We start from the raw sequence: 72,089 nt of genomic DNA on the forward strand, positions 1-72,089 counted from the left end.
CTCATGCCTGGAGATTGCCAGATCGGATGGGATTCGATCGCGTGTATCCATGTTTTTTCTCACCGTTTGAGTTCAGATGGAACGATGTGAAGCTCTGCTGTTTGTTGCCATCGTGAGACATGTCTTTAGTGTCATGATGAAGTCAGTGGAAGAGAATGGCATTGAAAATGAAATCTAAGGACTACTAATGGGGGTTGGAGTCTTGGTGGCGATGAGGGATTGACTTTGTGAATCTTGACTTGGAGCAGCGACATTGGCAAGTGGGGGCGATAACACAAGAGAAATTCGGAGTCTAAACTTAAGGGTGAAACCCCAATGTCTAGCTTTAACTGGTTGTGTCTGGCAACGATCTTGTTGAAAGTATTGGTTTTGAGAGTGCAGACTTTCTCCAGGTGAAAACCTATGATCTATGATCAGGGCGACGCCAGCGCTTGTGCGCTGTTTCCTTCTTGGAGGCATCACTTTTAGAGAAATGGATTTTTGGTGATGTCTTGGTGGCGTTTGACCTGCTACTACAAGGAATAGATAACTCTAATGGAACTTTTCATTTTGTAATTCTTCTTTGTTTTTTTGGCTGTGTGCATCCTTATTGGCATTAGGTCACCATGTTGTTGCAGAGGTTGGGAGTAATTGATATCAGAGTGGGCGGTGGCTCCATTTGGGCCGGGGGCAGCAACGCCGTCTAGGCGGAGTGCACGCCACGGCGTGGGACTCGATGGGGCTGCGACGGCGGCAAACCTCGACTTCGCAGGTATAAATAAAATTTCAAAGTCTTTTTTAACTTTCCCAACACCGCTAATTACTGCAAATCTTAGCAATGTGAGTGTTTCGTTGGGCAAGTCTGTTAATGCTATTTCTGTTTCGGCGAATGCTCTTAGACGTATGGAGTTTGATAGAATCAAACAAACTCCTACGATTTCGAGTAAGCCTGATACTGTTGTCTCGGACGATGATGATGAGGAAGTGTATTCCATCTCAGACGGACAACTTCTCTCGCATCTAGTTGGAGAGGTATCGGAGGTTGGTCTGGATGACATGGCGCTGGGTTCATGCATTGAACTTCAAGCAACGGAACGTAAATCCAGAACATCCTCTATTAAGGGAAATGCTTGGCCTAATAAAAAGGCTAAGGCGAATAAATGTCCTATTGTTTCCAAATGAATGGTATCTTTAAGAATAGACCTAGGTCTAAAAGACTTGGCTAAACACTTACACATCGCCGATAGCATTAGGGAGCATGCTTTTGTTTCCATTTCTGAGACAGGCAAGCGGAATTACTCAACAAGTTTTCTAAATCACCTTTTAGGCGGGGAAGACTTTGCTTGGGTATCCCGCCCACCTCGAGGGCGTTCGGGGGGCCTATTAGTCGGGGTCCGAACTTCTACTATGGAAATTTTGGATAATTCTGCAGGTGACTTTCATATAAAGCTTCACATCCAGACTAAATCTGATAATTTTATATGGAGCTTGGTTTCCATCTATGGGGCTGCTCAGGATGCGGCAAAACCTGCTTTTCTCCGCGAATTGGTTAATCTAGCAAAGGACAATCCACACCCGTTCATTATTGGGGGGATTTCAATTTGCTACGATACCCACATGAGAAGAGCAGAGGTCGGTTCGATACAAATTGGCCTTTTTTTATTCAATGCCGTCATTGACAGCTTGGATTTAAGAGAGGTTTGAATGGTTGATCGAGAGGCAATTTACTTGGGCAAATAGCCTCCAGAGCCTATTTACGAGAAGTTGGACAGTGTATTGATGGACTCAGATTGGGAATTAAAGTTCACTCTTGTCTCGGTACGGGTGCTGCCTCGTATAGAAGATTTGTCGGACCATGCCCCTATTTTAATTTCAACCGGGACACAATCTGCTCCGCGTAGACGTCCGTTCAAATTTGAACTTGGATGGTTACAACGGGAAGGTTTCTCGGATATGATTAAGTTTATATGGGACAAGACTATTGCTGGGAACACTCCAATCCAAAGGTGGAATAATAAGTTACGCTCGACGAGTAGATACCTTGGAGGATGGTCTAAGCACATGACTGGGTAACTAAAAAAAAGGAGAAACTCAGCCTATCATCGAAAATAGATGATTTAGAGGCACTCGCTGAGGTACGACCATTGAGTGCGCATGAGATTGAACTTAAAAGTCAATTCAATGCTACGTTAGCTTGCCTACTAAGGGAGGAGGAACTCAAATGGTACCAAAGATCCAAAGCCCAATTTTTGCTGGAAGGAAATTCGAATACGAGATACTTTCATAGTGTAGCCAATGTCAAACACAGAAAGAAACTCATTCATTCTCTAGTCCAGGAAGAGGGCATGATTGAAGGTCATGAGAAGCTAAAGTCCTACATTACATCGTATTATAAAGGTCTGTTTGGCGCCCCTAAGAAATCTGATATATCTATGGATGTGTCCAGGATTGATGATATACCTCAAGTGTCTCCACAGGAAAATACGCTTCTGACTTCTCCCTATTATGAGGAAGAGATTAGGAAAGCGGTTTTCCAAATGGAACACAATAAGGTGCCAAGACCGGATGGCTCCCCTGCTGAATTATATCAAAACTTCTGGGATATAATTAAGGTAAATTTATTGGAACTCTTTAGTGAACTTCATAAGGGACAACTGGATCTGTTTTGTATCAATTTTGGTGAAATCATTCTTTTACCAAAATGATTGATGCGGAACGGATTCAACAATATAGACCAATTTGTCTCCTAAATATTTGCTTCAAGATTTTTACCGAAGTTGCGACTATTAGATAGAATTCGGTGGCTTATCATGTGGTGCTTCCATCTCATTATGCAAGGTAGATACATTCTAGATGGTGTTGTCACTTTGCATGAAACAATTCATGATATGCACCATAAAAAGTTGAATGGAGTAATACTCAAAATCGACTTTGAGAAAGCCTATGATAAGGTTAAATGGTATTTTCTTCAGCAGACACTCAGGATGAAAGGTTTTTCCGAAGAGTGGCGCGCTCTAATTAATAACTTTGTTTTTGAAGAAAGTGTTGCAATCAAAGTCAATGACGACATTGGTAGATACTTCCAGACAAAAAAGGTTTGAGGCAACGCGATCCCCTACCCCCAATGTTATTTAACATTGTGGCCGATATGTTTGCTATTATAATCGAGCAGGCTAAAGTTGATGGCCAGATTGAAGGGGTGGTTCCTCATTTGGTGGATGGGGGCTTATCTATTCTTCAATATGCCGACCATACAGTTCTATTTATGGATCATGAGTTGGACAAAGTAAGGAATCTGAAGTTAATTCTTTCAGCTTTTGAGCAGTTGTCGGGTCTCAAGATAAATTTCCATAAAAGTGTATTGTTCTGTTTTGGTGAGGCCAAAGACGATGCCAACCTATACGCCGAGCTTTTCGGATGTGGGCTTGGGAATTTCCCAATTAGCTATCTGGGTATTCCGATTCATTATCGGAGGCTGACGCTGGCCGAATGGAAAATTGTGGAGGAAAGACTTCAGAAACGTGAGTAGTTGGAAAGGTAAATTATTATCCCGTGGAGGCAGATTAGTTCTCATAAATTAAGTACTAACAAATATGGTAATGCATATGATTTGTTTCTTCCAATTGCCAAAAGGAGTCTTGCATAGATTGGATTATATCTGATCAATCTCCTTTTGGCAAGGGGATAATGAGAAGAAAAAATATCGGTTAACCAAATAGAGTGTTGTGTGCCATCCAAAGGATCAAGGTGGACTTGGAGTTCATGATCGAAGTTAAAAACATGGCCTTTCTAGGAAAATGGCTGGCTAGGTTGTTAACTGAGGATGGTCGATGGCAACAACTTTTGCGGAAAAAGTATGTGGGCTCGAAAGCAATATCTCAGGTTATATGGAAACCTGGAGATTCTCACTTTTGGGCTGGCATTATGGCAACTAACAACCATTTTTTCCCATTCGGTTCCTTCTCCATTCGGAATGGGTCTGCGATAAGGTTCTAGGAGGATAGGTGGTTGGGTACAACTACTCTTCGAGAACAATATCCGGCTTTGTACAATATTGTTCGCCATAAGGGAGATACCTTACAGAAGGTGATGGAAACCTCTCCACCCTCTATGTTGGTCAGGCGTGATCTCATTGGTCTCAAGCTGGCTTCATGGAATGAATTGCTACTGAGATTAGCTTCAATCCAGCTGGTACAAGGGGGCGATGAATTTCGTTGAAATCTTACCAAGAATGGTATATTCTCGATCAGTTCCATGTATAAAGCATTAATCATACCTAGTCAACCGGTTGTTAATAACAAATCCATATGGAAGATGAAGATACCTTTGAAAACAAAAAATCTTTGCATGGTATCTTCATCGGGGTGTGATTCTCAATAAAGATAACCTTGCCAAACACAATTGGTATGGCTGTACGAAATGTGTTTTTTTTTCATGATCAAGAGACAATAAAATATCTTTTCTTCAGTTGTCGAGTTGCTAGGTCTATATGGTCAATCATTAAGATATGTTCTACCTTATATCCTCCCCGTTGCGTTGCAAACATTTTTGGCAATTGGCTAAACAGGGTTGACACTAGGTATAAAACGCTTATCAAGATGGGTGCGATTGCTGTTATATGATCGCTTTGGCTATGTAGAAATGACAAGGTTCTTAATGACAAAAATTCTTCTCTTTTGCAGGTTGTTAACCGCGCAATGGCTTTGCTCCGTTCATGGTCGCCACTACAATGTTTGGAGGATCGCGACCCTCTTGATTGATCTTTCACATTTTAAGACCTCTGTACGGAGGTGTCTACATGATTGGAGAATACGGCGAAGGAGTTTATTTCCCAACATGGGTGACAATATAGTAAGCGTCTTGTGGCTATTTAGGCTATGCCGGATTATCTAGCGTTTTATCTTTTATCAATTTTGAACACTTTTGTTTGATCCTTTTGATACTTTGAACGGCTGTGTGCATCTTAGTTATGCAGAGGCTGGATGTAATGCTTAAATCTTTTATCTTTTAAGTAATAAAGCACCTTTTATTGAAAAAAAAAATCTCGGTCTGTATTTGGTTCTCTTGTCACGTTGGCAAATCATAAAGATCAGTTTGTTTCAGTTTCTTTATCATTCATGTACCTACCTACCTTGGATTTCTTCAAGAATATAAATTCACAAATCGCAAGATGATGAACTAAAAATCAGGATAGTCATTTGGCTGACCAGTAAGCATGCGCTTACGTGGAAGCGACATATCACCATCATCGAGCAACTTTATCAATATTATCGTATTTAGCTTTAAGACGCTCATTCATATTCAGTCAGGTAGCTTGTATCCCTGATATAACATACATGACAGCTTGCACGAATCTGCATCTAAATTCGAAACCGACAAGTAAAACTAAATTAAATAGCACTTCACCTCTGCATCGGCACATTTGCATCCGTTCAATCATCTCACAACAATGGTAATACAAGAAGGATAGTAAGCAAAAGTGCAGTTCGTAGTATGACAACGATGTTAAGTACTATCAATATGACACTGATCTCGTCACAAGGCGATCGACGAGTGGTGAACCAAAAAAAGTTTATATTTTTTTAGCAAAACAATATTACACGTAAGGCAGAATCTAAATATAAAGATCTTTAAAGGAATATTATACTATACTTATTTGGCAACAAACTTCTTTTTTCTCAGAATTTTGAGACTCTTTGGAAGCTAACCTCATGGTGACACGTACTCTATTTTGATAGTCTGCTTTCGCTGATTTTTTCTGGTGTGTGATTCCGGTGCCCCGTGCGATCTTTAGGATCGTGTTTACTACCTGCCTTCCTTTCTTTCCTTCTGTTTTCCGGGTGACTTTAGCTGGAACAGCCCACCGCTTTGACCAAGTATAGTCTATTCGCGAGCTGCGTCTGATATTTCTGGAAGAGTCTGTTCCGTGCTTCTCTCCCCAACGTGCTTCTCTCTTCAAGCGTGCGGCGGCGAGGATACAGAGGCACACAGACGGAGCAGCAGCCGCGGCCGGCGCATCCTCGGCTCCACGGTGGCCTGCATCCCCTCCGCTCCCCGACGGCCGGCGCCTCCTCGGCTCCCCCGCCGCCGGCGCCTCCTCTGATGTGCGGCGGCCAGCGCGTCCGCGACGGCCGGCATGTCCTCGGCCCTCCGGCGGCCTACGCCCCCTCGGCTCCCCGGAGGACGGTGCGTCCGCGGCGGTTGGCACCTCCTCGGCTCCCCGGCCGCCGGGCGTCCTCTGATGTGCGGCGGCCAGCGCGTCCGCGGCTGATGCGCGGCGTTCGGCGCATTCTTGGCTCCCCGACGGCCAGAGCTTCCTCTGATGCCCGAGGGCCGACGCCTCCTTGGCTTTCCGGCGGCCGGTTACTTCTTCATGGCGAGCGGCAGCTACACTGGCTTCCGCAGCAAGCGGTAGCGGCGCCAGGTCAGCGATGATGAGTGGCGTGCGGTTGACGGCCGTGACAGAGTGGACGACATGACCGTGTGCTCACCAGTGACGCAGGTAGCAGGAAGAGCCATGGTGGCGGCGGCGCTTCGACGCTTTGACCGAGGGAGATGTGGGAACATAGCTGCCGTCGGAGGAGCACAAGTATTTTCTCGACCACATCTCTCTCGTATGCACTCTTTCTCAGCCGCTGGCACCAAGAGGCAAGAGCTCAAAGGCAGAAGCCCGTGAACTTTGATCTCAAGTTCTTGGATATTCTTGAACTGAGCCACGGTAAAATGTTCCCTTGCTCTCTAGGTATGTTCACTCAATCCTCTTCCAAGAGTTTTGTTTGATTGGACTAAGGCAAGCTTAGATCTACATTTTGAATGAGAATTATTTCTCCTAGCTCCTTTTGCTGCTCAAGCCTATAATCCCATTTTGTGTACGTCAATTTGTAGGGATGTTGCGATAGTGGACTCATAGTGCAGCAAAGGGTGTGCGTCAGTTCACGTTGGAGAGGAACATATGGACCAAGTTGTGAGAGTTGCACAACCTGGAAAAGGTCAGATTTCCTCCTGATATATGGATTATATAACTGTACCATGGCAGTTCAATCTAGCAAGCTAGGTCGCTTTCTACCTTTTCTGTTTTCTCTTCGTATGCTGATTTTCGTGTCTCGAACAAAAGCTGCATATCTCTATTAATCGAGCATATATGCAGATGAGGAGGCAAATGAACATCATCACCAGCTAGGAGACGGTGAGCGCCACAGCCACGGGGCATGTACTTCATGTCCTCTGATCAGGAGAGCACCCTCGCTGTCATCCATCCACGGCTCCGCTCGCCGATAAAAAAGGTACCATTCTCATCTGTCTCTGCCTTCTCCTGCTTATGTTCTCTTATACAACATATGCATTCAGTAATTTTGTTGCATGTATTAGTTTCCTCGCTTTATGTTGATTATTTCTACCACACGAGTTTGCTAATTCTCCATACATATTTCTCCTGATATGAGTAGTTAGTGAAAGTTGAAGATTAAAATTATGTTGTTAATATTTGCATTTTTGGAACATTCTTCAAATGATCAGATAATGTGTTAATGCCAATCATGTTACTATGCCCACATAAGCTTTACCAAATTCTCATTTTGAATACCCCTGAAAATGGGTAGTCAGTGCAAATTTCAAGCTTTACCAAATTCTCATTTTGAATACTGATATATTTGAAAACATGCCTAAAATGATCACACAGTGTGTTTTTCTTTCTGGGTGATATGTTCTTTGGTATGTCTAAATTTATGATTTAAGGTGTATGAGTGGATTCTTGCGTCTTCTTTGACTTAGCATTTATGGGACAGAGTATTGAAGATAATTTATGCGTCATTTGTGTTACCACAAAATCATTTGCATGAGAGCCTGATTATCACCAAGCTAGGCTGATATGAGCTTTTGGTGAACTGTTGGTGTCAAGAGCGACGAGGGGGGACAGAGGGTCGCAATGCCAGGCGTACCTCCTTGACGGTGTACTGAAGCACTCTTCTTGCGGTGTATGCTCGCAGGTGGACAAGGAGCACACACAAATAAAAAGGTGTGAACCTCATAGTGCATAATTCCTTTTGTGTTTCTGAAGATACTGTGTCACTTAGTCTTAATTGTGGAATCTGACATTGATTCCTACTTACTTCCATGGATACTCTCATGGATATCTATTACCATGTGTTTTTTATATGCTACTTTTTCCTTTGAGACATTTTTTTGTCGATGAATGAATATTTGTTAACAAGTTAGATGCTCTCTTAGGATTTCCATCCATATAAATGTATATACACTTATCAATACTGCGCATATTATGGTCTTCGGCTTTGGATGGAGATCACAGAGGAGACAAGCAGAGAAGTCACTGCTATTCCCATATTGATGTGGCTTCACATAATGTTATTTGAGTCTATTTACGATAGTGGATGAGAGAGGAGAAGAAAACACCTGAGAAAACCAAACATTCTCCCTTCCATCAGCTCATCTTTGACCAGCAGCTTAATAGAAAAATCGAAGTGAGTGGCAAGGTTTTTTACTTATTTGGCAACAAACTTCTTTTTTCTCAGAATTTTGAGACTCTTTGGAAGCTAACCTCATGGTGACACGTACTCTATTTTGATAGTCTGCTTTCGCTGATTTTTTCTGGTGTGTGATTCCGGTGCCCCGTGCGATCTTTAGGATCGTGTTTACTACCTGCCTTCCTTTCTTTCCTTCTGTTTTCCGGGTGACTTTAGCTGGAACAGCCCACCGCTTTGACCAAGTATAGTCTATTCGCGAGCTGCGTCTGATATTTCTGGAAGAGTCTGTTCCGTGCTTCTCTCCCCAACATGCTTCTCTCTTCAAGCGTGCGGCGGCGAGGATACAGAGGCACACAGACGGAGCAGCAGCCGCGGCCGGCGCATCCTCGGCTCCACGGTGGCCTGCATCCCCTCCGCTCCCCGACGGCCGGCGCCTCCTCGGCTCCCCGCCGCCGGCGCCTCCTCTGATGTGCGGCGGCCAGCGCGTCCGCGACGGCCGGCATGTCCTCGGCCCTCCGGCGGCCTACGCCCCCTCGGCTCCCCGGAGGACGGTGCGTCCGCGGCGGTTGGCACCTCCTCGGCTCCCCGGCCGCCGGGCGTCCTCCGATGTGCGGCGGCCAGCGCGTCCGCGGCTGATGCGCGGCGTTCGGCGCATTCTTGGCTCCCCGACGGCCAGAGCTTCCTCCGATGCCCGAGGGCCGACGCCTCCTTGGCTTTCCGGCGGCCGGTTACTTCTTCATGGCGAGCGGCAGCTACACCGGCTTCCGCAGCAAGCGGTAGCGGCGCCAGGTCAGCGATGATGAGTGGCGTGCGGTTGACGGCCGTGACAGAGTGGACGACATGACCGTGTGCTCACCAGTGACGCAGGTAGCAGGAAGAGCCATGGTGGCGGCGGCGCTTCGACGCTTTGACCGAGGGAGATGTGGGAACATAGCTGCCGTCGGAGGAGCACAAGTATTTTCTCGACCACATCTCTCTCGTATGCACTCTTTCTCAGCCGCTGGCACCAAGAGGCAAGAGCTCAAAGGCAGAAGCCCGTGAACTTTGATCTCAAGTTCTTGGATATTCTTGAACTGAGCCACCGTAAAATGTTCCCTTGCTCTCTAGGTATGTTCACTCAATCCTCTTCCAAGAGTTTTGTTTGATTGGACTAAGGCAAGCTTAGATCTACATTTTGAATGAGAATTATTTCTCCTAGCTCCTTTTGCTGCTCAAGCCTATAATCCCATTTTGTGTACGTCAATTTGTAGGGATGTTGCGATAGTGGACTCATAGTGCAGCAAAGGGTGTGCGTCAGTTCACGTTGGAGAGGAACATATGGACCAAGTTGTGAGAGTTGCACAACCTGGAAAAGGTCAGATTTCCTCCTGATATATGGATTATATAACTGTACCATGGCAGTTCAATCTAGCAAGCTAGGTCGCTTTCTACCTTTTCTGTTTTCTCTTCGTATGCTGATTTTCGTGTCTCGAACAAAAGCTGCATATCTCTATTAATCGAGCATATATGCAGATGAGGAGGCAAATGAACATCATCACCAGCTAGGAGACGGTGAGCGCCACAGCCACGGGGCATGTACTTCATGTCCTCTGATCAGGAGAGCACCCTCGCTGTCATCCATCCACGGCTCCGCTCGCCGATAAAAAAGGTACCATTCTCATCTGTCTCTGCCTTCTCCTGCTTATGTTCTCTTATACAACATATGCATTCAGTAATTTTGTTGCATGTATTAGTTTCCTCGCTTTATGTTGATTATTTCTACCACACGAGTTTGCTAATTCTCCATACATATTTCTCCTGATATGAGTAGTTAGTGAAAGTTGAAGATTAAAATTATGTTGTTAATATTTGCATTTTTGGAACATTCTTCAAATGATCAGATAATGTGTTAATGCCAATCATGTTACTATGCCCACATAAGCTTTACCAAATTCTCATTTTGAATACCCCTGAAAATGGGTAGTCAGTGCAAATTTCAAGCTTTACCAAATTCTCATTTTGAATACTGATATATTTGAAAACATGCCTAAAATGATCACACAGTGTGTTTTTCTTTCTGGGTGATATGTTCTTTGGTATGTCTAAATTTATGATTTAAGGTGTATGAGTGGATTCTTGCGTCTTCTTTGACTTAGCATTTATGGGACAGAGTATTGAAGATAATTTATGCGTCATTTGTGTTACCACAAAATCATTTGCATGAGAGCCTGATTATCACCAAGCTAGGCTGATATGAGCTTTTGGTGAACTGTTGGTGTCAAGAGCGACGAGGGGGGACAGAGGGTCGCAATGCCAGGCGTACCTCCTTGACGGTGTACTGAAGCACTCTTCTTGCGGTGTATGCTCGCAGGTGGACAAGGAGCACACACAAATAAAAAGGTGTGAACCTCATAGTGCATAATTCCTTTTGTGTTTCTGAAGATACTGTGTCACTTAGTCTTAATTGTGGAATCTGACATTGATTCCTACTTACTTCCATGGATACTCTCATGGATATCTATTACCATGTGTTTTTTATATGCTACTTTTTCCTTTGAGACATTTTTTTGTCGATGAATGAATATTTGTTAACAAGTTAGATGCTCTCTTAGGATTTCCATCCATATAAATGTATATACACTTATCAATACTGCGCATATTATGGTCTTCGGCTTTGGATGGAGATCACAGAGGAGACAAGCAGAGAAGTCACTGCTATTCCCATATTGATGTGGCTTCACATAATGTTATTTGAGTCTATTTACGATAGTGGATGAGAGAGGAGAAGAAAACACCTGAGAAAACCAAACATTCTCCCTTCCATCAGCTCATCTTTGACCAGCAGCTTAATAGAAAAATCGAAGTGAGTGGCAAGGTTTTTTGGTGCGCAAATGAAAAATTGATTAACTTAGCAATAATTTCTGTGTTTATAATTTCTGACCATACATTCTTCTTAGTTTCTGTAATTGCAGTCGATCCGCACTGCCTTTTCCCTTGATTCAGACATGTAAGGATGGCGCTGATTGGCTTTAGATTTGAATTTTCATTGGCTGGTTTCATTCTGATTGGTTGCGCATACCTACAAGTATGCACGGTGGTAAGAAGTAAATATTTTCTTCTATCTGCAACGTAATTGACGGGTTAGACCTTAACAGTACATAAGCATCATCTTTCGTATGTGTATATATACCTACTGAGCTGCGTATATCACATGGTGTATGGAATGGGACGGAGCTTGTTTTATTCAGAATCTTTATTTGTTATTTTTGTTTCCTTACAATAGAAAACTAGAGTTAGATGCTTTTCCAAAGTGTCTACGCGATCTACATCATATTGTATCCTTGCTTGAGAGTTCAGACTGCAAATCGGATAAGACATTGGTTAATATTACAAGCCAATTATATCAATAAGACACGTGTTTATCTATAGTTGACTTTTTATGTACTGCAGGATTTTTTAATATGAAGTCTAGAGGTTTTATGGTGAATCTTTGATAAATAGATTGGGAAATTATTACTTATTAGGTGTACAAGTTCTTTTTATATAGATTGCAGGATTTTTCTATATAAAGTCTACAGGCGTTGTGGTGAATCTTTGATAAATAGATTGGCCAATTATTAATTATTAGGCATACAATGTTCATTCCATTACATTTCCTTGAATTGCCTCTGCAAATAAGCTATATATGTTCGAAAAATGGTTTTCACAGTTACTTAAACATGAGAACATACGTAAATCCTATTGTAGTTCCCTCTTTTCCTTTGCATTTGGAGAACATATACATGTTGAGATATATGCACTCACAGAAAGTAGATTAATTGGGATGAGTCGATGACGCATACATATCTTTTGGACTAAGTTAGCTTCTAGGATGTTGCAACCAGTTGACAAAATTTTTAGGCACTGCTGTTATCACCATGTGTTGTCAACATTTAAATACTCAGTACATTCTGGCCATCTAAAATCATATCTACATTTCAATTGACAGTACTTGAAAATTTTAAATCTTAATAAGTGATGATATGCATAAGGGATATGGATGAGCGAGTTCGAACAGGTGAGGTAATCTCTAAATTGTATTCATCCTTAAAATGAATGAGTGGACCTTCTTCTGCCCATTTCGAAAAAAATGGCATGGTAGAAGCAACGAGAGAATAGAACTCTCTACATTCGAATGAATAAGACTTATAATTTTTTGAGAAGTGTTTCATGCACGAAAACAAACATCATTACTCATTATGCTGCGCGTGCCAGTGTGTTCGGGGTTGTTGGCCTATATGCAACTATTGAAGTACTTCAGAATAAACTTGGTACTCATTTTGCAATCTTAAGATTGCATTGCCATTGTTATTTATCTTTCAACAGCAAGAACATCGATCTGTAACTTAGACTGGCATCTCTCTCATCTATGCATGTAAATGGCGTGTTCTTTTTTTCTTTCTATTTTACTCTTGCCTACAACTTCAGACGCCATGTGCTCTCAGGTCCTTTTCCATGTCTGATGTAATTGGATTGTGCATCTGCTAAATGGCCTTACTGTACTGTTTGCCAGGAATGATAGACAATGAGTAGTGAAGATATGGTTGACATGTTCATTGGTTACTGCAATCAGGGTCACATCAAATCTTCCTAACTAGCAAGCTAAAAGTACAGCGATGAAGGAGCCTATGTCAGCTAGCCGTATTTCTGTGCATATATGGAATATAGCGACAAAGTAGCTTCTGTTAGCTAGCCGTACTTCTGGGTATGTAATCTAATAAATGGAGTTTTAATTATGAAACAATTATTCGTATTTTTGTGTGTTGAGGGGTGGTAACAGTCATATTAATTAAATGGATCTCGGTTAGGTAAACAGTCATACTATCTAAATTGAGTCCTACTTTCGTACTTCACCATCTCTGTTAAATTTTAATCACCAGAAATGTGTCCTCTTATCTAATGTAGTCTTATAAACTCTGTAATCATGCCCAAATATGAATTAGCACCACTAGCTAATCCTAATTTTATAGTTGAATTTGTGTTGGCACCACTAGGTCATGTGGATTGGATCTGACGCATGCAATAGCAACAAGGGAAGCAAGTAAGTTGCTGCCCCATCTTTCTCTGATGTGCAAGGATCACTGTAATTTGTAACTTTTGATATAGTCCAAGGATGTTTCATATAATCCAAGTTGTGGCATTCTGACTGAGTAGTGTGAACTGGCTGTTGTAGTTTCTGAATGTGTATGAGGCAAAATTTCTGAAAACAGTCCATACTTTCTGAATAAGGTGACTTGTATCTGAACTTTTATACACTTTAAATCTCTTTCAGGGCGAATCCAGGGTCACACACACATGGGGCACTAGCGTGGCAGCGAGTCCGGCGACCACCGGCGCGGGAACTCTGGCTTTCAGGTGAACCATTCCTCTCCCTGCCTTTTTTTACTTCCCTTGATCGTATAATTTATCACATATTTTCTTTTCTTTTTTTCAGTTCAGTCAAGTCAAGCTATCACTGGTTTACCACATTGCATGGGCAACATGCTCCTTGCTATTGGAGTCCATGGTGCAGGTCTCCTATGGTGCATATCCGTTCAGTGACAGACTTATTCAACTTTCTCAAGCTATTCCCACACTTTGATTTCATTCAGGTACCTAGCCTACCAAATTTCAGTTTTTTGTAGTGTATATACACTTATGGGAAATATTGGTAGCTGAATGCAACCAATTGTTTTGGTCCAGTTGTGCATATTCTGTATTCATCTACTACCTATGTGTACTTAAGGCCTTCTCATCTTAAATCCCAGACTACAAATTTTCTGCAAATAAAGATTTAATGACTATGTAGGTATGACAGAGAATATACCCATATAATTTTGATAGATTAGCCAAGTAGGGATTAACTGGTTTATAACAAAGTTTGCAAAAGGCTACTATTTCAGCAATCAAGCATTAAAATTTATTGATGTAATTTATATTCCAATTGTTTGCAATATTTCCGAGTAAACTGAACTTATATACAATTGAAGCACATGGAGCTACTACTGTGATTTAGATTTCGATTCCAACTGCTTGCAGTACCATGATAAATATTCCATACTTCTCAATTCTAGCTGCTTGCAATATTCTAAGATATGTTTCCTCACTACCAGGTCAATGCTCTCATATGAATCTCTCATATCAGCCAATTCGCAACAGTTGAGATATTTTAATGACCAATTGATCAAGAAAGAAATAACTTCTATCACGTTGCTAACTGATGGAAAATCCAGTGCTAATATTAGAGAGGAAATCTTGCCGGCACTAGGGTATGAGCAAACCATGTAGTGCATCTGCCACCAGGTAGTTGGTCCTCTTTAATGGGGATGCAAAATAAACTTAGTAAGAACAGTAAGAAGTTACCTACTGCATTCTGAGTTTTACAGGATAGTCCTTCTTTTGTATTAGTATCTTTCAATGTGTGCCTCTGATTGTTTCATTTTTTAATGTTTTAAAAATTGTAGATACATTATTGACCTATTTAGCTAACTTATCTCAGATAGAGTAAGCATACAACTTTCTAATTGTCGTTATTAATTATAAGTAAACACGCCTTACCTTTTGCTGTCAGTTTTTGCGTCATTGATTATGTTCGGAAATATTTTCAACATAGTTGGTGTTGTATAAGTTTATTATAGCAAGCCGATAACCCTTACATAATTATGTGGAGGTTATGTGGATTGCCTACTGTTATCTTCTTTATGAATTATTAGTTGAGAGTACATATTCTTCATTTTATATTTGTACAGGCATACATCCTGCTAGGCTTATGATCTTAAGTCATGTGTTCTTTGCAGAAATGGAATTTTGACACAGATAGATCAAAGGAAATATTCTGAATTTTGGGCGATCAGGTAATTATATTTATCATGAATTCCCCGCCTTATCGCTAATTGCAGATTTGTTCTCCTATTTTCGGAGGGTCGTATCTCTATTCTAACAAAAGTGCATATCCGATTCGAAATATAACATGTTCACTAATATGTCAGATTTGAAATGCTAATCCTTTGTTTTTTTAGGGAACCCCCTCTTTTCAACTATTAGTTAGCCGAATTTTATCACCTTTCAAAGATAGAAGGCTAAGTTTTTTTTCCTTTAAAATGATCTGCTAGGTATGCGGAAATAAGCGAAATTTTGTTTTGCCTTAATTTTCATGCAATGGTCTTATTATTCTTTTCCATGATTACCTTCTTGATACCAAATTTATAGAAAGTTATCATGTTCAAAGATACTTAAGGCTTTTGGACAAAATGGATACACATCAGCATCAGCTTTCCATCCAGATGGCATTATCCTTGGAATATACAAACTTGAAGCTGTTGTTAAAATTTGGGATGTAAAATGTTAGGTGAGAAAACAAAAATATCACTCAGATTTGCATCGATGCCATGCTCTTCTAATGCCTCTACTATTAAACCAAATTAAATCTTTCTATAATATTGGGGAAGTGCATTAGAAATGGATTGGCTGCAGGGCGTTCCTATTTAGTGTTTTACAGTTAATTAGATTCCTTCTCTAAATTAGTAATTAATTAAGTGGGGTTGTTTAACTTTCATCAGTCTTGGCCTCTTTGAAATCTGATCAGGTGGATATATAGTTTATAAATGGATTGGCTGCAGGCCGTTCCTAATGATGTTTGCATATAAAATTTTATAAAATTGCTACCTATCTAAATCAGTAACCATTTCTATGGTTCCTAAAATGCAACTTTGATACAGTAAAGGAGGTGATCGAAGATTTAGTTAAGTCAGAGAATGAGATCCCGGAGGCTAGGCCCACAAAGAGTAGGAGCTCGACTGGTCGGACCAAGATGACACCACCGACGAAGAATCTGAGGAACCTGAGGGTACAGCCAGTGATGTCGTCATCCTCTCCTCCAAGGATGAAGACAACGCCAACGAGCGATGGCAAGAGGCTGGAATAATCAGAGCACTTGCGTGGGCATAGTGATCTACCCTACTGCTTAAGTTCAGCTTACTGAATGTATGACTTAATCTAGCGTTGCATGCTATTAGTGTTTAGTGCCTAATGAGGTATGCAATGCAAGTTTCACTTCTAAATGTTTTTACACCGTTGTAACTTAAAATAGGAGCATATTTCACTATTCAACTTGCTGCTTCCTTTAAGGCGCGGCGTGCCGCCGTGCCAGTCTTTGCTAGTACAATCAATGACAAGTTATTCTGGCTAGTGTTGAATGGGAACAAAAAATTCCTCTTGTCACTGTGAGAGCACTCACACGAGCTGGTTCAAATCATACACCTTTGTTAACTGGTTCCGGACAACATGCTCACCGTTGTAATAACTCTAAATTCTCCTTTGAGCTTTCTTGGTTCCAAGTTCCAACAGGATGGGTTTTATGAAATGGTTACCACTAAATGGGCATCTGTGCCCGAGGGAAACTGACCCATTCAAACTTAGCAAAAAAATCAGACACTTAAGACGTTATCTGAGAGATTGGGCAAAAAATTTGAGTAAAAAATACAAAAAGGAAAAAAGAGCGTTTGTTAAGTATTATTGATACTTCGGATACAAGCTGAGTCTAATCCACTGTCAACTTTAGAAAGGGAAAATTTAAAGCTTGCACATGAGTACCTTAATAAACTGCGTCGTGACGAGGAGTAAAAATGGGCCAAGCAGGCGAAAGTTAAACATATTCAGGAAGGGGGTAAAAACACGAAGTATTTTCACCTTATTGAGAATGGCAAACATAGGAAGAAAAAAATCTTTCAGTTGGAACAAGATGAAGGAACTATAGTAGGTGATGATAACTTGAAAACCCACATAAATGAATTCTACAAACAATTGTTTGGGCAGCCTGAGCATAACACTCTCCTTGGTGGAGGAGCGTGTGACGGATATTCCACAGTTGACGCATGAGAAAAACAACTTACTAACAACACCTTTATCTGAGGAGGAAGTCTTTGAGGCTATCTCCCAGATGGAACATAATAAGTCTGCCGAACCTGATGGTTTTCCAGCGGAATTTTATCAACATTTAGGGAATGTAATCAAAGATGTTTTGATGGCTTTGTTTGCACAATTCCACGAGGTTGAGTTGCCTCTTTATAAACTAAACTTTGGTGTCATTGCTCTGTTGCCAAAGAAGGAAAATGCAGTCCAAATTCAGCAATACCGACCAATTTGCCTCCTGATTGTGAGCTTCAAAATTTTCACTAAAGTTTCCACTGTTCGTACTTCTGGTTTAATTCATAAGGTTATTAGACCAACACAAACGGCCTTTATGCCAGGCCGTCATATCCTTGAGGGAGTAGTTGTATTACATGAAGCTATTCACGAAATCAACCGAAAAAATGGACGGGGTTCTTTTTAAGATAGATTTTGAAAAGGCTTATGATGAAGTCAAATGACCTTTCCTTCAATAGGTGTTGCGAATGAAAGGTTTCGCTCCAAAGTGGTGTGATTTTATCAAACATTTTGTTCAAGGGGGTAGTGTTGGAATTAGGGTCACCGATGATATTGGTCATAATTTCCAAACAAGAACGGGGTTGAGACAAGGTGTCCTTTTTCTCCCATTATTTTCAATATAGTGGCCGATGTACTAGCTATTCTTATAGCTCGTGCAAAAGAAGAGGATCAAGTTGGAAGTCTCATCCCTCATTTGGTTGATGGGGGAGTTTCAATTCTCCAATACGCTGATGATACAATCCTTTTTTTAGAACACGATACTGAAAAGGCCATTAACATGAAACTAATAATCTTTATGTTTGAACAACTATCCGATCTGAAAATAAATTTCCATAAGAGTGAGATTTTCTGTTTTGGGAAAGCTAAAGATAATGAGTATGAATATAGGCAGATCTTTGGTTGTGAGGTTGGTGCCTTGCCGATTAGATATCTTGGTATACCAGTTCATCATCGGAAGCTTAGAAACGCTGAGTGGAATCCCATAGAAAGCTGTTTTGGTGCTAAGCTAGGTTGTTGGCGTAGAAAATTACTTTCTTATGGTGATCGATTTGTGTTAATCAACTCAGTTTTCACGAGCCATCCAATGTTTATGCTTTTCTTTCTTGAAATACTTGTAGGAGTGAGAAAGTCTCGTTTGGATTTTTTTATCGCTCCTATTTCTTCTGGTAAACCGATGACACAACGAAAAAATATAGGCTTACAAAATGGAATATGGTTTGTAGACCCAAATATCAAGGAGGGCTAGGTATTGAGGTCCTCAATTGAAAAATAAGTGCCTGTTATGGTTGTTCAAATTTCTCACTAAGGAGGGAATGTGGCAACAACTTCTTTCTAATAAATATTTGAAAAATCAAACTTTGGCACAAGTTGAGGTTGAACCCATTGACTCCCCATTTTGGAAAGGTCGTATGCGGGTTAAGAATGATTTTTTTCAGCAGGGGTCATTTCAAAGTGGGAACCGGGGATTGAGTTTGCTTGTGGGAAGACACTTGGTTTGGTAACACTCCATTAGCACAACAATATCCCTCGTTATATAATATAGTACATCGAAAAAATGTTTTGGTTGCTACTGTGTTAGCACAAACCCCTATTAATATTACTTTCTGGAGAACTTTAAATGATCATAAGTGGACTCAATGGATTCATCTTTGTCAACGCCTCATGCGAGTGCAGTTGTCAAACAACCCGGATAAGTTTGTGTGGAAACTTAACGATTCGGGTATTTTTACGGTCAAATCAATGTACCTTGACTTAATGCAGGGACATACAATTTTTCTACGCAAATATTTCTGGAAGTTAAAAATCCCGCTCAAAATCAAAATCTTCATGTGGTTTCTTAACAGTAAAGTGTTACTCACCAAAGATAACCTAGTCACATGAAATTGGAAAGGGTGCCTAAAGTGTTGCTTCTGTAATGAATCGGAGACTGTACAACACTTATTTCTAGTTTGTCCTTTCGCTAAGATTATCTGGCGTATGATTTATTTAACATATAATTTGCCTCCTCCGGCTAATATTACCAATATGTTTGGCAAATGGCTCAATGGGGTCAATAAAAATGATAAAGCACTAATACGAATTGGAATTTCAGCTGTATATTCGTCTATTTGGACAACTAGAAATGACATTACTTTTTACGGATAAAAGGGAACTAATTTTTTGTAGATTATCCGACGAGCAACATACTGGATTCAGCAATGGGCTTTTCTTCTCCCGGAGGATCAGCGGGAGACTTTGGTTACTGGGTGCAACCGTCTACCCAGGACTTCTATTTCTAGGCTACTGGGTGGCGGCACACTAGTAGATTACAAAATGCTTAAGATGATATTGTTTTTCATTTTTCGATGGTTGATACATGTCTCAGCCCTCTCTGATCCGTGATGTAAAACTATTACTCTACTAAACTCCGCAATAAATATAAGGCCGTGTGCATCGTTTCGATACAGAGGCTGGGCGATGCCCCATTTCAACAAAAAATATACAATATGACAAGTACATAAGTTTGAAGTGTTGCATGCCATCAAAGAGAAGAGATTGTTGCCCGGATACCATAAAATATGTCGTTTACCTTACACGATTTAAATATCTCTATTGGTTTAGACATGCAGGTCTCTCAGTATAGTTACACGAACATTTTTTAGTTCAATTTGAAAGAGAAGATACAAAGGCAATGGAATTTTCCTGGCCATGGTTACAAACTGGAAACTACTCTAAAATATAAATGGAAAATTGCAGCCAAACAACGACCTGACATTGGCTTTCCGTCTTTACTCTGCACCAACCTGACGCAGATCAAGGTTAAACGTGCTTAAGCTTCTGAGTGCTAAAATCAATTTGTACCATCGCTTTGCTCTCACCCGTCTTTTTCTAACAGTGAAAATATAATAATAGCTTTCATTCAAGTAATACCAAATACAGAGAGATTATATTGCATACGTACATCAGATGATATGAACTCTTTCATGATGCAAAAGAACATGGTGATAGCAAGATCCATTAATTGGGTGTCAACTTGACTGAACCCACCCGACAAAGCTTGGAGAATAGTGAAGGTTTTAGATCAATCTGATACGAAATCTCCCTGTTGCATGTATTTCATAAGCCATAGTTCGACTGCAGTTTGCAACTTTTACTCTGAATGTAATGCCATATATGTGTTAGGATGATCTCCTCTCTGTCCGAGCCCAACGGCTCGAACTCAGACCCTTGACCTCGTCCGCGCCCTGATCGGGGGCGCCCAACCGCATTTGGTTGGTGGGCCCCTGTCGCCTGTGCTATATATACAGTGGTGGGGGCGGTGGCACAGATCACGAGGTTGACCGAAGTGCCACTCGCCCCACCAACACACCCACCGATCTGGGTTCAGCACAGTGCCGACGGGATGCTCCATCACCGCCGCCACTACCTCCGTCATCGTCGCCATCGCCACCATGTCGACTTCGACGGGCACGTCCTCCTCGCAGGGACAAGGTAAACTTCACAGACCCGCAGTATTCCATCCTACCCGGCTAAGATCTACCCTAGTCGATCCAGTAAAGTAAACATTGGTATCAGAGCAGTACTAGTGCGTAGATCTCATGGTTTTTCGGGTAGAAAAGAAATCGAAAGCAAACCCTATCATCCCTCCGACCAAAAGAAAAGTGTAACCGGCCGAGTCCCTCAGGCTCGCCGGCAAAGTACTGCGCCGCCACTTGGCCGCGCCGCTCCTCTCGATCACGATGCGCATCGGCATGCCGAGGCACCCGGAAGAAGAGCAACCTCTCTTGCTGCTGATGCTGCGAGACGGGGCAAAGAAAAGATCTTACCAGACCTTACCGTCGACGCAGCTGCTGCTGCCGTTCGTGGTGGCTGGCAAAGGGCACCGCCTCCGGTTATCTTGACGGCGGTGCGCTCACCCTCGGGTGAACGCACACACCAGCAAGAAAACCAGGGGGGCGCCACCGCCTGCCTCCGTTCCTTGGCCGCCGCGCCGGGATCTGGTGGAGGAGGATACAGAAAAGGGGAACTCATCCCCGGCCGAAACCTGGGAGAGGAGCTCGCCCGCGAGGACCTCGGGTGGGGAGGAAAAGAAAGAAAGAGGCCCCGACGGGCCGCCGCCGAGGTGGACTCGCCGTCGCCGGCGTGGCTCCGGACATGTGCGCTCAAGGCCTGGTTCTCTCCGCCGCCGGTGAAGAGACAGAGAGAGGCTACGGGGGGAAATGAACATAGGGTTAGGGTTTTGAGCAGTTGGGCGTGGTTTTTATACCAGCCGAAACGGGCGCCCGACCGTCGGATTCAATCCGACGGCCAGGAGCGTGTGGGCAGCCTCTCCGCGTGGGCTCAGCGTGCAGGCCGCGGGGGCGCCGTGTTGGGCCGCGGCGGCAGGCCGCGTCGAGTTCGACGGATGGGCCGCTGGCTCGGCAGCGTGGCGGGCCGCGTCGAGCAGACCGCGTGTGCGCCGCGTTACCGCGTGCCGCACAACGTGGGCGCCGCGTAGGCTGCGCGTCGCGCACCGCGTGGTTGGCCGCGTGGGCCGCGGGCCGCGTGGACAGTAACAATTACAGCAGTTTTTTACTGTTTTATTATTTACAGAGGCGTTTTTAGGCATTTTTGGGTCATTATTTGGCCAAAATTTTGTCTAGTTTTTTCTGAATAAATAGGACCAACGAAATATTTGTTCAGAAATTAAAAAGTAAAGGAAATGCCTCTGAAAAGTTGAAAGTTAATAGTTTAAAGTTAAGCATTTTTGTCAATTTTTTTTTCTGAGCAAATTGAACGAACGAGATATTTGTTTCAGAAAATAAAAGGTATCACAGATGCTTCTGAAAGTTTTAAAGTTTAATGAATTCAAAGTTTCCGCTGCAAATAGTTAAAGTTGCATTTTTATTATGAAAAATGCAAAAGTGATGATTAAAATATAAAAAGTTGATTAAAAGTGATTGTTGAAACAATTATGATCCTGTCATTTTATGACCAACGTTATTAATGGCATGATCATGTTTTGTTGCAATAATATGTGCAAAAGTGACAGTTAAAATTTTAAAGAGATGATTAAAGTGATTATTGTGATAATTATGGTTGTGTTATTTTTTGACCAACGTTATTAATGACATGATCATGATTTGTTGCAAAGAAGTGCATTTATCTCTATTTCTGCCCAACGGTGATATAGATTTAATTGCATAAACAGTTGTATGTTCTAATTTTGACCAACGTTGGATTATTGCATGCAATTGTTGTTATGGTCTCATTTTTGTGGTTTAAAGGAGGGTACTACTTGATGAGCTACATCAAGGATGTTCCAACCCTCAGAGGTGACAACTACACTGAATGTAGAAAGAAGGTTGATTTGTGCTGGGGTGGACTGGGTTCCCACAGCCGGTCAGACCAAAAGATCAAGTCGGAAATGACAAGAAAGATGATTCTGCATGACAGAATGAAAGTGGCTAAGTGCCATGTATAAAGAATACAATTGAGAACGCAGATGTGGGCTCAGTTGCAGAGTGTGCTTCCGTATGGGAGTATCTTGAAAGAATAAAGAACCAGTTCACTAGTTCTTCAAAGATATGTGCGACCCAGCTGCTGAAGCAACTGGTGACAGAAAAGTACACATGAACATGAAAGACATGGCGAGTGTGCCATATGGTTGTAATAATGCTTATGTGGGGTTGCTTTACTTCATGATGAGTTTTATTTATTGTCCTTGCGTGAAAAAGGGCGATGTCTGTGTGTAATGTGAATGAGAAGGTATCCCTGTCGGAAAAAGAACAAACGAAAAGAAAAAGAACTGAAGAATCATCGAAATTATGGCAATGTCGCTTATGCCATATTTCGAGGGGGAGAATAGAAAGACTCGTCGTTAAAAATGATATTCTTCCCCCATTAGAATTCTCAGACATAGAACAGTGCATCGATTGCATTAAAGGAAAATTTGTAAAGCAAATTAAAAAGGGTTCAAATCGAAGCACAGCAACACTAGAAATAATTCACACCGATATATGTGGACCATTTCCTGTGAAAAGTGTGGATGGCTATGATTCGTTCATAACATTCACGGATGATTACTCCCGATATGGTTATATTTATCCAATAAAAGAAAGAACAGAAGCGTTGGATAAATTCAAAATATTCAAAGCTGAAGTTGAAAATCAGCATGACAAAAGAATAAAGATAGTCAGGTCTGATCGTGGAGGGGGGTACTACGGTCGACATACTCCATATGGCCAAGTCCCTGGACCTTTTTGCAAGGTTTCTACAGGAGACTGGAATAGTCGCCCAGTACTCGATGCCGGGCGAACCTCGGCAGAATGGGGTAGCTGAAAGGCGCAACCGTACCCTTATGGATATGGTGCGCGAGTATGATGAGCTATTCCACCCTACCATTGGGATTGTGGATTGAGGCGTTAAAAACCGCTATTCACATTCTAAACAGAGTACCAAGCAAATCGGTGCCCAAAACGCCGTATGAGCTATGGACAGGGAGAGTGCCTTCTCTAAACCACCTGAAAGTGTGGGGGAGCCCTGCTGAGGCCAAAGTATTTAATCCAAACATTGCAAAGTTAGATACCAAAATAGTCAGCTGCCATTTTATTGGCTATCCTGAAAAGTCTAAAGGTTATCGTTTCTACTGTCCAGAGAAATATACAAAGTTTGTGGAAACGAGACATGCTGTCTTCTTAGAAGACGAAATGATGAGGGGAGCATGGTAGCTCGGAAAATTGATCTTGAGGAGAAGAGGGTGCATGCACCTAATCCGATGACTCAGGAGCCATTTTTGCGCTACCATGTGCACCTGTATCGACGATCCCTGCGATTGTGGTGCAAGCGCCTGTTGTGACTCCACCCATGACAACGATGAGTGAAAATTCGGAACCTGTCCGTCAGGAGCCGAATGAACCATTTGTTGAGCATGAAAGGGAGCAACAACAGCCACCTCCTCAAAAGTACAAAGCACGACTTGTGGCAAAAGGATTTACACAAAGAGAAGGGATAGATTACAATGAGACATTTTCTCTGGTCTCATGTAAGTTCAGAATCATCATGGCACTAGTTGCACATTTTGATTTAGAGTTGCATCAAATCGATGTAAAGATGACATTTCTAAACAGGGATTTGGAAGAAAATGTCTACATGAAACAACCCAAGGGTTTTATCATGGAAGGCAAGGAAGAAATGGGATGCCGCCTAAAGAAATCCATTTATGGATTAAATCAAGCCTCCAGACAGTGGTATCTAAAGTTCAATGAGACAATTAAGAGATTTGGATTTAAAGAAAATATTGAGGACAATTGCGTTTATGCAAAGTTTAAAAGTGGGAAATATATTTTCCTAATCTTGTATGTGGATGATATTCTGCTTGCCAGCAGTGATGTTAGTCTACTGCAAGAGACAAAGAAGTTCTTGTCCTCAAATTTTGATATGAAAGATCTTGGTGAAGCGTCATATATTTTAGGCATAGAAATTCACCGAGATAGGAACAATGGAGTATTAGGACTATCGCAAAAGGCTTATTTAGGAAATATTCTAAGTAAGTATAATATGCATAAGTGCAGTGCCACACCTGCCCCTATAGTCAAGGGCGACAGTTTTGGGAAACATCAAAGTCCCCAAAATCAATACGAGCTCGATCAAATGAAAGCGGTTCCATATGCTTCGGCTATTGGAAGCCTACAGTATGCACAAGTGTGCATTCGCCCTGACTTAGCTTTTATCACCGTAGTACTCGGTAGATATCAAGAAAATCCAGGTTTTGAACACTGGAAAATGGTAAAGAAGGCATTGCGTTATGTGAAAGGCACAAAGAACTACATGCTAACATACAGAAGATCTGATTCCCTAGAAATAAGAGGGTATTCGGATGCAGATTTTGCGGGGGATAAAGATGATAGAAAATCCACATCTGGATATGTATTCACCCTTGCGGGGGAGCTATTTCGTGGAGAAGCTCCAAACGAGACGATAGTTGCATCATCCACGATGTATGCAGAATTTATAGCATGTTATGAAGCCACGGGGCAGGCATTATGGTTAAAGAAATTTATACCCGACTTGAAAGTGGTAGATTGTATTGACAAACCACTAAAGATGTACTGCGACAATAAGCCTGCAGTATTTTATGCTCACAACAACAAGTCGAGTACAGCTACGAAACCAATTGAGGTTAAGTATTATGTTGTGAAACACAAGGTCCAGGATCAAACAATAAGTCTCGAGCATATAAGGATAAAAGATATGCTTGCGGATCCGCTAACGAAAGGCTTACCACCCAGCGTGTTCAAGGAGCACGTAGCCGGCATGGGTTTAAGGGAAAGTCTTACCTATCCTGGATCATAAGAGGCCCAAAAGTAAAAGAATTTGTTTCAAAACAGAGAAGTATATTGTGGCTGTCTGATTCTATCGGCAATAGAGCTGTGACGATGAAACATGCCCTATGTACCGATCCAAAATGAAATGAATAAAATGAAAGTATAAAGTTAAAAGAAAAGTTGAGATCAAGGGGGAGAATGTTAGGATGATCTCCTCTCTGTCCGAGCCCAACGGCTCGAACTCAGAACCTTGACCTCGTCCGCGCCCTGATCGGGGGCGCCCAACCGCATTTGGTTGGTGGGCCCCTGTCGCCTGTGCTATATATACAGTGGTGGGGGCGGTGGCACAAATCACGAGGTTGACCGAAGTGCCACTCGCCCCACCAACACACCCACCGATCTGGGTTCAGCACAGTGCCGACGGGATGCTCCATCACCGCCGCCACTACCTCCGTCATCGTCGCCATCGCCACCATGTCGACTTCGACGGGCACGTCCTCCTCGCAGGGACAAGGTAAACTTCACAGACCCGCAGTATTCCATCCTACCCGGCTAAGATCTACCCTAGTCGATCCAGTAAAGTAAACAATATGTACCTAGAGAAGTAAACCGCTGTGTTCCGAGTGGACATTTCAGTGAATAATTAAGGGCGCATCTAGATCTCAGTCGAAAATCTCAGTCGACTGAGATTTATTAAATCTCAGTCGCTGACGTCAGCACTTTGATTTTCAAGGATTTATGTTAATTACTGATCGATCTGACATAAAACTATGTACCTCTTGTTTCAGTCTCTTCCTGCTCGTGTTGGTCTGTTGGGCTGCTTTCTAGTAGATGGGCCTTTTTTATTATGCTGATACGACCTTCAGGTTACGGAAATGGGTTTTGTATTCGGGTCTCCTAACGAGAGGGAAAGAAATAGTACCATCTAGATAAGTGTCTCAAAAAAAAAGTGTCTCAATTTTTTTCTCTGTCCAAAAATAATTGTCTCAATATTTTTTAGATACGAATTTATTTACAACGAAAATATATTTATATACATCCGTATCTAGATAAAACTAAGACACTTATTTTTGAACGAAGGTTTAAATTACTTCTCGGATGACATCATCAAATCTCGGTTGCAGCTTAGTTGCAACTCCTGGTTAGCATGAATCACGATATTAATCCAACGGTCAGAAATATATTTTTCTCAGTTGCACCCCAATTGCAACTAGACAAATATTAGTTGCAATCTACTTGCGACCAAAAAAATCAGTTACAACCACTTGCAAATGGATAATCTCAATTGCAATGCACTTGTAAGTGGAGAAATATTAGTTGCAATCTACTTGCGATCAAAAATATATTTTTATCAGTTACACCCCACTTGCAACTAGACGAATATTAGTTGCAATCTACTTGGGAATGAAAAAATTCAGTTACAACCCACTTGCAAATGGATAATCTCAATTGCAACGCACTTGTAAGTGGACAAATCCCAGCTACAACCTACTTGCAACTCAACATATCTCAGTTGCAACCTACTCAGAACTTGACAAATTTTAGTTGCAATCCACTTGCGACTAGAGTAATCTAATATAAGTTGGAACCTTGTAGGTGAGATTAGCCATACACCTTCTGGACTGAATATGGGATGAGATTTAACTAGTTAACACTACAGCAGAAATTAACAAAAGAAAAAACATCAAGCAAAAAGAGACAAACCTAGCCCGTACAAGTACAGCGTAGCATTGGCCCATCTTGACAAGATGAATAAGGCCCAGACTCGCTGCTAGGAAACAAAGAAAAGATCCCGTACAGACTAGACACAAGCAATCGCTGTAGACAGAGAAAAAAGGTAGGTTGTACGAATCTTGATGCTCTAGATCATACGGTTGTTAAAATGACTGAGATTTATTAAATCTCAGGCGCCTGATTTCTAGCAAAACTGAATAATTAACCATGTATGATTCAACCTGATCTCCAATGTAGCCGATGATGCAAGATAGCCAACGCGATATTCTCAGAGAACACAGTGGATTTCCATGTTTTCATGGCTGTAATACCGAGACTTGTGCTTGATCATCTGAAGCCCATCGCCGGCACGCACCACCTCCACGCCCGTCAACACAGTAACAGCCTTGGCCTTGTTCACGTCATGTTCCTCCTCAGGGGAAGGCGTGTAGAAGCAGCGGGTGGCGATACAGAACCGGCCCAGGTCCAGGTTCACCAGGTGGCGCTCCGAGGGATACCACCCATCAGGCAGGGCATGGAGATAATCCCAGGCATGCAGGGAAGCAGGAGCCTCCACTGCAGTGGAGGCTAGGTCGAGAGCACACAGACGGTGGTTGTAGGAGTTCTTGGGACCTTCGAGACCGAACCAGAGGCGAAACTCGGGGACATACTCCGCTGCACCGTGGAAGGGCAGCGTCCACCTGCCGGCCTGCCTCCACAAGCCCCTGGCCATGTCGAAGGCGTAGGTGCCTTCCTTGGACGACGCACATATGGTGGAGCTATCGACCACCGCCGCCGCGAAGGGAGGACTGGCAGAGCTAAGAGCACCGTAGCTGTATTGTAGCCACGGCGGCACGTGCCCCAGAGGCTGCCAGTTCCAGTCGTCTGGAAATCGAGAGCAGTAGGGGAGACTAGTCGTCCTGCAGTGGTTGAAGAGCTCGAAGCTGCCGTCAGTAGTGCTCATGACATAAAGACGGTGTTCGCCATAGCGTCGGCTGGCATTGGCCATAGACAAGGTGATGGAATTGACTGGCTTGCAGAAGTTGGCCCGGGGCATGGTGACGACGGACTGCATGTCTACATCATAGAGCGAGACGCTGCCGGACTGATCCACGAACATGACGCAGCCCTCGCCCTGCGCCGGCAGCAGGGAGAAGAAGTGGGAGCTTCTGTTGCTGGTCGGGCTGGGCCGGGCCGAGAAGAAGATCTCCGGCCTGGGCAGGCGTCCGCAACTTAAGAATTTCGACGGCCACCCCCCGTTCTTCTTCTTGGCGTCCGCGGCTTCTTGCGCCTTGGCGACATCTTGGGCGGTTGCGTTTTCAGTCGCTTCGTAGAAGAGGTTCTTGGAGAGCCTGATTCGGTGCAGCGCGTAGCGTCTGGTGTCGGGCTCGCGCACCACTAGGTTCAGAAAATACCGCTGCCATGGCATCGCACTCAAACCAATTTATATCTTCCTGACTCGGGAAAAAGGATACTAGTATCACTTGTCGAGACGGTAATATCTGCTCGTTGGAAAAGGATAGATTTCAGGCTGTAATTCTCTGGCAAGGAGGAGAATAAATCTGGAAGTTCATATATACCTGGAGCAGCAGTCCGAGCCTCCAATTCCGAAGTCCAAACCAGGGGTAGCTGTTGGGGTGCTAAGAACTAATTTAGTTGCACAATCACTAACCTGCAGTGCCGTCAAAGATGTTAACCAACAGTTCGAACGGAATCGAATGCAGTCTCTCGTTGTACCTCCAACTGCTGATCATCCACCAGAGGCCGATCGAGCAGAAGGGGATCGATTAGTCTGATGATCTGCCGAGCATTGGAAGGAAACGGCGACAAGTACCACACAGATGCGTTGGAGTCGGGGAATAGAAAGGCGACGGCGCTGGGAACCTGGGATGGGATGGCGGCTGGGACTGGGAGTCCTAGACTCTTTTGCTATTTGGGCCAGCCATGGGGAAGACTATTATTCTAGCGGATCGCCAAAACAAGAGTACCCTTTCACAAGGTTAGGCCTGTATTGCATACTCCTGGAAGAAATAGGCTACTATTTGTTTTTCTTTCTATCGTTATTAGTTGTAGAAAAAAGAGGTGTGCCTATGACCTATGTGTTATTTCCCATACTGAAACTTCAAAAAGGAAGGTAACTCATAGAAGAAACATCCAAATTAAAAAATCGATTCGATCGCTGCGTTGCTTGTGTCGATAACATGGAAAGAAGATCCTACGTTCAGTGACCTTTTGTTGACGCCTTTGTGTACTTCCATATTAGTGTGTATATGAACCAAAAATTCACTTTGGAGCTCGGGTGTCACGAAGCTCTTTATTTTTTGAAATTAAAAACATGATTTTAAAGTTTCAAAATATTCTAGAAAAAAACAAGACATAGATAATTGGGCCTTTCCAGTTTCGAGGTCGCTGCAGCCTGCAACCATTAATGGAGACCAACGATGCTATTATGTTCCCAATCATCTCTCCTTCCATCCTCAAAGTTCCTCCCTCTCCTGATCTTGTTCCTAGCTTATTTGATTTGCTATTAAATAGCGCTACTGAAATGACAAACTAGCGACTAGAAGGGGGGTAAATAGGCGCTACCAAATTATATCTTTTTCAATTTTTTATGTTGAGTTGCGGAAACTTAAAGGTGATCGCGGAATAGTAGATATGATCCTATATGAAATGCAAGCACAAACAAGGAAACACCAAATGCAAGACAAGATGAAAAGGAAGCGGTACGGCCGGGGAAATGCGTGGAGACGAAGGAGACAAGGTTTGTTTCCCGTAGTTCCCTCCACAAAAGAAGGTACGTCTACGTTGAGGAGGTGTGGCACCATAAAGGTGCCAACCGCCACAAAGGTGTCACCTTATTCCTCGTAGGTACACCACAAAAGTGTTCCTACTTCTCCACTGATTAAAACCGATCAAGGTGACTAGCCTTCACACACGGTTGGGCAAACTCCACAAAGGACGGAGGCTCCCAACAACATCACGAACTAGTCACAACAAGATCTAGGATGAGATTCTCTTCCAACAAAAACGATCCCCACAAAGGAATCTAGGGTTTCAAAGTCCACAAAGGATGAGTAGGGGAATCACGAAATTTCATGGGTAGATACGTAGATCTAGCCCTCCTCCTTTGATTCCCCAAGTTTGGGGGAATTCGGTTGGTTGAGGACGTAGATCGACTCGATTTGAGCTCAAGAACAATGGAGGAGAGAGAAAGTCTTCGTGCCACTCAGATCTAATTTGAGGAAGAAGAAGGCTCCCCCTTCTTCTTGAGCGAGGGGGCGGAAGTTCCGGGTTTATTTACCCCAGAAGTTCCAGCCTCCCCGAAAGTTCCGGTATGCTCTTCACTTGAGGTTTGGGCGGAAGTTCCGGGTGCCCCGGAAGTTTGGGGCCGGATGGAGTGAGGCCACCATGCCGTGAGATGTCACTTGGGGGGTCCTTAGCTGGTGAAAGGCGGGCCGAAAGTAATTCACTTCTGGTGTGAAACTTCCGGCGAAGATGGTCGAAGTGAATTCCTGCAGAAGATAGGGCCGGACGTAAAGAAGTTCCGGCCCGGCAAAACCTTCAGAAAACCCTTGGCATGTAGTGGCCGGAACTTCCGGCCGCTTAGGGGCTGGACCTTCCGGCCTCGAGAGAATTCATCTTCTTTTCTTCAACTCAGCAACAATGTGACCTTTCTCCTCACAAGTTCTCTTCCACCAATTGTAAAGATCACATACCCAATTCAGAGGAACCAGATACAAAACCAAAACAAAAGGTCGGTCTTCATCCATAGTGATAAAATTGATTCCTACACACTTGATCACATATGGTAAAATTCTTATTCAAGTCTTGTGATCAAACACACAAAAACACTAGGAATAGAGCATGCTCTTTCAGCTGCTTCCACCCTCCCCTAATCTTACTCCTCATTTGATTCGTTGTTAAAAAGTGTGGCTCCTCCACATCTCTAATTCTTCTCTACTCATCGATTTTTATAGTTTAAATAACATCCATATATGCTATGTACTGGATAGCTTTTGAAATACAATGCATTCTAATTTTTTTTCTTCACTTTTCCTGGTAAACAACTAGCCGTTTTGCAATTGGCAAATAGACACTTTTTGCACCCTCTGATGTCCCCACCAATCTCGGCACAACTCTGTCTAGCTTCTACTACCTCCGTTTCAAGGAACAAGACGCACGCGTATTTCAAGGCAAACTTTGACCATATAAATTGAGCAACAAAATCTTGATTATATTATATGGAATTAGTATCGTTCAATTCGTATTGAAGAGAACTGTTTAATGATACTAATTTCATACAAACAATTTTTATCTATTTGAAGTAATTCTTATTCAAACAAAATCTCGTAAAACGAGAATACCTTATTCCTTGAAACCGAGGCATCGTGGGAGTTTCCTTTTTAGTCTTTAATTTGAATTTTCCATTTAATCTGTCTGAGCACCCACCGTTTTGTCTCCCGTCTCTTGTTGGTCCTGCGAGGATGTAGAGGTATGGCGGAGAAGGTTGCGGCACCGGCGTCGGAGGGGGTGGTGGCTGTCGCGACGCTGTATCCTGCTCCTCCGGTATCGGAGGGGCCAGGGCTGCTCGAGACGGGGTGATCGCCGATGGGGAGTGCTGCGACGTCGCAGCCGGCGCTAGCGGCGATGGGAAAAGTTGATGCTCGTGTTCTTCCCCGTCCGCCAGGAAGAGGTCGACGTTTCGCGAGCGCGAAAGGCATGTGCGCCGCCGTTGTGATCGGTAATTTCTTCCTTTCCGCTCTGTTTTTTCTGTTCTCTAATTTGAGTGGGTGGTATGTAGCCCGCGAGGTTGCGTGAGATTTGACCTATTTTTCACAGTTCTTGAGTTGTTTGGAGCCGCATCTGTTGTTGATGATGCTTCGGATGTGGAGTAGAGCCCGCAGTGCCCGATTTTTGGGCGTTTAGGTAGTTTGTGCTGACTGCTGAATATGGCCATTTGTTCTGGAGTTCGCTGCAGATGTTCTGAGCATTTGGGATGTTGATTTGTAGTTGGAGGAACATGTTGCACAGATTAAACGCGCATCTTACACCTTAGCCTGAATGCGATGAATGACCTTAGGCTGGTGTGGAGATTGGGTTAGCATCCTGTTTTTCACTTGAATAATTCAGTGAGTAATTCAGTTAGAGCTTGGCAATTAGCCTATCGTCACTTTCTAGCAGCAACTACTTTTTCAGATGTATAAAGATGTAATACAATAATTGGTAATGGCTAGAAATACCCCCAGGTCCATGTAGTGACAGAGAATTTAAGTACAACTTAATCTGCAAAGTGACCATTGAGTACAATTCAGAACTACTACACGGGCAATTTGAGGATGTCAAATAGTACTCAGACCTGGCTGACTCTTGTTAAGGTCTTACGGATGTAGAACTTCCATTTTCTAATATTGGGTGTTCTTGGGTTTCAGTATGTGTTCTCTGCGTATACGGATCAACCCTCCACCTTTTGTTCTTTGGTTCACATTTTGCGCAGATTAGTTTGATAGAATATAACCCATGTTTAGTCCTTGCTGAGTTAGATCTTTGTAGATTGCATTATTGAATAATTCAGTAGCATAGATGCACCTGTTGTGTCTCTTAGGACCCGTATATTTCACTTCATCAGAAGGTCAGTGGATATGTTTCACAGGCATGTAGTGTCTTTTATCCTCATTCAGGTGACGAGTTATCCAATGTTGAAACTTGAAAATTGTGAACAAAGCAGTGCATGAGGAGATGAGGTGGAGAAGTCACTGTTGCATCTTCTTTATATGCTACCTATATATGTATATCACATATGTTAATAAGAAGAAACTTTCTTAAAACTTCCGATGACCTTTCTATGCATGTTCACTCTGTAAATTGCTTGCTATAAATTTTCTTCAGGGAAGGGCATGTGGAAGACTTTCTCCTTTTGTATTGTCTTCTCTGAATATTGTGGGTAGCAAGCAGTGTTTTATGTATAAACAAATATACTGATGTAAGATTCTTCCTTAATTATGTGTTATGCTCCTGTTTGTTTTAAATTCAGTTAAATTTTTGTATGATCATCAGCTACGTAAACTCCGAGATGACATATATAGAAAAGGCAAACAATGCATTTTTTCCTTTTTATAAGAATGCAACCACATAATTTTTGATCTTAGTCTACCTTTCTTCAGCGTTTAGAAAATCGTTGTGTTCTCTGCTATCTAGACAACAAACCAGAATTTGACTCGCCGTGCATCACTCGGAGCTGCATGTTTTCTACTACACGGTTAGACATCCATATCCGTCATCTTTGCCGGTGCTGGTTGAAATCATAGTTGCCACCATCCATCACACAGGATGCCATTTGTGCATCATCTTAATATATTCTTTAATTCCTTATCTTGGTTGAGTTCTTCTCTGGATCCAGTATATGGCATCAACCACTAGCCTGCTATGTATCTACCCTTGTGAAAATGAAGTGGTATGTAATACTGAAAATTATTTGCATCACCGACTAAGGATGTGGTATATGTGAGGCAAAAAAACAATGTGGCACATTATTAAGTTTTCCCTCGGTGTAGTACTTGTTGCCCAATGGCCGTTTACATTTTTAATAGTAAGTAGGTGAAATGTGGTCATTCCAATTACGCCATATGATCATGGAACCAGAAGATGACCCCCGCTCCTCCCCTGCCTCATGTCTAAAATGTATACTTGTCATGCAATTAGAAAGGCAGGGAGTTGTGAACCTAAATGCTAAAGCACAGCCAAGAACCGGTCGCTTAAATAAAAACGTTGACCAACGGGAAATGATCCCTCCCTTGGCTTTGTTGTTTGATAGGACGTGACTCTCTCCGCGGATGAACGCTAAGATGATAACCCGGTTTAAAGTTCGCCCCTTCCTGCGAAATTATCGCAAGATTGGGATTCGAACCCGAGTGGCTGGCTGCGCACTCTCTAGCCTTGCTACTGAGCTAATGACTCAGTGGAAGATTGGTACTCATAAATTCGGTATTCACAAATATGGTACTATATATGATATCATTCTTCCAATTGCCAAAAAAATTCTCCATAGATTGGATTACCTCCGGTCAAGATTTTTCTGGCAAGGAGATAGTGAGAAGAAAAAGTACCGGTTGACAAAATGGAGTGTTGTATGTCGCCCCAAAGATCAAGGTGGACTTGGTGTCCATGATCTAGAGCTTAAGAACCAGGCCTGCTAGGCAAATGGCTGGCTAGGTTCTTAACCGAGGACGGAGTATGGCAAAACTTGTTGAGGAGGAAGTATGTAGGCTCGAAAGCGTTGTCTCAGAAGCACTTCTTTCCACACGGGTCTTTCTCCATTCGAGATGGTTCGGAAATTCGTTTCTGGGAGGATAAGTGGTTGGGGATAATGTAACATCCAAAAAATTTCCAAAACAAAGAAAATGAATTTCCCTTTTTTTCAAATTTTGGAACCAACAAAAACTTTTATTAAATTTAGTTGGATACATAGTGAGCATGCAAAATTCTTGTGCTATTGCCATGAATGCTTGTTGAACTACTTTGAAATGATCTTACACCCTAAACCATATCCTTTTCACCACCCAAGTTAAATACAAATAAAAAGAAATTAAATAAGAAAAATGCCTATGTGCCTATGGCTATTTTGGTAAAACTTTTACTTAGACCTTTCTACCTTGTGTAGATGTTTTGAAAACATTAATCAACCCTACCTAGTGCTCAACCAATCAAATCCAAGTGGAAAACAAAGTCAACTAAAAAGGAAATAAAAATGCCATAGAGGCATATGAGAGCAAGTAGCAAAAATTGTGAATTTGAGGATCTTGACCCTAAGACTTGTGGGAATGGTTGGATCACTCCTCTATACCATTTCAACACTCAACAACATCAATTGGGTCAAGGCAAATCAAATCAAAAAGAAAATGCAACATATGCATAGAGGCATATGTGGCACATAGCCAATTTACCCAAACCTTGACCTATGCATTTATACCTTGAACAAATGTGTGAAACCATCTCTAAACCTAATCTAACCCTAAATGGACCCTAACCCATGCCCAAGTAAAGCAAGATAAACAAAAGAGGAAAATAAGGAAAATTGACATATCACCTCTTATGTGTCTATGGCCATTTTTGCAAATCTTTGAACTAGACCTTTTGAAATGGTTTCAATGGTTTGGAAATGTTTCTAAACTAATAAGAATCACTTTGGAGTCAAGAAAAATCAAATCAAATAGAGAGAAATGAAATAGTGAGAAAATTTCATTTTCACTCACATACACTTTGGCCCACTTTTCAAATCTTTAACCAAGGCCACCATGGCTTGTGCCATTGTTTGTAAAATACTTATATATCAATAACACACCCTTTTGAATCAAAGAAACCCAATTCAAATCAAAGGAAAAATCAAATTTCAACATACATGTGATAATGGTCACTTTGCCCATTTATAAAATCTTACCCTCTCTGCACCCCTAGTTTGGTTTATTCCTAAACTAAACTTAGTCAACTCTCACCACCTCATCCAAGACCATGTCAAGCTGAACCACTTTGATATTGACCACCAGTGTTGACTCTGCCTAGGTTGACCAGAATAGAGATGCCAAGTGGAGACATTGAATCAAAGAGAAGATCACCTCATATTTGAAATCTTGCAAACCTTCACCAAATTGACCACCACCACCACCATTCTACCTCTTTAAATATATGAATGAGATGCACCAAAAAGATTTTCAAAATTCAAAGAAAAGTCTCATGCGGCCATTTCATCGAGCACTTGGCAGGCACACTTGGGCATTTGACATACACTCTATTAACCACTGGTCCATTGCCTAAACCCCTTTTGATCCTTGATCATTGTTGCTCCTGTACCTCCTCTGCATCAAGCCCTACCCTTTTGCACTGATAAAAGTGAAGCAATGATCAAGAATTCAACCATGCCGTGCACCATGCCCACACACATGCACTCCATCTCCCTGGTCCTCTCCTATCTCTCTCACCATGTCAACTAGGTAGCTCTCACTCTCCTACACACGCCAGTACCCTCCCTGGCTCGAAACTCGCACGGCATTGGCCACAAAACGCATGCCCAGACACGCCCAGTACAATGCTAGAGCGCGCACGGGCACCGTCCTGGACGCGCCAGAGCACGCCGTCGTGCCATCGCTCTCGTCCTCCCCTGCAAGCCTACCTCTGCATCAAGCATCGCCACCACCTCCTCTACCCCGTAGACACGCTCGCTAGCTCGCGCATGCCCCATCGCTGTCGCCATGATCGACGATTTAGCCGCCAGTACCCGCCGCAGACACGGAAGCTATCTGAGCCGTCCCCTCCTCCCTCTCTTGCGCCAGCACGTTCCCTAGCTCCGCCATGATGCCTGCAACACCACGCCCCCATCGCCTTGCCCCTTCGCACCCTGGACAGCCATCGCCGTCGACGACCTCCACGGCACCCACAACACACGCGCGCCATTATAAATAGAGCCCCTCCCGCACTTCATCATCCACACCAAATCTGCTCCCCTCCTTCTCCTCGACCTCCTCGACCCCTGCTCCACTTTGATTAAGCCCCAGACAGCTCCAATTGATACGTCGATCGCCGGAGCCCGCCGCAGAACAATCCTTCGATTCCGTCCACCTCAAGTTCCGCCGCGACTACCAGTACACTCGCCATCGTCGACAACGTCGCCCAGCATCATCACCGACCCCCGCCGGAGCCCCAGCTCGCCGCCGACCCCCTACCTCCGTCGAGCCAGCGCCTCCCTCTCGTCGACGACGACGACGACGGTCAGCCGCTCGATCATCTTCTAATCCGACGGATCCAGTTGCAAGGTACCGCTTCGGCGAGTTACTCACACTGACCACTGGGCCCCACCATGTCAGGCGGCCCGTGGCGTGTGAAATGCTACTGGGCTGGTTTGCTCCATTTTCAAACCCTTTCGGCCCAATTGTTTTCCCGCCTAGCCCGTTTAATTCAAACTGGATTTATTCAAATTAGCTGAATTCCAATACTGGTCTTTGCTAGAATTTAAATAGTTTCAAATCTACAAATCCAAATTGAGTGAATAAAAATGTTCTAGAATCCTTGTGAAAAGATCTAGCTAGCCCCACTGGTTTCAACCTAATAGCTTTTGTAGATTTTGAAGAGCAAAAATAACAAGTCAGAGACTTTTCAGAATTCAAATAATTATTAAAAATCAACCATTTTGAATTTTGAGGTGATTCCACCTCTCATAATTCACATTTCACAAACTCTAATTGTTTATGTAAAAATATCACATGGTTTCTGTACATGATCATGGGCTAGAAGCAAAATATTGGCTATGTAGTCAATAACTAGCCCATTTAAACCATTTCAAATTTTTGGATTTTAAGTCTATGAGGTGTAGCACCTCATTTAAATCACTTTTCTCAAGTGTATGAAGTAATGTGATGACCTCTGGTGCATGGTCTCATACTGGCTCACTTGTGGAATTTAAATCACAATGGTTATTTAAATCACATGAGATGATGAATCTCATTTAAATCTTTTTTCTCAAATGATAAGTGTGAAGTGTTGACTTTGATCAACATGTGATCATACCTGGTTATTTGAGGAGATTAAATATTAACAAGATTCAATGAGAGGAAATTATTTCTCCCAAACCATAGAGAAACCCTAATCCACATTTTCAATGAGAGGAAATTATTTTCCTAATACTAAGTAAGGAAAACCTAGCATAATTTTTGGTGAAATATTAAGTGTTGATGCTAGATCATTTGTGTGAGCCATTAAGGCTAATTAAGAGTACTTAAGTATTGTTTGGTGATTGTATCCTCGTATTCGTTTATAGACGCTAGTACCGGAGAATATCAAGAGGAGGAGGTATTCTACCAAGAGGAAGGAGAAGAAAACTTTGAGAACTACCCAAATCAAGGCAAGCTAATAATCTTGCAAAATGCAAAGCTCTACTAGAGCAAGGCATCCCCACATTTTACTTTATGCTTAATAGTCCTATCCCAAGTTTTTACCTTACAAGCTTTATTGATGTTGATTTATCAAAGTTACTTTTTGATTTATGATTCACTTGGTCTAGAGTAGCACAAGAGCATCAAATTTAGCCTAGAGTAATCAAAGCTAGTTAGCACCTCTCATGACTAGTTGCTAGTGCTAAACAAATAAAATTGATTACTCCAGATGGGAACATGTGAAATGAAATGACTTTTTTTTTGCAAACCCTTTTGACACATAATAGATGATCGTACTTGATTTTTTCGATTAGGTTCATGCGAGACATGTATAATGAACTTATATTTGAGCCATAAATTATATCAAGTTCAAGACTCTTTGTAAATTATAGTGTTGAAAGAAATTATAAATTAGTTGCTTTATTTGATACAAGCATTTAACAATTATGTGTCAAATCTTATACTAACTTAAAAAGTGATTAGATGGTGAAATATTGCACTGAAGATCATTAGTATCTTTCAAGGTGTGACTAACTAACGGGACTGCATGGCCATAATCCACCGAGAAAAACTAGTGGCAGAATGTTCAAATCGGTGTACCTCTAAAATTGGGTGCTTACTGCCTAGTCAGTTACGGATGCCATCGACGAACTGGACGGCGCAGTTCCGGGGGCCGTGGCTTACAACATCAACAGATCGCGCGCCTAGGACAGTAGAAGGATCCTTTGGCCGTGTGCTGATCTGAGTGGTCTTGTAGCGCCCAGGCTGCTGTTTGCGAACTGGAGCGACGAGGTTGCGGCGGCTGCTGCGAGCCCTGGCAAAGGTTTTTTTTTTAGGGTATCTGCTGGCTAATCCATCTGACGCGAGGCAAATGAACGGACGACGGAATCATTGGCTTCGGTCTAGGCTTGATGCCTCGATGGTAAGCATGCCAGATGGGCTCCTTTTCTGCATGCTGGGCTTTGATGCGTACTTAATATAGACTAGCAATGATCGGCGCGGCGGCACGCCGCGCCATATGGTGTCTAGTTGATGGTATTTTTGGCAGTTGTAAATGTTTGTGAGATCTAGTTAACTTTTTTGTCCATTCAAAGTTACGTTTTATTTTTGTATGGCAGCTGTATAATGCACAATGCACTGCAAAGAAAAATATACCGAAAAATACCCATGAATGTCGCCCCACCCGTGAGATGAAACATACAGGAACATATATCTGAAACAATGACTTTTTAGTAATGGCGTCTAGGACATTAATACACACGTTGGATCAGTTAGTAGCATGAGTGCATATTTAGATCTGTTACTCAGCTTGTGAGATTGTCTCATGTAAGAAAAATCAGATGGCAACAATAGTGCATATTCAGATTTGATTACGTAGCCCATGAAATTTTCTTACATAAGTAAGATAGAAAACAATTGATTTTCTATAGTCTAAGCCACGACACATTTTTGCACTGAAGTTTAGTGGTTATTGTGCTATTCCTTGGCTTTGGAGTCACATCAATGGTCGACGTCGTTGTTCCCATGGTGAGAGGAAACGATGATGATTTCCTTATCTGAAGCCCTTGTATATACACTGATTGGTCAATCTCCATTAGTCCAGGCAAAACAACAAAGTAGCTGCAGCAGCCTAAAAACAGATCTAAAATTTATTTAACTGTAAATGCGAATTTGACGTAGAACTGACAGGGACAAAAGCTATGTCGCCTCTTAGATGTAATAATCAGAAGCAAAGCCATCTCGAGATGGCAGCATGTACTCATTACATACAACGATATCTACACAAACAAACATATGATTACAAAAGGTTTGATGCAGAATATAGATTCCAACATACAACACTCATAAGTCCATACACCAACGGTCATTATTTAGTGCAAGTCACAGGTATATCTCTACAGATAAGGCTTGATTAAGGATCTAAATTAAATTTTTATATTTAGGTTAGTGAAATATTAAACCTTATGTTCAAATAATACAATCAACAACACAAACACACAATTGCATACTTGTGAGTCTTGACTCAGTTGTGTGAGAAAGGCAGTAGGAAGGTCAAGTTGACAAAAAAAAAATCAAGGAGATAAGAGCCAGCATGTCCTGGTAAAAGGTGGAGATACAGCCTATTTGAGGAAACGTATCAATTTAAGCTTAGTACAGTAGATTGATGTTAGCGTGGTAATAAGGATTACAAAAAAATATGGATGCTTAGTAAAGGACAATCACTTTATTCACTCTAATCTTTCTAGAAAACAAAAAAAATCTCAAACTCATCAGAAGCAAATTTACCAAATCTACAACAGATATGTATCTACGGTGACACAAAATTTGTGTCTAAATGTTTATTTTGTTAACAGAACAATAGACTACTTGACTCAAACAATATTTATAATTGAATATATGGAGTAATACAATTTGATTGGAAGTGAGAGAGAGATACACACCGTCTATCTAGTTTCATGCAGTAGAGGCAGTGTATCCGTATAGACATTAAACAAAAACTATGGGATTAAAATGTATTTACTGTACACTCATATACATTGTACTACGACTGGAACCTCCAAATGGCATGTTGATTTGTACCGGGACAACATGGACGTGTGATTCAGCTTACAGATCATTAGTTGCATACCACTGTAATTCAAAGTTCAGAGAGCAAAAGATAACTCACCAATTACTTTATTTGTTTGGCGTTCAAGCCAAAAAGGTTATAGCTTTCAAGGGGACGTACTTCATCGTATTTCTTATCATCTAGATAAGATGAGACATTATATCCCTAATGAAATCTTTGCCCATAAGTACTACATATGTTAAGAAATCTGAATTAGTAGTAGTACATTCTGACAAACATACACTAAGCACCAACGAAATCTTTGCCCATAAGTACTACAGATGATATATATGCTAGGATTTCTCAATTCTCATCCTTGTTATTCAAATTCCAATAAATGGTTAACTTGAGACAGTGAGCAAACTACATACTCGTAATGCAGTCTGAAGTCCTTACTGTGAGAGACAAAAAAAAAATGCTTTACTTAAAGTCCTAAGCAAATATAGGCTGGAACTGCCCTTGTTGTAAGTGGTATTAGATGAATATTATATACGGACCAATCCAACACAGCAAATACCTTGTTTGAATGCACTGTCAGCAGAAAAAACCTTTAAAGTAAATAATTGCACTAAAATCACAGCATTCAATGAAGCAAAACCTAAAGAGTTGCTTTAAAATTCGGGCAACCAAGTTGGGCAACTGGAACAGAGAAAACAGTGTGCACATGCTAACGAATATTAAAGAAATAGGCGAGACCAAGAGACTGGATGCTTCTTTCCAAGGTTAGATGTGTTTGGTAATTAATTACTAAAAGAACCTAGAACTCGCTCTTCTAATAAATAAAAACTGGTGTGAAACAAAAAATGCAGCGGTTCAGCAAAAACATGATCAGGCCATCCTTCCAATCTGTATGGTCATATACGATCTTGTTTCAACTCAATTTACTTGACATCTATGCACAATCAACTACATAAAAATCAGTCGAATGGATCAATTAAATAGATCTGACACTGCTCTCAGGGCATAAACTGGTGCTTGCCAATGAACTTGGTGTTGGTTCAACGATAAAATGTGTAGCAGAGATCAAACCTACCTCTGAGGTAGAAGGATACAGCAGGATAACTGTATTAGTTGGGACCCTCTGAAGCTGAAAGAGGGGCTCCGCAGCGAAGATGCACACACGGCCATGAATTTTGCCGAGCGTCACGCATACTACATATGGCAGATGACACTTGATTGGCTTGTTCATACCCACCTTATACACAAATAGCAAGTTTTCTAGTATTAAAGATGTAGGCTTGGAGTCATGGTTAACGTGTAAAGCAAGCTGGAAGAACTAATGTGAAAAGGGAGTAGATCAGAACAAATTCTTGCATTATTCCAGAGAATGAGTATCAAAATGGCTAATAATTTATAGATATTTCCTCTCAAAAATTCGTTTCTACACACATCTTGGTTCGAAAAAATAATTCATAGTCAAATGTAGCAACAGATTGCATATACCGTAAGTCAAGGAAACAATTTAGAATTAATTTTTTCGAAAAAGAATTCTAAATACCATACAAACACATGTTACAAATGTATTTATAAGAGACCAAAATAGATTCCAAGGACAACATGGTGGGAGATGCTGGTTACAGAGTAGGGCCGGCAATCTGTTGGCCTTCTTTACATCTGGTTGGCTCTCTATGAAAGCCAAATCTGCAGGAAGCTAATTAAAATTTTCTATTGCTTCTTCTAACCCAATCTACAATATTCGAGCTACAGATAACTGAACTAAGTAACTGGGGGTGAGACAATAGATGATTCAAATGTTGACCACAATATTAAACAGATTTTCATGATTATTCAATGATGGTATTGAAATTAATTTTTTCACAAATTGGATTATACCTTCCCATTATAATGTTGAATTCTGAGATGAAGGCGTCACTGACAGCTGATCTCCTTAAATAACCGTTAGTATAAAATCATTCATGATTGCAAGGAGAACCCAAAGAAGACTATGCCAACAAAGGACCAAGCCCAATCACATTAGACAGAAAATATGAATCTGTAGAGGGCAGTTCGCCATATATGCAAATCAACTGTAGTGGGAATATGGGAGAGTGAGCTGTGAACCTGCAAACAAAATCACCCAAAAGAAAAGACATCAGAAAAATATTTAGACAAAAGGAGAAGAAAGAAATCGAGCTGTCAACAAAACATAGGAAAGGGGAAAAACAAACATAGAACTAAATTTGACCATCAGGGACAACCATAGGAGGGTCAGGAGATGAGTTCTAATGAAAAGAAATCCATGTACGCTGGGAAGCTCATGTGCCTTGCATCCCCTTGTCAGCCCACATCAGCACACATGTTACCTGCATCTATACCCTTGCGCTCGTCATGCCGGACAGAAAATATAAGAAAGGGAAGATGCATCGAGTGGACAGGAAAAGTAGAGACAACGCCCACCTAACCTGGAGAGGGCTGCATCGCTGTTGCATGGGTGGTCGCCTTCATGGCATGAAGAAGAGAAAAGAGCGAGTTGGAGAGACCACAATGGAAGGAGATCAGAATGGTGTGCAGCAAGCTGCACAGAGTTGGTGTGGCCTAGACCGGAACGCACCTGGAATTCATCACGACGGCCAAAAAGCGATGCCCGAGATGAAGAGGAAACATGAGAAATTAGGAAGGGAAAGGTGCGATCAACCTGAGACGGGGCCGAGGTCGTCGCCGAGGATGAAGAATGTCTCTCTGGCGGTCTTGTCGGCGCCCTCGAAATCGTTGCGGCAGTGGAACAAATTTCTAAGGTCCCACCACCACTGCAACCAGAAACGAACGCCGCGCAACAGGCATGCCCCGGACGCACACCAACCAGGCCCAGGCCTCGCCACACCACTGCACGCTCCCTGGCTCCCTGCACTGCGAATACCACCGCTCGCCACCGCACCTCCCAGCCACATCAACATGCCGTGGCGCCTGACAAAGGCAAGGACGCCACTGGCCACCGAATGGCCGCCGGAGCGAGCAATCGAGCTCGGCCAGATGGGCCACAAGCCCACGCCCGGACGTATCCACCGCTGCCCAACCGGCCTCGTCGCAACCACCACCTCCATCCACAGCCGACCATCGCCAATCACCTGAGCTCGACGACTCATGCCGCCGGCTGCCGCTCCAAGTTCCCCTCGCTTGGAGGGCAGCAACCGGGGAACAAGGTCCCTCCACCGCCGGATCTGAGTAGACGTTGGACGGCGGAAATGGTGGCAGCCTACGCGATGCTACGCGCCTCCTCGCGCTTGTCGGACGCGCCCTGGCGGAGACTCCCGCGACGTGCTCGTCGGCGGTGGCATGAACACGCGATGCGTCTCCTCCCATCGCTCTTCCATGTCCCGTACAATTTAGAGAGAGTAAAAGAGACAAAAAAAAAATTAGGCTGAGCAGCTAAGCGGTGGGAGGAATTACCGAGGACACAGACGAAATTGCTACACACATCCAGTTTGAAGGACAGTAGTCACTCACACCTAATTTCTATACACACACAAAAGCATACACAGGAGTAAAACAGGAGAAATCAACCACACAACACAACACGTGTCACCCAGCCATGATCCCTTGAAATGGCCCCAAAAGTCTTACAAAAAAGATGTTTGTTCCCAAATAGTATAGTAAGTTATTAGCAGTGAGTTTGGGCCTAAATATTGAATATCTACAGCCATTAGAGCGTATACAAGCTGACTTGTTGCTGGTAGTATACGGCACGAAACCTTGCGGGGGCCGATCGTTGGGGGGTCTAGCCCCTGCTCGCCCCCCTGTCTCCACCCCTGATGTCATCTACTTTGATGTACTAAGCTAAATCTACAAACATGTTAAAATGAAATGGAACTAAGGAACTAGCTTGGTAGATATATGCTTGTGATTATGATGATTAAGTGGCACATAGAAGAGAACAATATTTTTTATAACTGAAGATGCAATATATGTGAGGAAAAAGGATGTCCGCTCAATGCAGTACCCTTTACCAACGGTATCACGAAAGCAGTAGATGATCAACATATTATTTTTGGCTCCGTAATGTGGAATATTAATGGAGGAGCTTCTCTTAGGCTGTCTTTTAGTGTAGACACTAGCAATGATCGGCGCGGCGGCATGCCGCGCCATATGGTGGCTAACTGACGGTAATTTTTGGCGGTGGTAGATTTGTGGATTTCCGTTGCACATGAATAATTATGTAGTTGATGGTAGATAATGTTTGTGCTTCAGCCATGATACTATGTTCATCTCTAACAATGCATACCATCCTAGATATCAACTTCCATAACACTGAAATATACTGAATGCAAATATACAGTGGCAGATCCCCGACCAAAGAAGATTCAAGAAGCACAAACTTGAATGAGGATTTTTTGTAGGAGCCTTCTTGATCAAAGAAATGAAGTGAGATGAACCACATCCCATGTTTAAGCCCGTTAAAGTCACACTAGATGCATTAAAATTGAAGTCTACTCTATTGATGTTTTTTTTAGCTTTTACCAGTTATATCGTTCAGACTGACAACAACAGAAACAAAAGAGGGACTCCCTGCCTGAGCCTACATGGTAGTGAAATCATCAGAGCCTTTACCAAAGAACACCCATGAATCAAACATGTCTTCCTCTGACGCAGTGTTTCACTCTTATCTCACTCCATCTCCCATGCGCCTTTCTCCCAAGCGCCGGCGCCTTTGCAGCTCGCACCCATGCCTCCTCCTCGCTGACCTTGGCGGTGTCTCCCTTCCCACTGATGGCCCGATGCCACCAATTAACTTGCGCTACCGGCACGCCTGGTCATCGTCAATTGGAGCCGCCGGAGAGCCCGAGGACCAGGCGGTAGCGGGAGGCTTGCGAAAGGCCAAGTGACCCGGAGGTTGGCGCTAGTAGATGCAGAAGGTGCGGACCTCGTCTCCATCGGATTCGCGGCGACGACCACAACGTGTTTGCTGAATCAACCAAGCCAGCCACATGCTACCACTTCGGCAGGTTGGAGCGAACCGGAGCGCCCAAGTATAGAATGCTTCCGGAGTGGATGATGGATGCTCCTCCCAATCTCTTTCGCGAATGGTCATTTCCTCGCCCACCTGGTTCTCGATTAATGCTTTATTAATCTCATTGATTTTTTATTTTGTAATAGTTCATTGTTACCGAAAGTGCATGGGGCATGCGGCCTCACGTTCCATTGCTGAACCACGTGATCTTCAGGATGCTCTCACGTTCCAATGCATACGAAATTTTCTGCGTTCAGTCATGTTCATCAAACTCACTGTTTGTCAAGGTTTGCTTCTTTGGCGCACTCTTGATACCTTATTGTCTGCGTTCTCTGATGCGGAGTGGGCCAGCAACAGTATGACCGGTGATTCACGAGGGGACATGTCATATTCTATGGTGGAAATCTGATCGCCTGAAATGCACGCAAGCAAGCTGCAGTATCAAGTGCTCCAGCACTGAGTCAGAATATAAGGTTGTTGCCAATATTGCTGGTGAGATTATTTGGGTACAGTCACTTCTAAAGGAGTTGGATCTTCCTCGGAAATGGATACCTATTTTGTGGTGTGAAAATATTGGAGCTACATATCTCTCTGCTAATCCGGTATTTCATGCTCGTACCAAACAAATTGAGGCGGACTTTCATTTTGGTAGGAAGAGAGTTGTTCAGAAACAACTTCAGCTTAAGTTCATTTCATCAAGAGATCAAGTGGCGGACATATTTACCAAGCCTCTTCCATTACCAGCATTTCAAGCATGTAGGCGCAATCTCAGCCTTGTGGAGCCGGTTAAGATTGAGAGAGGATAATAAACGATACGTATGTAAACGTTAACACGTTTATTTTTTTTCGATAATGAGCGTTTTATTACTTTAGTGAAACAATTACACCCAGCATATTCATAGCTAGGATGTACATAGCCGTTTTCAAGTCTCAAGTGCTATGAAAGTAAAAAACAAAAGACAAAAGGCGAGTTACATATCAATATTGAGAAATTGTATAAACGCCTAAGGGGGAAGAGGTAGCCCAATCCATAGATTATGCTGTCACCCATATTGGGAAAAAGTATTGCTTGCTGTAGCCTCCAACCGTGTATAGACCATCGTAGAGAGGTCGTAGTTCTCCACCTTTTACAACACATACCACGAACAGAGATTATCGGTACATCTGTAAATAACCTGCAAGAGAGAATAATTTTCTAAATTAACACGTTAACTTAGAGATAGATTATAACTCCTTCTAATCTCTTTAAACTAGATGCTAGCTGTTGTACGGCAGGTTGTTGCCGTAGCCTTAAAGGCATTGTAATCCTATAATCTCTATAGCATCCTTTTGATCCATGGCCCAAGCGAAGCCAGAAGCAAAGCACATTGCAGGGGTGATAATGGCGCTGCAGGCGCCGTTGGAGGGGCGGAAGCCTGGTCTGAGGACTGCTTTGATGCAGGAGGTCATATAGCGAGATCTGGAACTCTAGGACACGGTGCAGAGCCTGTTGGAGAGCCAGCGGAGGCTGTCGGAGCGGAGACAGTGTCCGAAGAAGAAGTTGTCCCCATTCGAGTTGGTAGTGCAGAGAGCTCATGCACAGTTGCCGCCGCGCTGGAACAAGAGGCCTCATCCTTTGGGGCTTGCTGTTACATAGCTGAAGGCAGCATGAGTGCTTCTGATCCTACATCAACATGCAATGCTGATAGAAGTGTCTGCAGAAGGATTAGAGGCTTCAGAAGTTTGGTAGGAGCTGCCACTCATAGTTTCGGCGGGAAGGAAAAGGTAGGAGGAGTGGTGGTGGGTTCCAGAAGCTTGTCCATGGCGCAGTGGACCAAGTCAAAAGCTGGTGGGTGCCCTGTTTCTGCTGTAGACATGGAGGATATGGATGTCCAGCTGCTTTTTGAGCAACTGTGGCATATTCCTCAGCATCTGGACAAGCCACCCACAAGGGAGGTGGCATATAAAACCCCACAGCGACTGCCTAGAGTTCTAAATCCTCCTCCACCGCCGCCGTTGCCACCAGAGAGGCCAGCCCTATGTTACTTGGTGGTTGAAGAAACTGAGCTCATAGATCTAGAGTCTGAGATGGTGAACATGGCTAATCGTGGCCGTGGTGGAAGAAACATAGGGAGAGGATCTGGAGGAGGAAGGGGGATAACAGGAATAGACAGCAACATAGTAACCAGTTCCAGCAGAATCCACAGCAGCAACAACAGCCATTCGAAGATTTTTCCAGCAAAATCAAGGTGGCTTCCCTTTCCCTCCACAGCCATATGGCTTTGTCCCTGGTGGGAGCTCCTTGGGCCTTCCAAGGGGCTTACCCTCTATTCCCTCCACAACAATTTGGGTATCAATCTAATCAGTGGATAGCCCCAAACAATGAAGAGTTTCCTCAGAACAATTAAAGCTCATATGGAGATAATGCTGCTAAAGCAAAGAGTGGGATGCCTAAGAAGATGCAGAAGAAGAAGGGTGGTGGAAGTGGTAAAGCTGCTCAGGTAATTCCCAACTAGATGTCATATGTAGACACTATATGTTTGGGCTGTGGAGAACCTGGGCATTTCAAACAATCTTGTGACAGGAAAGCTCTCTGCTTCATTTGCAAAGCCACCAATCATGCTGCTGAGGGGTGCCCTATCATCAAAAGGCCACCACAAGTGGCTAAGTACATAGGGAGTGCTGGTAATAGTCTGGGGTTCTTTCATATTGAGATCCCTGATGTGGTAGTAAATCATGTGGCTACTACAAAAAAACTATGGTCTAGTGCTGATAGAGGAATGCAACATAACCAAAGCTGAGCTGGCCAAGGAGTTTGCTGGTATCTACAGAACAAACTGGCCCTGGCAGATCAGAGATCTACCCCGTGGTCTTACTTGGTTAAGTTTCCCCCACATCTTCCAGTATATCAGGTGATTGGCTATCCTAGGTTTGGTTTGACAAAGCCTGGGGTTTAGGTTAAAGTGGAAGCTTGGGATGATGATCCAGATCCTGTGGTTGTGATGCAAGAAACTTGGATGAAGATTCATGGTCTGCAGCCTCCATGGTGTGAGTGGAATTGCATTGCTCAAGCTGTCTCTGTGTGTGGAATATTAGAAGAGATTGATTGGATGAGTGTGTTCAAGGATTGTGCTGAGGTGGTTAGGGTCAAGATTAAATGTAGATCGAGATTCTACTAGGATTCCTGCTGGAAGGTTGTTTTATTTCCAAGGGAAGTTTCACTAGCTGTTGTTTGAAGCTGAGGGAGAACCTGCTATGGGGGTGGCTCAGGACCCTCCTTCCCACCTCCTCCTTCTTATGGTGAAAATGATGAGTATGGAAATGATGGATAAACTAGTGAGAGGCAGGATGGCATGGATACTGACAGAGGTACTATCTCTGGAAATGCTTCTGCTGGTTCTACTCTGGTGACTCCTGGTGCCTCCAGCTCTGGATCTGTGGTGAGGAGACTAGTTTCTAAGGATGAGGAGGTCAAGGAATATGTAAGTGGATCAGAGGTGTATGAGTTGCTGCTTAGGAATGGATGTGTTGGTGAGGATGGCAGATTTATCTGGAAAAATGGGGCTAATATAGCTGATGATTCAATGAGTGAAGAGATCCAAAACTTCCTCTTTGATGATCAAGAAACCCTAGCTTGTCAACAGAAAATTCATCTAGAAGTTGCAGAGATGCTGGTCTTGAAACTGATCTGCCAGATGAGATTCTACCCAGCTTTGATAAATCTGACAAAGAAGAGGAGGAAAATACAGAAAACCAGGGGAAAACAAGGAAGAAGAAGGTTTGGGGGCCTGTGCAAGCAACAAGGCAAAGCTCTAGCGTGGACAGATCCATGAATGTGATGAAAAAGGCTATTGAGTATAAGAAGAGGAATAATCTAGAGGAACCTAACAAGAAGATGAAAGGTATAATGCAGTCTAATACTTTTCAGTCTCTAGATGTTGATTATCTTGAATCTTTGGCTAGAAATGTGGGTATTGATATATGTTCTATTAGTGCTAGTAGTAGAGTAGAGGAAAATCTTGCTGTTCAATCTAGGATTCATAGTAGTAATGAGATCTCTTCTATGTGTAAGTTGGTAGATTTTGAGATTCCTAGGGAGAGTTCACCTCCTGAATCTCAGTATGCAAAATTATTACCTAGTAATGGAGTTTTAGCTATTACTCCAAAGAATAGAAATAGGGAGTGTGCTGATAATTATGAGGATGAAGGAGAGAAGTGGATAGAGGTTATTAGGAAGTCTCGGGGCAAGCACCCCAGGAAAAGATTACAATGTTAGTTTCCTTTTTTAACATTAGAGGGACAACTGCTCTAGGTAGGAAAAAGTTCCTAGAGGATACTGTTATTCCTTTAAAAGTTGATTACATTGGTTTCCAGGAAACAAAAAAGAGAAATTCTCTAAATCCTTCCTTAAAACTATTTTAGGGAATAGGAATTTTGAGTGGATTTTTTTGCCTGCAGTTGGTATTGCTGGGGGTATTTTAGTAGGTATAAATAGTAATGTTTTTGAGGTTCTTTATTGGGATATTAAATATCTCTCTGTTAGTACAACTGCTAGGATTAAAAGTTCTGGTGTAGATATTAGACTGACTACAGTTTATGGCTCCCCTTATGAGGAGGGTAAAGATGCTTTTATTTCAGAATTACATGAGTTGTTTTTAAGCTGGGATGGGCCTGCCATGATTGGTGGTGATTTCAATATGGTCAGGTGATGAGGACATCCCTACTACACCACCACCTCCGTCATTGACAAATGAAGATGAACCTGCTGTGAAGCTCAAATTCGATGAAGTTCGGATTGGACCAATTACAAGGACTCGTGCGAAGCTACTTAAACAACAGGTGAACTTGTTTCTAAACGATACTTTGATTGATGAGAACTTGTCAACACCCGGATTTTTAAGTCCAGGTTCCTATTATGCCCTTCATCGCAATCCCAGGAATATTGTTTTTGCGAGACATAATAGATTGATATCACAACACATCATTCATTACATACCATAATCGTCTTACAAATAAAGGATCACATGATCCAGTCTCATTACAATAATAGAAGTCCTATTTATTCATTACATAACACATAGCGGAAGCGAAAGTAGCGTAGTAGTAGTCCATCTATTCCACGAGCAACCGTTGACGTCGGAGTGATCCTAGTTGTCGTAGACGTCCTGCTGTCCTTCTTCCGGGTTCTGGTACTCGTCTTCATAGTCTGGCCATTTGAATAGCCAGGGACACAGCCGTGAGTACTTCAAAGTACTCGCAAACTAATACTAAGGTAAATACTATCAACTATAATAAGGAGGTTCTAAGATCTAGTTTCATTTGCATAAAGCCAGTTTTATTTCATAAACACTTTAATAATCAAAGCCTCTTCATTTGCTTAACTAACTCAAGTGGGAGCATTAGTGTCATTCCCACAACTCAGTTGTGATTCAAAGTCAAAGTCACCTTTCAATTCAAATCACAAGTCACCCTTCATATTTTTAGAAAAGTTCTGATGACGGAACAGTATGGCCTTTCCAACTGTCCATAACCGAGGACGCGGCTATTCGAATAGGTTTAACTCTGCAGAGGGTGTACACTTGTGCCACAACAATTGCAATAGTTCGTCAGGGGTAACTGGCCCTGATTTATCGTACGCAAGTACGCGAACTACCAATCCTAACCTTTCATTTACATACTCTAGTATAGGCACCTCTCCCCATGAGCTTGGCCTCCCAGTGAAGACACGCGGTCAACCTGGGAACTGCACAGGGCTTGGGCCGGACATTCACCTCATTTCACGTCATTTCACATCACTTCACCAGTACGGAGGCAGCCTCGGCATAACCCCTATGACGCTTGTTTAGAGGGAACCCATACTAGAATACATAAGTTTCCAGCTAAGCCTTACCCAGATTCAGGTATTGTGGGGGTACTTGTAAAATTGGAATGGTATCGCATCCGAACCCAACCAGTTTTGGTAAAATTCACCAAGTCATTCACAAGTCATATTCACCTTCAAAATCTTTCAATAGAGTGACTCATCATTCCAAGGTTTTCAAAGTTATTTCATTTCACAAGTTCCCAACTAGAGTAGTCACTTTTAATCTTTAGCACTAGCAACTAGTTATGAGGGGTGCTAAGTAGCTTATAGCTTTTTAGGCTAAGTGTGATGCTCTTGTACTAATCCAATACTAACCAAGTGAATCATGAATCAAAAAGTACTTTGATAAAACAAAAGTAAATAAATCTTGTAAAGTAAAACTGGGAAATAGGATCATAAGCATAAAGTAAATGGGGTAATGCCTTGCTCATGGTGAGCTTTGCACTTTGCAAGAGTATTATCTTGCCTTGGTTGAGGTGGTGGTCAAAGTTCTCTTCTCCTCCCTCTTGGTAGAAGACCTCCTCCTCCTGATAGTCTCCGGTACTAGCGTCTAAAATACGAATACGGGGTACACAATCATCATACCAAACTTATTTACTAAACTAAGCACACACATGATTCACACAACTTAAACTAGCATCACACATTACTATTAAGTTGGTGGATGTGTTTTTTTCTTATTGAAGAAAAATAATTTCCTCTCATACTAACTTAGGTGTTACTTTTAATTACTTAGAGAAATCATTTCCTCTCATTATCTTATTAAGATTTAATTTCTCTTATGAATAATATATGACCTAGGTTGACCAAAGTCAACCTCTTCATACTTATCATTTGAGAAAATAATTTAAATGAGGTTCCATACCTCATGCAATTTAATACTAATATGGTAGTGATTTAATGTCACCAATTAACTCAATATGAGGTTATATAGACCATGGTCACTATCTCATGTTGAATTACTTGAGAACAAGATTTAAATGAGAGGAAAACCTCTCATATGATTTAACACATAGGTGTAACTAATTTAAAAACTACTATTGAGGTGATTTAATATTCTCAAATAACCAGGGATGATCCCATGTTGACCAAGGTCAACACTTCACACTTATTATTTGAGAAACATGATTTAAATGAGATTCATCATCTCATGTGATTTAAATAACTAGTACAATTTAAATACTATGTTGATTTAAATTCTACAATTGAGCAAGTATGAGCCTAAGCAATTAAAGGTCAACACATTACTTCATATCACTTGTTAGAATGATTTAAATGAGGTGCTACACCTCATAGATTTAGATTTAGTTTAAATGGGCTAGTATTGACTACATAGCCAATATTCTGCTTCTAGCCCATGATCATATACAGAACATATATCATATTTTTACATAATAAATTAGAGTTTGTTAAATTTGAATTATTGCAATTGGATTCACTTCAAAATTCAAATTGGTTGATTTTTAAGATTTATTTGAATACTGAAAAGTATCTGTTTTGTTATTTTTGCTATTCAAAAACTACACAAGGTATGGGGTTGAATCCAGTGAGGTTAGCTAGATAATTTCATAAGCTTTTTATAGCATTTTGAATCACCAGATTTGGATTTGTAGATTTAAATCTATTCAATTTCTAGCACTGCATCAGTATTGAGAATTTGCTGAAACAATTTATTTGAATTAAATTTAACTGGGCTTAGGCGGGAAACATTTGGGCCGAAACGGTTTGAATGGGGGAAACAGGCCCAGTAACGGTTCGGGCCAGCTGACAGGGGGTCCCACACGTCAGTGGCTTTAACTCACCGAAACGGTACCTGGCAATGTCGTCCGTTAGATTAGATCGTGGATCGACGGCTGAGGGTCGTCGTCACCGTCGTCGAGAGGGGAGTGCTGGAGCGGCGGCGGTAGGGGGTCGACGGCGTGAGGAAGCTCCGGCGAGGGGCGACGCAGGTGCTAGACGATGTTGTCGACGACGAGGAACCGCCTGGTAGCCGTGGGAGGAGCGGAGGTGGTCGAGATCAACGGCGGTGAGGAGCTACGGTGGCGGTGATCGACGATGCAATTGGCGCTACTCCGGCCAAATTGGGAAGGGGGAGGTGGTCGAGAATGCTCAGAGGAGGGAGGTGAGGCGATTGGTGTGAGGAACTCGTGCTGGGACTGCCTCTATTTATAGGTGAGGTGGTGACCGGCGGGTGCTGTGAGAGGTCATCGACGGCGAGGGCGCTCCAGGGCGCGAAGGGGCAAGCTAGGGGGTGCGCTAGGTAGCTGCGATCATGGCGAGGACGATGCGCGTGAAGGGGCAGCGAGGGGAGGACGATGGCAGGCTGGCGTCGTTCGAGTGCTCGCGGTACGGGCGCGGCAGAAGTTTGATAATGGCGACGGCGACTGGTCCTCCGCTGGCTAGTGAGCATGTCTAGCGGGTAGATGTAGGGGTGGTGAGCATGCGTGCAAAGGGAGAGAGGGAGAGGAGGTCGAGCGAGTCCAGGCGAGGAGGTGTACTGGCGGGTCCAGTGTTATGCTCATGTGCGCGCTGGCGTGTACTGGCGCGGTGATCACGACGCATCCCGGGCGTTGTCGTGCATGGTTTGGAGGGGCATCGTGTCTAGCATGTCCAGTACTTCCTGGTGAGTCTAGCTGACAAGGTTTGATGAATCAGAGAGAGGGGTTGAGGTAGGGTGGCATGGTGGCCGGCATGAGTGCTTGGCATGGTGAGTTCTTGATCATTGCTTCGACTTTAGTAGGGCTGCAGGTCATAGGATGATGCAGGAAGGGTACAGGGAGGTTGATGATCACCTGGTTAAAGTGGTTTAGGCTTTGGACCAGAGGTTAAAAGGGTGTGTTGCAAATCTGAAACTATGCCTGCAAGGTGTTTGCATAAATGGCCGCATGAAAATTCTTTTTAAATTTTGAAATTCTTTTTGGTGCACTTCATTCATATAATTAAAGAGAAAGAATGGTGGTGGTGGTGGTGGATTTGGTTAAGGTTTGTGAGATTTCAAAATGGGGTTGATCTTCACATAGTTTCAAAGTCTTCACTTGTCACCTCTCTACTGGTCAACCTGGTCAACATCAGTACTAATGGTCAACATGAAAGTTGTTCACCATTACTTGGTCTTGGATGACATGGCAATGGTTGACCAAGTTTGGTTGCAGAAACAAAAGGTAGGTGGGTGCAAAGTGGGGAAGAAATTATAAATGTGACATATGACCATTATCATATGTGTGATAGTTTGGAGTTTTGCTTTGATTTGATTTTGGTTTCTTTGATGCAAGTGTGTTTGTTTATCATATATAAGGGTTTTACAAACCATAGATCAAGCAATGGTGGCCTTTGATGAAGATTTGCAAAATTGGCATTATGTGTATGTGAGTGAAAATTTGGATTATCTCACAATTTGATTTCTCTTCATTTTGATTTGAATTTTCTTGACTCTAAGGTGATTCTTATTAGTTTAGAAACATTTTTCAACCATTGAAACCAATTCAAATGGTCTTGCTCAAAGATTTGCAAAAATGGCCATAACACATAAGAGATGATGTGTCAAATTTTATTATTTTTGTAAATTGTTCCCCTTGCTTTGCTTGGGCATGGGTTAGGGTTAATTTAGCATTAGATTAGGTTTAGAGAAGGTTTCCCATCATTTGGTCAAGGTTTAAAGTCATAGGGCAAAATTTGGGTGAAATGGCTATGTGTCACATATGCCTCTATGCATATGTTGCATTTGAATTTTATTTTGACTTGGCTTGACCCAATTAGTGTGGTTGAGGGTTGAAATGGTATATAGGGGTGATCCAACCATTCACAACAAGTCCTAGGGTCAAACTTCTCAAATTCACAAATTTTCTATTTTACTCACATATGCCTCTATGGCATTTTTAGTTTCTTTTTATTTTATTTGGAAACAACTTGAATTAGATTTGATAAGTACTAGGTAGGTGTGTGAAGGTTTTCCAAACCTATAAACAAAGTGGAAAGTTCTAGGGTAAAGATTTATAATTATATCCATAGGCATATATGCCTTTTTCTTATTTAACTACCTTTTATTTTATTTTAACTAAGATGATGAAAAGAGGGGTGGGGTTTAGGGTTTAAGATTATTTCAAACTACTTTAACAAGCAAACATGGCAATAGCACAAGAATTAAGCAAGATCACTATGCCTCAAACTTAATTTAATAAAAGTTTTCGTTGGTTCCAAAATTTGGAACTAGGGAAATTCATTTGTTTTGTTTTGAATTTTTGGGATGTTACAGAACTTTATACTGCCTAAGTCATATTACTTATGTACGTATCATCAGGTATCAAGAGGAGACGAGCATCGCACGAGGAGAGGAGCAGCTGGACATGAAGACGGACGTCAAGATGGACGTGAAGCTGGACATGGAGCTGGACATGAAGATATCTCATGGACGCGCGAGGGAGGAGCGGGAGGAATGCGCGAGAGGAGAAGACGACGTCCAGGCCGGTCCAGCACCCGGTCCGACCGGACCCCTGACCGGCCAGCCCGGTCACAGGCCCGGTCGCCAACCGGCCGCCAACCGGATACGAAGCATCGTACCGGGCAACAACCGGAAAGTTGCGAAGTTTCCGGTTGCCGCCCGGTTGACCGGACCACAGACCGGCCCGCCCGGTCCACAGCCCGGTTGACCGGACTCCAGACCGGACCAGTCCGAGTCTGTCTCGACCGGATCTATTCCGGGTCGGTTATTCTTGTATCTTTTCGACCGTAACTCGTCCCGGACACCTATATAAGTGCCCCGGACGCCCCCCTAGCTGCTTTAGACCACGTTTAAGATAAACCCTAGTTCTTAGTTGTTTGCTCTAGCAAAACTATTGAATCCCTACACCATATTGCTTGATATTGTGTAGATCCTGAAAAAAGTCTTGTGTGATCTGCTGTTCCATTGGGAATTAGACGGTTGCAACTTACCGCTTCGTGGTCGGCGGCTACGTGCGCAAGTGTGTGGAGTTGCGAATATCTTGCAGGGTTGAGAGCTGTTGCATTGGCGACAGGGACCAATCGAGAGATCTCGTTGCGTCATACAAGTTATCATCCACTTCATCGTCGTGTTTCTCCGCTACCATCACCCCGTGATCATCATCACCACCGTTGCTTACTGAGAAGATCGGGCCACCCCTTATCATCTTGGTATCAGATTTCCAGTTTTCCTCGGTAAGCCATCTACAATCCACCCCATAGTTGAGTTGTGAGTGTTTTCCTATCCAGAAAAAGCCATAAAAAATTAGGGTTAGGGTTTGCCATAGCCTTAGATTGCACTAATTTCGAGTTTTAGTTGCTTTTCGTAGTTGCTTTTGCGTATCTTTTTCTTTCCATCTAGTATTGTTAGGGTTTGTGTTTTCTCTATCATCTAGTTTATCATAGTGAGTCAGTTTTGTTACTCCGAGTCCACATAGCGTACAGTGTGCTTGTTCCCAACCATAGACACAGCCTTTCGATATAAAGTGACTAGGAACTTCCCCAGAAGAGGCTAGTTTTACCGCTCGACAGGCTGCTCGTTAGGTTATCGGTGCTTTGCATTTTTCTGTTGGCCGTGTTATCAAGGAGTTGAGTCCAAAAAAAGGAGAAAATTGAAAAGAAGCAAAAAAGAGCTACATAGCTGCGTGTGTTCTACAAAAAGAAAAATCCAAAAATAAAAGTGCTGTGCTAGTTGAGTCAAGTGAAGGCCTAAGTTTACTTTACTGCACCCGTAGTTGAGCAATCTTGTGCCTGTCTCGTTGAGCTTTGCTAGCGTCTCTCTTGTGCATTGCAACCTTTCCCACATATAGTTGCATTGCCCCATTATATCGCCTTGTGTGAGTATCATTGGTTGTCTACGGTCAGCGCTAGAGCTTGTTATTGGTGCAAATAGGTAGCCTACCTACAGCCCCACATATACCCCGCTTTGTCGTGTGATTTGTTCTTATACCCTTGATATTCGCTTCGCTACATCCGTGCACTAGTTGTTACTACAAGTGGTAAGCAACACTAATTTACTTTGGAACGGTAAGATCTCCTTTTCTTATCAGCTTTGAGTGAGTTGTGAGAGTACCACCATATATTTTTGATTTAGTGCACTAATCTACTAACGATGTCTGCTAGTGATCATAAAATTGTTAACCAGGAAAACAAGAGTGCTGCAGATATCATCACATGGAGGGAGTATGAGGCTCTTTGTAATGAGATGCGACGTGAATTTCGCGATCAGGACGAGGTGCTTAATGGGAAGATTGATGAGATTTCCCAAAAGCTGGATGCTACTCATGTGACCGTCACTACCATGCAAGATCAAATGACGGATGTACAACGTAATCTTGCTGATTTGCGCTTAGCTGTTGAGAATTTGACTGCGCAACAACAACAAGAAGATGACGAAGATCCTGAGCTTCACGATGACGCACACAATGCTCGTGATGCGCCACGTGGTAATCGTCCTCGCGGTTGGGCTCCACTTGGCCGCAATGGTCGTGGACAAGATGAGGAAGATGGCTTGGGTAAGCCCAAGTTTTCTATACCCAAGTTTGAAGGAGGAGCTGATGTTGAAGAATACCTCACTTGGGAGCTCAAGATTGAGAAGTTGTGGAGCTTACATCCACATTATACTGAAGACCGGAAGATCAAGCTTGCTTCTTCCGAGTTTGATGGCTACGCTTTGCGTTGGTGGGATGCTTTTGTTCGTAACAGAGATGAGGATGGTGAGCAGCCTATACGCACATGGCGTGCCATGAAGGAGGCAATGACTTCTCGCTTTGTGCCTACAAATTACTTGCGGAATATATATGATAAGCTGACTCTATTGAGACAAGGTGTGAAGACTGTGGATGAATACTACATGGAGATGGAGATGCTTATGCAGCGTGGCCGTGTTCGTGAGTCTCTTGAGATGACAATGCAGCGTTTCCTCAACGGTTTGAAGTATGATATCAAAGGCATTGTTCGTCACTACAGCTACACCAATATGAATCAATTGTTACATCATGCAAGAGAAGCTGAATCACAGTTGGCTGACGAAGCAAAGGTCAAAGGTCGGGCTACAGGAGGTGGGCGTTTCACACCCCGCACGGCACCATCTTCGGCGCCGGCGCCTTCGACGCGCTCCGCACCTTACTCTACTCCGCCTAGTAAACCGGTCTCCAATGTGTCTAACACAAAGAAGTCTGAATCTGCTGCAAGTACGAGTGACTCTAATGTGTCTACTGCGCGTAACCGTGATATGGTTTGTCATACATGTGGTGGCAGGAGTCACTTCAAGAGAGATTGTCCTAACCGCAAAGTCATGGTTATCAATGAGGACAATGAATACGAGACTGGAGATGATGTTGATCCTAATGCTCCAGAAGATGATGACTATGACACTGCTGGTGAAGATGCATATCCGTCTGATGCTCGCACCATTGTTGTGTCGCAGCGTGCTCTTAATGTGTTGCCTAGTGCATCTACTCAGCGCTGCAATTTTTTCCAAACAAAGGCTTTAGTTGGTCCTGACAAGGCTTGCAAGGTCATTATTGATGGCGGGAGTTGACGCAATTTAGCAAGCAAGACGTTATGTACCAAGCTGAAGTTGAAGTATCTACCGCACCCGCATCCATACTATATTCAGTGGTTGAGCGACAATGGTGAGATGAAGGTCAACCACATGGTGCGTGTTGAGTTTGCTATTGGACCGTATAAGGATTGCATTGATTTTGATGTGGTTCCTATGACGGTGTGTCACCTACTGTTGGGACGGCCTTGGCTCTATGACCGTTCTGTGCAACACAATGGCCGTGCTAATACATATCACTTGGAGTTCAAGGGCAAGAAAATTAATTTACAGCCTATGACGCCACAGCAAATTGTCAATGAGTCTCGTCAGAAAGTTGAAGTCAACTTGGAGGATGCTTCATTAGATAGGCGAGGGAATTGTAATGTTGTGAGTGATATAACGAAAAGTGAGAGAGTGAATTTCTTAGTCTCATTAGCCACCAAAGAAGACATGAGAGAATTTAGTGAGGATCCTACAGCCATGCCTCTTGTGCTCTTGTACAGGGGTACGGTTTTGGTTTCTAACGACATGACCCCTCTTCCTATTGGTGTTTCTAATGTTTTGCAGGAATTTGGCGACGTGTTTCCGGACGAGGTACCCGCAGGACTTCCACCATTGCGAGGTATTGAGCATCAAATCGACTTGATTCCCGGAGCTTCGCTACCCAATCGGGCACCATATAGAACGAACCCCGAAGAGACGAAGGAGATACAGAAGCAAGTACAAGCGCTACTCGACAAAGGTTATATCCACATAAGCCTTAGTCCTTGTGCTGTTCCTGTTATTCTTGTTCCTAAGAAAGATGGTACATGGCGTATGTGCGTAGATTGTAGAGCGATAAACAACATTACTATTCGATATCGTCATCCTATTCCCCGCTTAGAGGATATGCTAGATGAATTGAGTGGTGCTGCTGTTTTCACTAAAATTGATTTGCGTAGAGGTTATCATCAAATTAGGATGAAAGAAGGGGATGAGTGGAAAACCGCCTTTAAAACAAAATTTGGTTTATATGAGTGGTTAGTAATGTCTTTTGGTTTAACTAATGCACCTAGCACTTTCATGAGACTGATGAACCATGTTTTGCGTGATTTTATTGGCAAGTTTGTGGTTGTGTATTTTGATGACATATTAATCTACAGCCGCAATGAATCTGATCATATTATACATATTCGACATGTTTTGCAAGTGTTGCGTGATAGTAAACTCTATGGTAATCTTCAGAAGTGCACATTTTGCAAAGATAAGGTCATATTTCTGGGTTATGTTGTCTCTAAGCATGGAGTAGAAGTAGATGTGTCTAAAATTGAAGCTATTCAAAATTGGCCTACTCCCATAAATGTGAGTCAAGTAAGAAGTTTTCATGGTCTAGCTGGGTTTTATCGCCGTTTTGTGCCCAATTTTTCTACTATTGCTGCACCTTTGAATGAATTGACTAAAAATGGTGTTGCATTTGAGTGGGGCGTTGCCCAAGATCATGCTTTTGATGAACTGAAACGATTGTTAACTTCTGCACCATTGCTTGCACTTCCTGATTTCAATAAGCAATTTGAGATTGAATGTGATGCTAGTGGTATTGGAATTGGTGGTGTCTTGATGCAAGAGGATCGTCCAATTGCATATTTTTCTGAGAAACTTTCTGGTGCTAAGTTGAACTATCCAATATATGATAAAGAATTGTATGCTTTAATTAGAGTTCTTGAGATTTGGCAATATTATTTGTGGCCAACAGAATTTATCATACATTCTGATCATGAAGCTTTGAAATATCTGAAAGCCCAATCTACTTTGCATAGGCGTCTTGCTAAGTGGGTTGAGTTCATTGAGTCTTTTCCATACATTATCTTTACTATTAAATTGCAATAGGTGGCTGCCTGGTGTCACAAACGGGCTAAAGATGTGTTTGTTCTAGACCCATCGCTCCGTGGAAATCCCACCTAGGCCCAGCTCATTATTAAAGCATAATACGGTTCGGAAAGCTCAATTGTTTCCGTACACGAAAAAAAAATCAAACTAGCGATCAGGGTGCCGGCCACCGCGGCACCACCGTACCTACCTAAGCAAACTGCAAGTCAATTACCCAAGCGCGCTTCGTGCAGATGTGATTCCGATCCATCGCACAAAAGTAATCTCTACTCTAACCGGACTGAGGTTTGAGCCGCCTCTACGTGAAAACTCTACAAGTTTGGCACTGTACTTTTTTTATTTGCGTGAGAAAGAAGAAATATGTTTTGCATGAAAGAAGGTAGGAGAAAAGGAGCAGAATTTATAATAAATCAGCGACATAATATGAAACAAATGGGCTATTTTATGTTATGTGTATAAGTACTTGTCTAAATATTTGTGTTCTAAATATGAAGACCCGGCCCTGCTCCTCCGTGATGCGCCGCCATTCGTCGGCCTTGTCCGCGTCGTGCTAGCTCGAGCGCGAGATGAGGCCGACTACCGTGTCGAGGTTGCGGTCCTCGACGAAGTCGCTCGGCGCGAGCCCCGTGTTCACGCCGAGCTACGGGAGGAGTCGCTCCAGCTCGGCATCGTCGAGGTAGTCGTCGGGCGCGAACTGCGGCTGTGGGAGGTGCGGCGTCTCGGCGTCTTCCTCCATCTTCACCACCGACGCCGTCGATGGGCACTGGCGGGAGCTCGACGACGAGGACACCGCGGAAGGGGAGGAGGTGCGGCGGCGGTAGCCGCCGCGCCTCCCGCTTGGCGAAGGTGGGCGGCGCCGCGACGCCGTAGTTGCCTTAGCGGTAGCTACCGCGGATGTGTGCCGCGTCGGACTTGATCTTCTCTGCCTTCATCTTCTCGCCGGCGGAACGAGCGGTGGAGCTCCCACCGCGCTCGGTGGAGCTTCCGCCGCAACCTATCTGGCTACCCCCGCGCCCGTTCCCTGCCACCATCGTTGCCGGCGGGAGGTGGGGATGCTCGATCTACACGCGGCCTGGTTGATTGATCGCAGGCGGGGCGACGATTTAACGTCGGCGGGAGGCGGAGGAGCGGATGGGGTTTGGCTCCCATCCGCCTCACCGACCGCTATATATGCGGGCTTTTCGGTGGTTTGGGTGCGGCCTGGATCCGTTTTCCAGGCCAGACCACCAATACAGGGTCTGATCTGGCCCAAAAAAGGGCCGAAACTCCAATATTAGCCCGAGGTTGCCTTTCCAGGCCGATATGGAGGGTCTTCTAGAGATGCTCTTACTCCATGCAGATATAAAAATACTATGTTCTAAACTTGATGGTAAAATTAATTACTCCTTCTGATCAATTTTATAATGTGTCACGGTTACAGTCGATTAATATTGATCGATTAATCTGATGAATGTAGTTAGAATCAACCATTAATTCTGATATACATTCTCAAAATATTATCAGCACTAGGCGCTTATTTCATTCATAAAATACATAGGAAAATTGTAAAAGAATCAATAACAAAGCACAAGGCCGAGCTGCAATACAAACAAAAAATTCGTAACTTCCTTACCCATATTAAAAGCAGGAGCCTGCTAGACAAGCCTCGAATCTTCTACCGAAACCCCGACTCAATTGCGTGTCCTTTTGCTCTACATGACGAACTGAAGCATCGACCATGCAAACATATTTTTAATGTTAAGTAAATAATTATTGCTTGTTCGCAGCAACGCGCGGGCACAATGCTAGTTAAGCATAAGAAGGGAAAAGATAATATTGTTGCTGATGCTCTATCTAGGAAGACTATGCTATTAACCCATCTTGATGTTAAAATTCCTGGATTAGAGGTGTTATGTGATTTATATGCGACCGATCATGATTTTGCTGAACCGTACCGCTTGTGTGTTATGTGTAAAGCATGTGAAAAGTATCACATACACGATGGGTTCTTGTTTAGAGCTAACAAACTATGTGTTCCAGAATCGTCCGTGCGTTTGCTCTTATTGCAGGAATCACATGCTCGGAGGTTTGATGGGTCATTTTGGGCGTGAGAAGACGCTACTCATGCTCGCTGATCACTTTTATTGGCCAAAGATGAGGCGGGACGTGGACAGGTACGTGAAGAGGTGCATTACTTGCAACAAGTCCAAGTCCAAGATGAAGCCTCACGGTTTGTATACTCCGTTACCGGCACCTACTACACCTTGGGAAGATATTAGTATGGATTTTGTGTTGGGTTTGCTGCGTACTAAAAGAGGCCATGATTCTATATTTGTGGTAGTGGACAATTTTTTTAAAATGTCACACTTTATTGCCTGCCACAAAAGCGACGATGCGTCGCATATTGCTAACCTGTTTTTCAGGGAGATTGTTCGACTACATGGAGTCCCGAAGACTATTGTTTCTGATCGTGATGTGAAGTTCATGAGCTACTTCGGAAGACACTTTGGGGAAAGCTAGAGACAAAGCTACTGTTCAGTACTACTTGTCATCCCCAAACCGATGGTCAAACCGAGGTGGTGAATCGAACCTTGTCACAACTCGCTGAGATCCATGATCAAGAAGAACTCGAAGGAGTGGGAAGAGTGTTTGCCGCATGTAGAGTTTGCTTACAACAGGGCGGTACATTCTACCACGGAGTTGTGTCCTTTTGAGGTGGTGTATGGTTTTAAACCCATTACTCCACTTGACTTGTTGCCTTTGCCCATACATGAGAGAGTTAATATGGAGGCATCCAAGAGGGCAGATTTTGTGCGTAAGATCCGTGTGAAGACTAAAGAGTTGATAGAGAAGAAAGGCAAGAGAAATGCTGCAAGGATGAACAAGAAGCGCAAAGAGATGTTGTTCAAGCCTGGTGATATGGTCTGGGTACATTTTCGCAAGGATAGGTTCCCGAAGCTGCGGAAGTCTAAGTTGAAGCCTCGTGGTGCTGGTCCCTACAAAGTGCTTGCCAAGTTCAATGATAATGCATACTCGATAGATCTTCCAGTTGATGAGTTTGGTGTCAGTAATTCTTTCAATGTTGCTGATTTGACACCATATGATGGAGAAGACCTTGGAGCGTCGGGGTCGACGCCTTTTGAAGGGGGGGGAGATGATGAGGACATCCCTACTACACCACCACCTCCATCATTGACAAATGAAGATGAACTCTGTTGTGAAGCTCAAATCCGATGAAGTTCGGATTGGACCAATTACAAGGGCTCGTGCGAAGCTACTTAAACAACAGGTGAACTTGTTTCTAAACGATACTTTGATTGATGAGAACTTTATACTGCCTAAGTCCTATTACTTATGTATCATCAGGTATCAAGAGGAGACGAGCATCGCACGAGGAGAGGAGCAGCTGGACATGAAGACGGACATCAAGATGGACGTGAAGCTGGACATGGAGCTGGACATGAAGATATCTCATGGACGCGCGAGGGAGGAGCGGGAGGAATGCGCGAGAGGAGAAGACGACGTCCAGGCCGGTCCGAGCACCCGGTCCGACCGGACCCCTGACCGGCCAGCCCGGTCACAGGCCCGGTTGAACGGTCGCCAACCGGCCGCCAACCGGATACGAAGCATCGTACCGGGCAACAACCGGAAAGTTGCAAAGTTTCCGATTGCCGCCCGGTTGACCGGACCACAGACCGGCCCGCCCGGTCCACAGCCCGGTTGACCGGACTCCAGACCGGACCAGTCCGAGTCTGTCTCGACCAGATCTATTCTGGGTCGGTTATTCTTGTATCTTTTCGACCAGAACTCGTCCCGGACACCTATATAAGTGCCCCGGACGCCCCCCTAGCTGCTTTAGACCATGTTTAAGATAAACCCTAGTTCTTAGTTGTTTGCTCTAGCAAAACTATTGAATCCCTACACCATATTGCTTGATATTGTGTAGATCCTGAAAAAAGTCTTGTGTGATCTGCTGTTCCATTGGGAATTAGACGGTTGCAACTTACCGCTTTATGGTCGGCGGCTACGTGCGCAAGTGTGTGGAATTGCGAATATCTTGCAGGGTTGAGAGCTGTTGCATTGGCGACAGGGACCAATCGAGAGATCTCGTTGCGTCATACAAGTTATCATCCACTTCATCGTCGTGTTTCTCCGCTGCCATCACCGTTTACTTACTGTTCTGTTGCATGTTTACTCGCTGCCATATTTTATTCAGATTGCTATTACCACTCATATACATCCATACTACTTGTATTTCACTATCTCTTTGCTGAACTAGTGCACCTATACATCTGACAAGTGTATTAGGTGTGTTGAGGACACAAGAGACTTCTTGTATCGTGATTGCAGGGTTGCTTAAGAGGGATATCTTTGACCTCTTCCTCCCTGAGTTCGATAAACCTTGGGTGATCCACTTAAGGGAAACTTGCTGCTGTTCTACAAACCTCTGCTCTTGGAGGCCCAACACTGTGTACAAGAATAGAAGCACCCGTAGACATCAAGCACTTTACTGGCGCCGTTGCCGGGGAGGAAAGGTAAAAGGCACTCATACTCCGGTCCCAGGTAACTAAGTACTTTTCTGGCGCCATTGTGTGTGTGCTCGAAGCTATTTCCTTTAGATCCTGCAGTTGCATCTTTTTGTTTCTTGTTAAACACTAGTAAGGCATAATGGAAAACATCTATGAGCTTTTTGTACTATTTCCTGAGTCAAGACATGAATGGTTTAATGCGAAAATTAAAAAACCTATGGAATCTTATTTGCATGCTGGTAGTAATATTAGTATGAACGCTTTGAACACCATTGTTGATAATGATATAGAAAGTTCTAAGCTTGGGGAAGCTGGTTTTGATGAGCATGATCTTTTTAGTCCCCCAAGCATTGAGGAGAAAATTTTCTTTGATGATACTTTGCCTCCTATTTATGATGATTATAATGATACTGGTCTTTTGGTGCCGCCTACTATGGAGGATAAATTTAATTATGATTATACTATGCCTCCTATATTTCATGATGAGAATAATAATGATAGCTACTTTGTTGAATTTGCTCCCACTACAACTAATAAAATTGATTATGCTTATGTGGAGAGTAATAATTTTATGCATATAGCTCATGATAAGAATGTTTCATTTGATAGTTATATTGTTGAGTTTGCTCATGATGCTACTGAAAGTTATTATGAGAGAGGAAAATATGGTTGTAGAAGTTTTCATGTTACTAAAACACCTCTCTATATGCTGAAAATCTTGAAGTTGCGCTTGTCTAGTTTTCCTATGCTAGTTGCATTATGCCTAAATGACTTGTTTATTTACAAGATTCCTTTTCATAGAAAGTGGGTTAGGCTTAAATTGCAATAGGTGGCTGCCTGGTGTCACAAACGGGCTAAAGATGTGTTTGTTCTAGACCCATCGCTCCGTGGAAATCCCACCTAGGCCCAGCTCATTATTAAAGCATAATACGGTTCGGAAAGCTCAATTGTTTCCGTACACGAAAAAAAAATCAAACTAGCGATCAGGGTGCCGGCCACCGCGGCACCACCGTACCTACCTAAGCAAACTGCAAGTCAATTACCCAAGCGCGCTTCGTGCAGATGTGATTCCGATCCATCGCACAAAAGTAATCTCTACTCTAACCGGACCGAGGTTTGAGCCGCCTCTACGTGAAAACTCTACAAGTTTGGCACTCGTACTTTTTTATTTGCGTGAGAAAGAAGAAATATGTTTTGCATGAAAGAAGGTAGGAGAAAAGGAGCAGAATTTATAATAAATCAGCGACATAATATGAAACAAATGGGCTATTTTATGTTATGTGTATAAGTACTTGTCTAAATATTTGTGTTCTAAATATGAAGACCCGGCCCTGCTCCTCCGTGATGCGCCGCCATTCGTCGGCCTTGTCCGCGTCGTGCTAGCTCGAGCGCGAGATGAGGCCGACTACCGTGTCGAGGTTGCGGTCCTCGACGAAGTCGCTCGGCGCGAGCCCCGTGTTCACGCCGAGCTACGGGAGGAGTCGCTCCAGCTCGGCATCGTCGAGGTAGTCGTCGGGCGCGAACTGCGGCTGTGGGAGGTGCGGCGTCTCGGCGTCTTCCTCCATCTTCACCACCGACGCCGTCGATGGGCACTGGCGGGAGCTCGACGACGAGGACACCGCGGAAGGGGAGGAGGTGCGGCGGCGGTAGCCGCCGCGCCTCCCGCTTGGCGAAGGTGGGCGGCGCCGCGACGCCGTAGTTGCCTTAGCGGTAGCTACCGCGGATGTGTGCCGCGTCGGACTTGATCTTCTCTGCCTTCATCTTCTCGCCGGCGGAACGAGCGGTGGAGCTCCCACCGCGCTCGGTGGAGCTTCCGCCGCAACCTATCTGGCTACCCCCGCGCCCGTTCCCTGCCACCATCGTTGCCGGCGGGAGGTGGGGATGCTCGATCTACACGCGGCCTGGTTGATTGATCGCAGGCGGGGCGACGATTTAACGTCGGCGGGAGGCGGAGGAGCGGATGGGGTTTGGCTCCCATCCGCCTCACCGACCGCTATATATGCGGGCTTTTCGGTGGTTTGGGTGCGGCCTGGATCCGTTTTCCAGGCCAGACCACCAATACAGGGTCTGATCTGGCCCAAAAAAGGGCCGAAACTCCAATATTAGCCCGAGGTTGCCTTTCCAGGCCGATATGGAGGGTCTTCTAGAGATGCTCTTACTCCATGCAGATATAAAAATACTATGTTCTAAACTTGATGGTAAAATTAATTACTCCTTCGATCAATTTTATAATGTGTCACGGTTACGATCGATTAATATTGATCGATTAATCCGATGAATGTAGTTAGAATCAACCATTAATTCTGATATACATTCTCAAAATATTATCAGCACTAGGCGCTTATTTCATTCATAAAATACATAGGAAAATTGTAAAAGAATCAATAACAAAGCACAAGGCCGAGCTGCAATACAAACAAAAAATTCGTAACTTCCTTACCCATATTAAAAGCAGGAGCCTGCTAGACAAGCCTCGAATCTTCTACCGAAACCCCGACTCAATTGCGTGTCCTTTTGCTCTACATGACGAACTGAAGCATCGACCATGCAAACATATTTTTAATGTTAAGTAAATAATTATTGCTTGTTCGCAGCAACGCGCGGGCACAATGCTAGTTAAGCATAAGAAGGGAAAAGATAATATTGTTGCTGATGCTCTATCTAGGAAGACTATGCTATTAACCCATCTTGATGTTAAAATTCCTGGATTAGAGGTGTTATGTGATTTATATGCGACTGATCATGATTTTGCTGAACCGTACCGCTTGTGTGTTATGTGTAAAGCATGTGAAAAGTATCACATACACGATGGGTTCTTGTTTAGAGCTAACAAACTATGTGTTCCAGAATCGTCTGTGCGTTTGCTCTTATTGCAGGAATCACATGCTGGAGGTTTGATGGGTCATTTTGGGCGTGAGAAGACGCTACTCATGCTCGCTGATCACTTTTATTGGCCAAAGATGAGGCGGGACGTGGACAGGTACGTGAAGAGGTGCATTACTTGCAACAAGTCCAAGTCCAAGATGAAGCCTCACGGTTTGTATACTCCGTTACCGGCACCTACTACACATTGGGAAGATATTAGTATGGATTTTGTGTTGGGTTTGCTGCGTACTAAAAGAGGCCATGATTCTATATTTGTGGTAGTGGACAATTTTTTTAAAATGTCACACTTTATTGCCTGCCACAAAAGCGACGATGCGTCGCATATTGCTAACCTGTTTTTCAGGGAGATTGTTCGACTACATGGAGTCCCGAAGACTATTGTTTCTGATCGTGATGTGAAGTTCATGAGCTACTTCTGGAAGACACTTTGGGGAAAGCTAGAGACAAAGCTACTGTTCAGTACTACTTGTCATCCCCAAACTGATGGTCAAACTGAGGTGGTGAATCGAACCTTGTCACAACTGCTGAGATCCATGATCAAGAAGAACCTGAAGGAGTGGGAAGAGTGTTTGCCGCATGTAGAGTTTGCTTACAACAGGGCGGTACATTCTACCACGGAGTTGTGTCCTTTTGAGGTGGTGTATGGTTTTAAACCCATTACTCCACTTGACTTGTTGCCTTTGCCCATACATGAGAGAGTTAATATGGAGGCATCCAAGAGGGCAGATTTTGTGCGTAAGATCCGTGTGAAGACTAAAGAGTTGATAGAGAAGAAAGGCAAGAGAAATGCTGCAAGGATGAACAAGAAGCGCAAAGAGATGTTGTTCAAGCCTGGTGATATGGTCTGGGTACATTTTCGCAAGGATAGGTTCCCGAAGCTGCGGAAGTCTAAGTTGAAGCCTCGTGGTGCTGGTCCCTACAAAGTGCTTGCCAAGTTCAATGATAATGCATACTCGATAGATCTTCCGAGTTGATGAGTTTGGTGTCGGTAATTCTTTCAATGTTGCTGATTTGACACCATATGATGGAGAAGACCTTGGAGCGTCGGGGTCGACGCCTTTTGAAGGGGGGGGAGATGATGAGGACATCCCTACTACACCACCACCTCCATCATTGACAAATGAAGATGAACCTGCTGTGAAGCTCAAATCCGATGAAGTTCGGATTGGACCAATTACAAGGGCTCGTGCGAAGCTACTTAAACAACAGGTGAACTTGTTTCTAAACGATACTTTGATTGATGAGAACTTTATACTGCCTAAGTCCTATTACTTATGTATCATCAGGTATCAAGAGGAGACGAGCATCGCACGAGGAGAGGAGCAGCTGGACATGAAGACGGACATCAAGATGGACGTGAAGCTGGACATGGAGCTGGACATGAAGATATCTCATGGACGCGCGAGGGAGGAGCGGGAGGAATGCGCGAGAGGAGAAGACGACGTCCAGGCCGGTCCAGCACCCGGTCCGACCGGACCCCTGACCGGCCAGCCCGGTCACAGGCCCGGTTGAACGGTCGCCAACCGGCCGCCAACCGGATACGAAGCATCGTACCGGGCAACAACCGGAAAGTTGCAAAGTTTCCGATTGCCGCCCGGTTGACCGGACCACGGACCGGCCCGCCCGGTCCACAGCCCGGTTGACCGGACTCCAGACCGGACCAGTCCGAGTCTGTCTCGACCAGATCTATTCTGGGTCGGTTATTCTTGTATCTTTTCGACCAGAACTCGTCCCGGACACCTATATAAGTGCCCCGGACGCCCCCCTAGCTGCTTTAGACCATGTTTAAGATAAACCCTAGTTCTTAGTTGTTTGCTCTAGCAAAACTATTGAATCCCTACACCATATTGCTTGATATTGTGTAGATCTCGAAAAAAGTCTTGTGTGATCTCGTTGTTCCATTGGGAATTAGACGGTTGCAACTTACCGCTTTATGGTCGGCGGCTACGTGCGCAAGTGTGTGGAATTGCGAATATCTTGCGGGGTTGAGAGCTGTTGCATTGGCGACAGGGACCAATCGAGAGATCTCGTTGCGTCATACAAGTTATCATCCACTTCATCGTCGTGTTTCTCCGCTGCCATCACCCCGTGATCATCATCACCACCGTTGCTTACTGAGAAGATCGGGCCACCCCTTATCATCAGGTCTCAAAGTGATAAGAGTAATGGTGTTATAGATTTCAATGGGCTGGCAAATTCAATGCTTGGATAGATATGTGGGCTTTAGTGGAGATTGGTTTGGCAGGTAGATCCTTTACTTGGAGTAATAATCAAAGTAATCAGATTATGAGTAGGATTGATAGGATTTTTTGTAACACTAGTTTTGAAGCTCTGTTCCCTTTAGGGAATGCAAGGGCTTTACCCAGGTTGGGGAGTGATCATACTCCCATAGTCTGGGATTCTGGGGAGGCCACTGCTCCCAAGAAATGTAGTTTTAAATTTGAAAAATGGTGGAATACTAGAGTAGATTTTTTAGATGTAGTAGTTAAAGCTTGGTCTATCAAGGTTCATAGTAGTAATCCACTTGATGTCTGGCAAGCTAAAGTGAGATGTTTTAGGAGCTCTGCTAAAGGGTGGAGTGAAAATATAGATGCTGACATTAGGAAAAGGAAAAAATCCCTTATGGAAGAATATGATACTTTAGATATTAAAGCTGAAAGCCATGAACTTCTAGGTGATGAGGCTGAGAGGTTTAAGAAAATCCTTGCTGAACTGAGTTCCTTTTGGATTATTGAAGAAATAAAAGCTAAACAACGTTCTAGAGATAAAGATATTTGTGAAGGGGATAGGAATACTGCATATTTTCATGCTTTAGCTAATCAAAGAAGGAGGAAGAAAATGATCCATGTACTAGATGGTCCTGAGGGCCCTCTAACTGAAACGAAGGAAATGTTAGAGATAGCTAAAAACTATTATAAGGACTTGTTTGGGGCTGAAGAGAGACCTGATATTAGGTTAATTTTTTCCTACCTGAAGAAAAAGTAATTTTAGAAGAAAATGATATGTTAGGGAGTAGATTTACTTTAGAAGAAATAAAAGAGGCTATCTTTGGTTCATATGCTGATGGAGCACCTGGACCAGATGGTTTGTCCTTTTTCTTCTATCAGAAATACTGGGACATTATTTCTCATGACTTATTGAATCTGTTTGATGCCTGGTTTGATGACAAGTTGGATATTTTTAGGTTAAATTTTGCTATGATTACTTTGATACCTAAAGAGAATGATGCTAGAATGATGAAAAAGTTCGGGCCTATAAGCTTACTTAATTGTAGTTTTAAGATTTTCTGCAAAGTTTTGACAAATAGATTGGCTAAGATCATAGGGAGATTGATTTCTCAAAATCAATCTGCCTTTATTAAGGGTAGATATATACTAGAGAGTGTGGTTACTGTAGGTGAAATTGTACATGAGGTGCATAGGAGGAAAATGGAAGGTTTTGTTTTAAGATTGATTACGAAAAATCATATGACAGGGTGAATCTAGATTTAGTGTATGAGGTCCTGCAACTTATCACTGGATTAGGCTTATAAAACAGTTAACCACATGTGGCTCTGTTGGTGTGAAAATTAATGATGTAGAGAGTGATTTTTTCCTTACTGGCAAAGGATTAAG

The 72,089-nt window shown here is 43.2% G+C and overlaps 2 long non-coding RNA genes across 14 annotated transcripts; both read left to right on the top strand.

The window, feature by feature from the left end:
* The first annotated feature begins 6,260 nt into the window (after window positions 1-6,260).
* On the top strand, window positions 6,261-16,582 carry LOC124654971. Of its 13 annotated transcripts, none has more exons than XR_006988527.1 (12): window positions 6,261-6,721; window positions 6,865-6,968; window positions 7,127-7,262; window positions 7,877-7,993; window positions 9,710-9,813; window positions 9,972-10,107; window positions 10,722-13,518; window positions 13,750-13,832; window positions 13,912-14,068; window positions 14,570-14,759; window positions 15,254-15,310; window positions 16,175-16,582. It is a non-coding gene; the product is annotated as an uncharacterized LOC124654971 (long non-coding RNA). The 13 variants fall into 13 exon arrangements; XR_006988529.1 differs by having other exon boundaries at window positions 10,722-13,182; window positions 13,448-13,518; window positions 13,750-14,068; XR_006988525.1 differs by having other exon boundaries at window positions 10,722-13,182; window positions 13,472-13,518; window positions 13,750-14,068.
* A 15,387-nt stretch (window positions 16,583-31,969) lies between these two features.
* Window positions 31,970-33,363, top strand: LOC124652029. The gene is made up of 2 exons (XR_006987556.1): window positions 31,970-32,120; window positions 33,058-33,363. It is a non-coding gene; the product is annotated as an uncharacterized LOC124652029 (long non-coding RNA).
* Window positions 33,364-72,089: the final 38,726 nt, after the last annotated feature.

The sequence above is a fragment of the Lolium rigidum genome, chromosome 5 (genome assembly GCF_022539505.1).
Source record: "Lolium rigidum isolate FL_2022 chromosome 5, APGP_CSIRO_Lrig_0.1, whole genome shotgun sequence".
In the NCBI taxonomy this organism is placed as follows: Eukaryota; Viridiplantae; Streptophyta; class Magnoliopsida; order Poales; family Poaceae; genus Lolium; species Lolium rigidum.